The 66,603-nt window shown below is 36.2% G+C and overlaps 2 protein-coding genes and 1 pseudogene across 2 annotated transcripts; 2 read left to right on the forward strand and 1 right to left on the reverse strand.

Annotated features, from left to right (window-relative positions):
- Nucleotides 1-41,976: 41,976 nt before the first annotated feature.
- On the forward strand, nucleotides 41,977-54,963 carry LOC126032263 (growth-regulated protein homolog gamma-like). Its single transcript, XM_049789925.1, has 4 exons — nucleotides 41,977-42,076; nucleotides 42,184-42,307; nucleotides 42,415-42,498; nucleotides 54,934-54,963. Exons 1-4 carry the CDS (start codon nucleotides 41,977-41,979, stop codon nucleotides 54,947-54,949), a joined length of 324 nt encoding a protein of 107 aa, XP_049645882.1. The 3' UTR covers nucleotides 54,950-54,963.
- LOC126032248 (T-complex protein 1 subunit zeta-like) lies at nucleotides 43,782-45,809 on the reverse strand (annotated as a pseudogene).
- On the forward strand, nucleotides 53,643-54,178 carry LOC126032541 (growth-regulated protein homolog gamma-like). Its single transcript, XM_049790217.1, has 3 exons — nucleotides 53,643-53,745; nucleotides 53,854-53,977; nucleotides 54,091-54,178. The coding sequence occupies exons 1-3, from the start codon at nucleotides 53,643-53,645 to the stop codon at nucleotides 54,176-54,178; spliced, it is 315 nt and encodes a 104-aa protein (XP_049646174.1).
- Nucleotides 54,964-66,603: the final 11,640 nt, after the last annotated feature.

Consider the following 66,603-nt stretch of genomic DNA (forward strand, 5'->3'; position numbering starts at 1 on the left):
TAATCTCCACATTCCTTTTATTTATGTCACCTTCATAATGCAAAATCTTTTCTTGTATTTAGGGCAGGACTTCTCAGTCTAAGCACAATTCATATTTTGTACCATATAATTCTTTTTTAATAATATACTTATTTAAGCACCATGATTACAAACATGTTTGTAGTTAAGTTTCAGTCATAAAAAAGAATACCCCCTTCACCATCTTTTTTCAAAACCTTGAGCATTTTAGTATACTATATGTAGCAATACCCTTTTTCCAATATGTAGCAATACCCTTCTTTCCAAATTATATTAATAAAAAATTTGGACATGCACAATACTCCCTAAGGGGGAAAATCACTCAAACATGAAATGAATACTCAAGAAAAAACTCTGATTTCCAAATGTCAGTTGCTTTAAATATTTTATCTAAATTCAATATATCCAAAATAGAGATTTATTCTACCTTATCAATCATGGAAACATATAAAGTGGGGGACAGTATATTTTTAAAAACTGTCCTTCCAGGCATTGCAGAGATAGTCCAGGGGGTTAAGGTGCTTGTTTTGCAATGCTACAGACCAGGGTACAAATTGTGGAATGATATATAGTTCTCTAAACAATGCCAGGGGTCACTGTGAGTACTGTCAAATGTGGCCCAAAGCCAAGGAAAAACTTTCCATAATAATGCCCTTTCTTAATCATTTTGTCCTGCTAAATTCATGAGTGCTAGATCCTGCATAAAGTCTAGGTCAAACTGCCTCATTGTTGTACTGATTACTATTTGCAAATGAATGTAACAGTAATAAGCATCATTGGCACTGACAGGTAAATCATCATGGAATAAACAATTCTTTCTCCTTTTTAATTGATAGCTTAAAGTTAAAGTTTTATAAAATACTTCAAAAATTAAAAAGAATAAAAATAGCTATGTTCATTATTCTCTTTAACAACTTGAATTGTCACCACTTAAATTGAAGGTCAATGAGTTCTCTTCCTCCATGCATCTCCAGAGATATACCTATTTTGAATTTAATAATGAGGTATACGGCATCACATGGTAATTGGCCCTGTTGATCTATGGGCCTTGGTTATCTATAAAACTATTCCAATATTTAATACTTTGTATCTGGCTATTGGAAATTGAAATATTAAAAAAAATTGGAGTGCCTCATTGCTTTGATTATGATCAACCTGGTTTTGATTCTCTAGTATCTTATGTGGTCCTCAGAGTCCGTCAGGAGTGATTCCTGAGTATAGAGCTAGACGTTATCTCTGTGCACAGTAAGGTCTGGTCAAAAAAACTAAAATAAATTCCAGGAAATTAGAATAGTAAGTATTGGTTTATATTAAAAAATCTTAATATTATGATAAAGCAGAGTAACAACCCAAAATGCCTATTCTAATAACTAGATTTTTTGAGATACAAGTCAATTTTCATCCTGATCTTGATCAGAATTCTTGAACCTGATTCTCCTAATCTTGTTGACAACTTTTCTCTCCATTATTCTATCTTCTTAAAGTTTCTTCTTAAGAAGCATTATATGTTGTAAGTTACAGATCACATACTCTTTATATACTATTGCTTTCCAACAATGTCACCACTCTGGTTTTTGAAATAAAATGTAGTAAAACTACATTAGGTTTTATCTTTTTTTTTTTTTTTTTTGGTTTGTGGGTCACACCCTGCGGTGCTCAGGGGTTACTCCTGGCTGTCTGCTCAGAAATAGCTCCTGGCAGGCACGGGGGACCATATGGGACACCGGGATTCGAACCAACCACCTTTGGTCCTGGATTGGCTGCTTGCAAGGCAAACGCCGTTGTGCTATCTCTCCAGGCCCCATTAGATTTTATATTAATCTAAGGTACTATTACTAAGAAAAAAAATCTCTATGGAATAGTCACACATCATTTATGGTTAATCCTATACATATTTTTAAGTATGAAATGTCGTTGAAGAATATTTACATATTTTAACCATCAAAAAGGAGATAAATTTCTAATGAACAAAAATTAAAATATATTTTATGATAATGTAGCCAATATGGACAATGAAGATATCAAAGAATAAAAACTGAAAAGAATTCTTTGAGGAGATAGTGGTGAGTCAAGAAAATAATGTAACAATGTGAAATAAGACTGTTTTGCAGCATGTACTCCAAATAAGGGCTGACACAAACTTCTTTGGCACATAATGCTGGGAATTTGGATCATGGTTGAGCCATACTTCCCCAAGGAAAAGTAAAATGTGGATTGGAGAAATAGAGTTGCAAAATCATATATTCATATTCCCACAAAGACATGGATATTTCAAGAAAAAATATAAGAACCAATTTACAGGCTGCATTCTTTAGATGCTCTGACAGAGAATAGCAACATAATAATAAGTTTATTTTTATGTTTCTTTCTTCCTCTCTTAACTAAGGAAAGAGGTTGCCCATTCAAGTCTACTAAGTTGACTGAAGGATAAAATACAGGAATATTGGAATACTTGGAAGGAGCTAATATTTATACTCATTTTTATTAGGAAAAAACAGCTCACTCATCAGTTCAAACTTAAAGACGAAAAAGAGGGTATGGGTTGGGCTAGAGTGGTGGCACAATCAGTAGGACATTTGCCTTACATGCCATAACCTAGGACTAACAGCAGTTTGATCCCCCAGTGTCCCATATGGTCCCCCAAGCCAGGAGAGATTTCTGAATGCATATCCAGGTGACACTGAGTGTCACCAGGTGTGCCCTCCCAAATAAAAGAGGGTATGGGGAGCTGACAAAATAACTCAAAGGATTGGAATTGAAGCATTTGCATGCCAGAATAACCACTGTTGCAGCAAGGCATGGCCCAAAGAAATAAATATATAAATAAGAAATGGATAAAATAATTGAGAAGAAAATTAAGTAAGCTAGGCTTAACATTTTTGTAATAAAAGTTTAAGATTCACAAAATAAGAATTAGGAGAAAGTAGGTGCTAGAAAAAAATCTTAAGGAGATAGCTGAGTAGAATATTTTTCTTTTCTTTTTTCTAGTTTGGACTGACCTGAGATGGTCAAAGTGTATTCCTAGCTCTGTGCTCAGAGGGTCACTCCTGTGGTGCTCTGAGGATTATATGTGGTTCCAGAGACTAAACTAAGGTCACAGCTGAAGTGGCTTCTTACAAGGCAAGTAATTACATACTATAATATATTTTTGGGTCCACAGATTTCTAGAAGTTTTGCTCTAAGTCTAATCATGTGATTGTACTCTGACATTATAGATAAATGTTCAGATCTAGAAGTAAAAAAAAAAGCAATTTTTTAAAGGACAATAATATATGTGTATATACATATATATATATTTTTTTGGAGGGGTGAGTGTTTTTGAGTCACACTAGGAAGTGCTCAGTGGTTGACTTTGTGCTGGAATATTGCTCCTGGCAGACCCAGGGAGCCACACGGAATGTCAGGGATAGGACCTGCTAGGTGCAAGGCAAATGTCCTAACACTGTATTATTGCTCTGGTCTTCAAAAGTATCTTTTGTCTGAAGAATTGTTATAATTTTTAGATAGATGGTAGAAACATTGATAGTTTTATTATCTAGTTGCCTAATCCTAAATTCTTTGGTTTGTATTTCTTGGCCCTATGTTGTTTCCTCTTTTTGAAAAAAGTTGTTTCTTATAAAGCACTGATTTTATTGTAATCTTAATTAAATGTAATAATCTGAAGTTTTTGTCCCTTGTGTTCCTTAGTTCTATTTGAAAATAAACAGAAACATAATCATAACTCTGGGATATACTTAATACTTGCTCAAGAGTTGAATGTTCTTATGTATTTTTCCCAAGCAGTAAATTTCTTCAAAGTATTTGTTACTAGTTTAAAGTAATTTAGTTATAAATTTAAACAACTAAGTATGACCTGCCTTTAGAAGAACTAGCCTGAGTGGGGAAATTCTTCATTTCTTATTATGATTATTTTATTCATAAATAAAAAAACCCTACCAACTCCAGACATTTTTTCCATTTATAATAAAACCTGTCTCCTGAACTAAGAATAGAGTTGGTGACTCCTAGCATCTCTGGGATATTAATTAATTTCGTTTCATTGTCTTGCATTTATAATGCAAAACACTTCTAGTGGACTTCATTGAAAATATTAAATAGCATGCTAGTTACTTACATTAAAATAGTTTTAAAATAGGTTAAATATATAAAACCATTGACAGTAGATAAATATGCATATTATTATGTACAGATGCATATGTAATCTCTTCATTTGGAGGAGTTATTTTGAGGGGGGAAGTTGAGGTCATATCCAGCTGTGCTCAGGGCTCCTGACCCTGCTGAGATATCACTTCTGAGGAACTGTATGTGGTGCTAGAAATTAAATCCAGGTTAACCGTGTGTACGGCAAGTTCCCTATTTATTATGCTATCTTTCCAGCCCCATTTTGCTAATTTTTGTTTCTGTTTTTCATCTGTAAAAGTATAATTCAGTTGTTATTAAGTTTCAAAAGATCATGTATGAATATTTCATCTTGAAATAATTTCATCATGAAATAATTAGACGTACAACATTAAGGATGAACGTAATTATGTCTTAACACATGTATTTCAGAAAGACACTTTATGTATTTCCCTGAACACTTTGGTTTTGTATGCAAAGAAAATATGAAACATGTGTTCTCTAACTATATGACAAAAGCTGCTTAAAATATTGGTCTTGACAACTACTTGGTTGCAGAAGCCCTTGTCATTCATGAATGTACAACAGAATTTTAACAGTTCATGTAAAACATTAAGCTGAAAATACAGAGCATAAGATATGTCATATTTTCTAATGAATTGTAACTTATCTGTACTATGATTAAATGATCTTATTTAAATTTTACAAAGTAGATGTAGAAAAGATTTCTGAAGTTTACAATTTTATATTCTGCTTCTCTTTCTAAAACAAAATTAAATATGTAATAGAACATTACTATCAACCCAAGCCTTTTCTCGTTGGTATAAAAAGCCTATGAACACATCATTTTTTTTTCTATTTATGGCTTAAGTATATCATCAGACCATTTCACTAAATTTCAGGCTATGCTTTTCCAAGCAACCCTAAGCCATATTACTCCCTAACAAAATGAATAAATATGGAAGCTTTTCTACCATTTAGAACTCATATTGAAAGTCAATCCACAATCAGTTTGAGAAATACCAATAGGGCGATGTTTAGAACTTTCATTGAAGCACAAATTAATCATTTTATTTATTTATTATATATTTTTTGAGCCACACTCAGGTACGCTCAGGGGTTACTCCTGGCTCTGCACTCAGAAATCTCTTCTAACAGGCTCAGGGGCCATATGGGATGCCAGAGATCTAACCCCAGTTTATTCTGGGTTGGCCATAGGCAAGGCAAACACCCTACCACTAGCCTATCATTTTGGTCCCACAATCATTTTATATTAAGGCATTGTGAATTAAAAAGATGTAATTAAAGGTACTGTTAAGTCATTATGCTCCTTTCTTACCTTCTACAAGATGTAAGAAAGTGCTTTACATATAATTTTATTTGATTCTCACAGAACCGCTATAAAATGGAGGCTTGCAGTAACTTTTCACACTATACCTCGATTAAGCTAAATAAAATGCCAAGTTTGATTCTGGTTTTGTGACTATTAAACATTATACTGCAATATAGTAAATTTTATATGTTCACTTTACTACAGAATTTGCTTTATATTTTTTCAAATATTAACTATTGAATGCAACCAATAATCAGACATTTCATCTAGTATTGGATTATCCAGTCTTGAAAGAATGTTTTTAATGTCTGGAAGTAAATTGTTGTGGTCCCATTTTTTAGACTAATTTAAGGATTCTAAGAACAAATAAAACATTAATCATGGGCCCGGAGAGATAGCACAGCGGCGTTTGCCTTGCAAGCAGCCGATCCAGGACCAAAGGTGGTTGGTTCGAATCCCGGTGTCCCATATGGTCTCCCGTGCCTGCCAGGAGCTATTTCTGAGCAGACAGCCAGGAGTAACCCCTGAGCACCGCCGGGTGTGACCCAAAAACCAAAAAAAAAAAAAAAAATTAATCAATTAATCATAAGATTTGAAAAAGCTTTAAAATAAGGCTTCTATAAAAGTTTGTGCAGGATTTAGAATCTATAGTTTTTCTCTGTTTTGAGAGATTTTTGAGACTGTTAAAAACCACCGAGATAGAACCATAAAAATTTTGTTAAAAAATAATTAAAGATAGAAATTTTTCTCAGTGAAACACGCATATTATTAGGCCACATACTATTTGAAGTATGTATATAATTATACAATTTTCGTTTTTTAGTTCATTTCAAACACAAAGTTTTTTTTCATTTTTTAATAGTTAAAATAAATAAAATGAACATTAATATTTGAACATTAATATTTAAACTACTCATAGTTTAGAAGATTATTGCAATAATTTTGTATTCAGTAGCTTCTTATTTGATTCGTTTTCTATGAATAAAGATTCATGAAGGATATGGATTTGGGGCCACCTTGTGACGAATTTACAAAACTTCCAGAGCTTGTAATTTTTAGTTTCCATTCCTAAATACACATTTTTTTTGAGATATGGCATAATATGGTTTGGACAGATAGTATAACCATTATAGGGCTTGCCTTGCATAAAGTAGACCCTAGTTTGACCCCAGAAACCAAGACACAGTTCCCAAGAACCATCAGGAGTGATGCCTGAGCAGCCAGGAGTAAACTCTTTATCATGACCTGGTGTGCATACCCCTCTCCATGATATCATACAGTAGTGACTGTTTTTTACTAATAAAATAATGAATAACATGATCACAATGTCATCATTACACATATTCATTTGTTTCTATATATTTAAGCCATATATTTAACCCTCACAAAGATCACATAAAGTATCTAGCATCATATAGTCATTTTAGAGATTAGGTAACTGAGGCCTAAGAGAGAGAGAGAGTAAACCATTGCCTAATTTCATAAAGAGAGAAAGTGAAATCTTCAAAAGCCTTAAAACAATCTGGTTGGAAATGTGAAAATACCACTCAGTTTTGAAGAGACTTAGCCATCAAACATTCCAGGTATCGCCTGCTCCCACCCCACGCCTCTTCTCCCATCCCATTGCAGAAATTTCCGACAGTAACACTCATGGGCCATAGCTTTCTGACATGTCTGCGCAAGTAGCAGACCATAGACTCTTCTAACTCTTCAAAAAGAGCTAACTAGCTGATAAAAACTCATGAGAATACCAGCTGGTTTTGCAGATGAATACACTGAGATGCTTTGGAGGGCCCCTATGAACCAAGGTTGTAGCCTTATGAATTCATCAGCCTAGCTCCACAGATCCTCAAATTTATGGATTGTGTGGCTGGGCACCCACTCCCACAACTTTAATACTGATTTCCCAATAGGATACACCAAATTAGGTGGAAACTCATCACAGAAGCCACATAACCTCAACAAACAAAATCAGTAAAAGAATGCTCAACTGGCAGCATACAGCTTATTCAACTTTTTTGACAATGATATAAGATTATCCTGTGAGATAATTTTCACAAATTTTCTTTTAATGCAATTGTTTTTTTTCTATAATTGAATAATTACCACTTAGTTGTCCAAACAATATTAAGTAAATTATTTATATCTGCCAAAGGCAGGTTTTGGGGCAGTTGGGAAACTGATGACCAGGATAGAGGGAATGTTCCACTAGCGGTGGGATTGGTTTTGGAATATTGAATGCCAGAATAACTCTTTAAACCACAGTTTCTAGGGCCCGGAGAGATAGCACAGCTGCGTTTGCCTTGCAAGCAGCCGATCCAGGACCAAAGGTGGTTGGTTCGAATCCCAGTGTCCCATATGGTCCCCCGTGCCTGCCAGGAGCTATTTCTGAGCAGACAGCCAGGAGTAACCCCTGAGCACTGCAGGGTGTGACCCAAAAACCAAAAAAAAAAAAAAAAAAAAAAAAAAACCACAGTTTCTAAAATAAATTTAATTAAAACACACACAAAGCCAATAATAACTAGTAAATATTCTACCTTAATTTTATAGGCAAATTAAAATCTTAAAAAATAAACACTGTACTAAATAGAGGACTTCAGTGGAAGAGAACATGAAAATAGTGGACATGAGAAGTTATGAGAAAAAGGAGAAAGTGAACTGAATTTGGTGTGGAGTGTGACATACACCTTAAGTTTACACATGACAAACAAAATCAAAAGTAAGACTTTGTGTATATAAAATTCAGGTACTGGTGCTTGATAGCTTAAGTATTATGGTGCTGGATGCAGATGAATTATAATCATGTATTACAGTGATAGCCATAAAAAAAAGAAAATGTGAAAATAAAACAGCTCAATGAGCTGCAATGCATGTGTCATATACAGGAGGCCTGCGTTCCATTTCAGAACTGCATTAGTCCTCAAGAACTACAAGAAGTGGCCTTACAACACACGAAGTTGGGGTTTAAACAATCTTTTGGTATGGTTCAAAACAAAACAAAACAAAACAAAACGTTATTCTTGTCAAAGATCCAAATGTTGTAAAAATACTAGAAAGTAAACCAAAATGCTTACCTTTAGTAATTTGTTAAAATTTCAGGGACCTGAGGTATAGGATAGTGTAAGGTCAACCCACGTTTTATCCCTGGAACCACATGGATTCACAAGTTACGACCTCCTCCCTGGAAGGCATTGAGCCTTGGTTGCCACTGCATCACAGAACCCAAGATGCTGTAGAATGTTCCCAAATGATCTAGTTAACTGAAAAATGCTAAGAGGTGCCTGAGGACATTTATTATTCTTTGGAAAGCTTCTCTGCAAAGAGGCATAAATCCCCTGCAAACAACTCATAAAAATTGACATTATATATGTATTTTAAAATATAGAAATTAATAAGTATTACTGTATATCCCATACCTGACCCAATGATCTTACTATTGACCTTTAAAAATGCTAAAAAAGGATTTTTATTTGTGTGTATGTATAAAATAATATATCACCTATTTTCTTGTTAAAATTAATACTGAATGACTTTTATTTAATTAATTTATTTAATTTGCTCACACTTGGTGGCACTTAGAAGTTACTCCTGGCTTTGCACTCAGAAATTGTACCTGACTTGGGGCCCATATGGGAAGCCGGAGATCAAATCTGCATTCATCCTGGGTCAGCCACATGCAAGGCAAAGGCCCTACCACTGTGCTACCCACTGAATGACTTTTAAATGTTTTATCATGTCCTTGAATTGTGTGTTCTACATTTTGTTTGGGGGGCACATTTTGTATGTCCTACATTTTATTTTTCTGGGCTCTGTGCTCAAGGATCACTCCTGGTAGGCTAAGGGGCCATATGTATGGGTGCCAGTTGGGCCACATTGAAGGCAAGCATCCAACTATGCCATGTTACTATCTCTCCAGCCATCATCTCTTCTAGAGTAGTAATCCTTAAGGGCTTTAAATGACATCTTCAAAAGCATTATCATTACTTTTCTGTTGTTTCTGGTATTTCCCCTCTTAATTGATGGCACCGGGTAGTTAACAGGTTGTTCTTCTTCTAGGAAGAATTTGGTATTTTAACTATCGGAGAAATCTAACTAAAAGTTTGTGTTGTTTTTTTTTTTCCAGGAGCAGCCTGCATCCAGACTCAAGTAAATATAAATACTCATCTTTTCAGTTCTAGACAGGACAGTATTATTAGAATGGGAGACAAAGGTGAAAGTGTCTAGAGGCCATGAACATTTTAAAGTCTTATCAACATTTAATTTTCTTTGTTTGAATAAAAAATAGTTTCACACAAAGCATTTGAATAGCCTTGCTTTCTGAGGCTCACAGACAAAAGAAAACTATTGCTCAGAAGGATGTGTCAACTTTAATGAGGTGTTACATAAAGCAGGAGACTGCCAAGAGAACAAAAGAGCCAGAGTCTGCTTGGAAGTAATGTTTATATTGGATTTGTTTCTTCCCATTTCCTATAGCTCCTAGATACTGGTATGCTTAGCTTAGCTTTCTCAAGGACTTGTGCCAGCTCTAGGTGCTCCTGAAGCCTTCTCTTCTCTCCAAGATTGCAACATAACATGTATGTGCACCTTCATGCTTGCACTATGCTACTGGAAATTACACAATGCCCAATATGCCCTCTTGTACTTTGAAACTAACTCTGAGACGAACAAAAACTCTTAGATCTTAAGCAATTTTTAACATGTTTAAATTTTAACCTGGTTTGGTATAACTATCTCATAATGTGCATGTCTTAATCTGTTCAGGTTGCTATAAAAACTGACCATATGTTAAGTGTATGAAACAGGTATGAAACTTATTTCTTCATTTGAAGAAAGATGTCTGGAAAGATCACGACCAAGCTTGTAGTTTTGGTGTCTAGTCAGGACTCACTGCCTGGTCTTGTGATAGGGTAGGGATAAAAGCTCTCTGGAGTCTCTTTTTATTGTTTGTTTTAGTTTTGTTGGTTTGTTTGTTTGGGGCCACACCCAATGATGCTCATGTGTTATCCCTGACTGCACTTAGAAATTATTCCTGGCAGTCTCAGGGGACAATATGGGATGTCAGGGATCTAACCTGGGTTGGCCTCATTCAAGGCAAATACTCTACTCACTGTGCTATCACTCCAGTCCCTGGAGTCTCTTTTATAAGAGCTCTAATTGCACTGATGAGGCTTCTACACTCATAATGTAATCATTTCTCAAATATCCACTTCCAAATACCATATGAAAGATTAATTCAATATGTGAATTTGGGTATGGGGTGATAGCAAGATTTAACCAATAATAGGATCTAATTTGATATTTTATTTTGAAGTAACTTTAAACTCAGTTGTTTCTATATTTTCTAAGAATCGAAAAATTCTGACTTAAATTACAATTATCAAAACTACGAAGTTAATAGTAAAATAATACTACTATAAAACCTATGGACTTTACTAAAATTATAAAAATTGTTTCAATATTTTCTACATAGATGGTTAACCACATGATAAATAAATGGATGAAAGATATAGATGGGTGGGTGATGGATAGATGACAGATGGGTAGATGATTTGTGAAAATAGGTAAAACTATTATAGGTTCTAAATCTAGAGTCCCATATTCCATTTATTTATCATGCCTCTTTAGACTTATTTATTTTGTTACAAAATTTTTTCAAGCAGGATCTGATGTTTCTTTATATTAAATTACATTCCAGGGCAGTAGAACATATTTCTTATTGCATCATTTAAAGAGGTAACCTGGATCCTAGACAAAGTTCACTGGTTTAGAGTGCCTGAGTTATCAGGACAAGTCTGTGAGTTCAGTACCAAGTGTGAACCCAGTGCTACAAGTGATTTCTAGTCACACTGCACCCAGGTATGTATAAGCCCCATGACCAAGAATGTTAATCCTAATAAAATTGTTTTTGAGCACTAAGCCACCCCTGGTAAATAATATAGCCAGAAATTTTATGAGCTTAGCTATAGAATGGGGCCCTCAGCAAGCACATACATGAGCACTACAAGTAAAGGAATGCAATACTTAGTGAACATCATGGCTGAGCATGTGACCTTCAGCAAGTAGCAAAACTAAGAAATATATGAAAAACAAACCAGGCTTATGTGTGATCCATCCCCAGTCATAAAATGACAACAGCCACAACAAAGGGAAGTATTAGAAAGAATAAATCCTGATTTCTATAAGGCAAATATGAGCTGAAGATTAAGGTCTAGAGAAATGGCTCAAAATGCTGAAGCAGATGTTTTCCATACAGAAGTTTGGATTAAATGCCATACCAGGTGAGGCTTATATGGCAACAAAACAAAACAAAAGTTATAACTAAAAGGATTTTTGCATCCCAGAAAATAGAGCATAGTTATAAATTTTTAAGTCCAGAGAAAAAATTTTGCTTTATGAAAATTTCTTGTTCTGTTCCCATTCTTTTACTCATATTTTCTTAAAGCATCTTCAATATCTGGTATAATAATCACAGTACCAAATCCTTGCAATAGTTATAAGGAGTCATTATTGTGGTCTACAGGATGGAGATTACCACAGCATGTGCATGGAAGATTGATAGTGGGAAGCCTGTGATAATGGTGAAAATAAGTGGAAACATTGGTAGAAGTTGTGGTGTTGGGATGAGGTATCCATGAAAATCTGCCATTAACAAAAATATTGTAAATCATTGTACCACAAATAAAATTTTAAGGTTAAGTGGAAATAAAGATATTATGAGAACAAGAGAGAAAAAAGACAACTCAAAATAAGATAATTTTAAATTCTGTATCTATGTTGATCTATGTGAGCCCCCCCCCAAAAAAAAACAAACTTCAAATAGTCAATATTAGCACTGAAATACAGAAGTATAAAACTATTTATGTTTATGTTGGAAGAGAGGAATGCAATCTATAGTAAAGTCATCATGAGTGATTATTCAGTTCCTTACATTATTGTTCCCTATATTTTTGGCACTGTGTAGAAGGCATGATTGCGAGTAAGATGTAATATCCTCCTTTATAGAGCTTACAATCTAATAAAAATCCAGGTAGGCAAGCCAAATGCAATTGAAAGTATTATAAAATAGTTGAGTTCAAAGTCATGTAAATGTGAGTGACCTTGGGGAAGCTGATTTATGAGTGAAGACCCAGGTTTGAGGGTGGAATACTTAAGGAAAATGTGGTATAGGAGAGCACTGGCATGATTTCTATCCACTTGCTTTCTTTTCCAAAAACACCAGGTCTGCTTGTAAAAATGATATTATTGCATAGAAAGAATGGCAGGCCACTTCCTGACTTAAGAAAAGAGTGAACCTCCAAATTTAAAACTTTGAATACTTGGTGAAGTTCATATTACTCAGAGGCCCTTTGGCCAAGAACTTTGTGCTTCTGTTTTTTTTTTACTTTCTGACATATTATTGTTCATATAATTATTAATATTTTGGTTAAATTTCCAAGGACTTCGAAAAGAATAAGCAAATGCCATGACAGTCAATGAATAATCACCATAATGCTCCTTCAAGACATTTATATTCTCAACATAGAGGAACAACTAGAGCCTCAAAGTGCGTCAAAGAAGAACAGTCTTTGACTAGGCTTAGGCAGAGCCAGATAGTGAGTCACAACCTTTTCTATCCAAGAAAGCAGACTTAGATATTACTCAACTATTTCTACAGTACAGTCTCTTAATCACCTGAGAATTAGAATAAAACTTCCTCCTTATCGCATATTTGCTTGTCTTACCTATATTATTTCCAACTTGCAAACTGTATTTTATAATGTTTGTTTCATAGAAACTTCTAGAACAGAATAAATAACAAGATTTCAGTAGTAATTCTTTGTATTTATAGAACGATCTTTAATCCTACACACCTCTGCAATCTGTCTCCTTTCATCATGCCCTTCCTTTTTTTATTGCCTTAATTTTGTCAAAGATTCATTTTGAATACAAAAAACCCACAAGAAACACTGTCATCGCACTATTAGAGATTATAGTTGTTGCAAAACTAATGCTTCCTTTCAATCTGTATATAAAACTATATCTAAGTTCTGCTTATTTTTCCTTCACCTATGTTGTCTGCATTCATTAACGTTGTCAGTAGTTATATGTTATGATCACCCTGCTAATAATAGTGTTTGTGGAGCACTACAATATTTAACTCTGCCAAATTTAGTTTGTTAAGTGTTTTCACAAATTTCTTCTTTCTCCCTTGTCCCATGGCACTAGACTGATTCCTCCTTCTCGACATAGATCAGCATAAAAATCTAAATGGGTTTCAGTCATGTAAAGAACACTTCCCTTCACCAGTGCAACATTCCCCATCACCAATGTGACCAAATCTTCCTCTTCTCCATCCCACTCCCACCTGTACTCCAGACAGGTTTTCTACTTCCCTCATTCATTCACATTGTTATGATAGTTCTCAATGTAGTTATTTCTCTAACTGCACTCATCATTCTTTGTGGTGAGCTTCATGTCATGAGCTGGACCTTTCAGCCCTCATCTCTTTTGTCTCTGAGAATTATTGCAAAAATGTCTTATTTTTCTTAAAACCCATAGATGAGTGAGAGTATTCTGCGTTTATCTCTCCCCCTCTGACTTATTTTACTCAGCATAATAGATTCCATGTATAGGAAAATTTTATGACTTCATCTCCTGATGGCTGCATAATATTCTGTTGCACTGGTGAAGAGGGGTGTTCTTTACATGACTGAAATCCAACTACAATCATATTAGTAATCAAGGTGTTTAAATAAAGATACTAATTAAAAAATATCTCCTAAATGGACTACCTTTAAGCTTTGTCCCTCCACCATTTATTTAATTGTTCCAGCCAAGGGAAGCTTCTAACATGAATCTCACTGTCTTTTCATAACCTCAGTCTTCAATCTACCTGCACACTATAGTTGTAGGTTCAAGTAACATTTTTGGCTGGTAAAAAGTTGTCATCTGTTCCCTCTGGCCTCTCCAGAGTCTTCTCCCTCTTGCCTTTATGTTCATTTTCAAATCTTATACCTCTGCTTATACTGCACTAGAGTTCACCATTCTTTACATGACAAGATTTTTAAACCCTATAAATTTATGAATTTAACCCAGGTATCAACAACATTTGGCATTTTCCAAAAGTTCATTCCTTTGACTTCTCACCCATCACATGGTTACCAAGATCTCATGTTCTGCCCTCGCATCCCTGCAAGACTATCTATATGAACTGTACTCTTTTCCAAGTAATGTCTTAGGCTTTCTTCTCTTAATATGAAAAGTTAGTGTGCATCCCAAGTACCTTACATAGCATGAGCAGTTAAGATATGTCTACTGCAAATAGGAAGTGTTTCATAGCTAATTTAGCTCAGGGGCCAAGTGTTCCTGTGTCTGAGGCCAGCCAACTCCTTTTGTTGAAACTGTTCCAATTTCAGCATGCCTGATTCATGAATCACTGATTCTTGGACAGTGTCATTAGTTATCATGCCTCTGAGGCCTTTTTACTTGTGGAATTTCCCAGGGCTTTCAGAATCTCCCTTTAAAATCCCTTTTCCTGAATATTACTACCAGTTGTCTCCAGGGAGAAAAAGAGAGCAGGGCATTGTCCCTCTGAAAAATTAGTTGTTGAGAAAGTTAAACTTTTTAAACTGTCCACATAAACTTTTCTTGTAATATCTGTGTTATTTTATCAATTTAGACAAATTTATCTTTAAACATTTTAATTTTATTTATTTATTTTGGTTTGGGCCCATACCAAGTAGCATAAGGGGTTTATGCCTAGATCTGCACTAGGAATTGCTCAAGGGACCATCTGGGATGCCAGAAATTGAGCCCAGGTTAGTAGCATATAAGGCAAGTGCTCTACCATTTAGAACCTTTAATTTCTTAATTATAAAACTTTTAATTACTAATTTGGCCACACTTGATGTTCTTAACTTACTCCTGGCTCAGAGACAGTACTCAGAGAAACATATGTAGTGCTGAGATCTCATCCAGGTCAACCTCATAAAAACAAGCTTGTTGAAATATTTCTCCAGAATAGAAACTTTTCTTAAAATCATTCCAGTACCAAGATCTGACTACTTGAATATACAATATTTATAATTATAGTAGCTTTATACTTTTCCTATATTTTTCACTGTTACCAGTTACTAAGGACACAGTTCTTGAGGATAAAACAGTCATTATTTTTATTTTATTTTTAATTAATATTTTTATTTAATCACCAGGATTACAAACATGAATAAACAGTTATTAAAGATAAGGATGAAAATTCTTTTAATGTTTTAAGAAATGATACCACGCAGATAGCAAGAATATTATCATAGCCCTAGATAGATGGAGGAACCGTGAAGCTAACTGGCTTAAGCTGTAGCATCCCAGCACAGCCTTTTTTTTAGACCCTTTAGGAGGGCAGTAGCAAGAAGCATGTCTTTTTTTTTGTAAGCCAGAATTTTATTGTTTTTGCTGAAGGCAAGCATATTAAACAAACAGGAAGATGGCCTCTTTCTCCACTTTCATTTCTCCTTTTTTTGTTTGTATTTTGGGTTACACCCAGCAGCGCTCAGGGGTTACTCCTGGCTCTGCATTCAAAAGTTGCTCCTGGCAGGCACAGGGAACCATATGGGATGCCGGATTTGAACCACCGTCCTTCCTGGATTGGCTAAACACAAGGCAAATGCCCTACTGCTGTGCTATCTCTTCACCCCCTTCATTTCCCTTCTTTACACTTCCTGTATTGAATTAAATTGACATATTTATATATATATGTATATATATATACACACACATATATATATGTGTGTGTATACATATACATATATAAAACTATGCCTATATATAACTATATAAGCATAGTTTCATAGTTTTATATAGATAGTTAGATAGATATATTGGTTTTTGGGTCACATCCAGTGACGCTCAGCCCAGTGATTCTCAGGGGTTACTCTAGCTATGCTCTCAGAAATCGCTTCTGGCTTGGGGGATCATATGGAATGCTGGGGATTGAAACGAGGTCTGTCCTAGATCAGCCAGGTAAAAGGCAAACACACCACAGCTGTGCTATCACTCCGGCTTCATAGTTATACTTTTTTTTTTTTAATATATACCAAATAGCTTGATACAAGGTAGACAGTTGTTATTTTAAAGAGAACTTGAACAGTAAAACAATAAACTGAAATAATGCATTTAATCTTTCTTCAGAGATGACACCAAATTCTCATTTGTCCAAGTCACATATGAGAAAGTCTTCTTCTTTTTTGACTCTAGGGCAACAGCTGGTGGTGCTCAGGGATCTTATCTGGCTCTATTGTTCAGGGATCACTTCCTGTTGGGACTTGGGAGACAATATGAGGTATAGGGGATCTAATCTAAGTAAGCCACTTAAGTACCTTAATGCCTGTACCATCTCTTCAATCCAAGAAGTTTTTCTTAATGTTTGTTTAGGACCATGCCCAGATGAGTTCAGAAATACTGGCACATTAGATGCTACAGATGCAATCTGGGTTGGCTGTATACAAGATCAGCATCCTATATACTGTACTATATAGTTCCATACCCTCAAGAAGTAATTCTTACCAACTCTTCTTCCCCTGCCCTTCTGACATTGAACTCAATAAGTCTAATACATTTTACTTACTACTAAGCAAAGATACATCTACAATTACCCGTCTGTTGAATAGCTGCCTTTTCAAGAATACCACCTCTTGGGACCAGAACAATAGTAGGGCGGGAGGGCTTTTGCCTTGCATGTGGCTGACCCAGGTTTAATCCCTGGCATCCCATATGGTCCCCTGAGCCTTTTTAATATAAGTTGAGGATATCTAAATTAAATTTAGTTTTAATAATATGAGTTTTATTAATTCACAGTTATGGTGTGAACAGGTCTGTTTTTAACAGTTTTTTTCTAGGAACATCCCTCACAGTAAGTGCCTACTCACTCAGTTTTCAATGCAATGCAACACTTAGCACTAAGACAAATAGTAAAAAGATGCAGATATCAAATAAATAAAATTGAAATACATACAGCCAGAATCCAGCCTGAAGAATTTTTTTCAGTCATCAGCATGAATTCATTTCTTATCAACCTTAGGCGAAATAAAACCTCCCATTTCAAAATCATATTATTCTTATTAAGAATCTAGCTTGAGCAGATGCTGCATGCGTGGCTAAGAACTACTCTCTCTCTCTCTCTCAATTAACTTCAAGTATAAAGAATAAATAATCTTTCCTCATAGTGGAGTGAGAATCAAATGAATTTATCCATGGAAAATGGCAGTACAGTTGACAATAGATACTCAGTAAATATCTTAATTCCTGTAGTAATTATTATCTCCACTGTAATAGCTTAAATACCTTATTATCAAACATTAATATATATGATAATTATCTTCCATGATGACAACCGCTTTGAACATGCATAGTCCTCCATCACTGGCATGAGAGATGCTTATAGAAGATGAAAGAAAACCCCATTCTCCAGGCCCAGCTCACTATTCATTTGTGTCTCCTGCCAAAGATGCAGCACTTTTTTTTAAAAAAAAAAGAAAGTGAAAGATGGAAAGAGTATAGCAAGTAGGGCACTTGACTTGCCAGGTTCAATCTCTGGCACCACAGATAGTTTCCGGACCACAAAGCCAAGAATGGTACCTGAAGGCAGACCCAAGATTAGTTATGAGAAAAATCAGGTGTGGGCATCAAACCACCTCGCTTCAAAAAATATAAGAGAAAGTGAAAAAAAATGACCATTCCACAGATTACTTTGAACTATAAAGTCTTCAAGATACATTTTAATCTGTAAAAGAAAAAAAAAATAAAAGAGCAGGATTTAAAATTACAAAACAATATTATGTCAGCTTTCCTGCCTGTTTCCCATTTTCTTAAAATGGGTCTTTGCCTAGTTTTCATTTGCCTTGTTTCGCCCTTTATGCTTACCTCAAGATATGATTAGTCTTCTACATTATTTCCTGCTCCTGCTTCTACAGATCCCTCATTTTCATACCTTTTGAGTCACCCAATCTTCGTTTGCCCATGATTTTTTTCCCTTTGTTAAAGGGGAGAGCATGAATGCATTCCCTTATGACATGACACATTCAACTTCAAGGAATATGGCATCTGACATAAATAAAAAAATCTCAAGAGATAGCACAAATGGTTGAGTGTTTGCTTTACACAAAGTCCACTCAAGTTTCATCCCCAACATCCCATATAGCCCCTCAACATCATTGGATGTTCCTGAGTGCAGAACTAACAGTAACCCCTCAGATCTGCTGAGTATGGATCAAAAGTAAACAAACAAAAGTCAAGTGATAAAATACTGAGTGAATATGTTTACAACATTTATGAGGCTAACAGTGATTGGCAACCTGCGGCTCGCAAGCCACATCTTTACACTTTTAATTTGGTTCTTCTGTGTGCGGGGCGTCCATTCCAGGAGTCAGGACTCTGCTCCTAGCTTCTGTCAGTGCGCGCCCTGTGTGGCTCTCAAAATAAATTTCAATCGTGGTTTTGGCGAGATTGGGCTCAGTTGAAAAAAAGGTTGCTGACCACTGGACAATCAGACATGTCCAGGTAAAATCTGATCTCCAGAGAGAAGTTTGAAACTACACCCAACTCTGTTGCAATAAATATACACTTCCTCACCTTTGCACTCTTTTCACCAGTCACACTATGTCAGCTGTCAATTCTTTAGAAATACCAACAATAACAACAACAAAATCTTTGATCAGAAAATGTTAGACTTATCCAACGAAGAGTATTTTTTTGTACAGAATCACTGTATTTCCAGTGGAAGGGGTTTGTAGGATAAAACTCAAAAAGTTTAAAACATTTCCATAAAGCCTAGGAACTGGCCATAATTGGACAAAGTTGCTTGAAAGGAATTTGGTAAGTTGTCTATTAAATAAACTGTTAGTTCATATGAGCAGATTGTTACCGAGGATAACATTTTTTATAAGAATCTCCTGGAGCAAGCTTGATACAAAGACGGAAGGGGTAGAGTGCATTTATGGCAGAGAAGGGACCACTATGACAATTATAATTGGAAATGATCAATCTGGACAAGAACTGAGAGCTGAAAGGATGTAAAGTGATGTGTATGATACTCCATAAGTAACAATATCGCAAACCACAGTGTCTAAAGGGAAAAAAAGAGAAGGCAAAACAGAGAGATAATGAGAGAGAAAGGGGAAGAATTAGAGAGAGAGCGAGGGAGGGAGGGAGAGAGAGAGAGAGAGAGAGAGAGAGAGAGAGAGAGAGAGAGAGAGAGAGAGAGAGAGAGAGAGAGGAACAAAAATGTATACTGGGTTAGGAATAAGAGGAAAACTGGGAACAATAGTGGTAGAAAATGTCTTCTAATGAAAGGACAGATGTTACAACATTGTATGACTGAAACTCAATCATAAGCAACTTTTAACAGTATATTTCATGGTGGTTCATTTATTATAATAAAAACTATTTTAAAAGGAATCTCATGAAGCAAACAATAAAGCTCCCCATTGAATTAGGTTTTTTTCTTTTTTCATAATAATAAATATTATCTTTATGATGGCTATATTACTTTTAAATAGGAATTTTGGAAGATTTTAAAGCCCAGATGTTGGAGTTGTAGTATGGTGATGGGGAGCATTTTGAATTCGAATCCTGATCTATAACTATCTCTTTAAACATGATTTAATTATCAGATAAACAAATATGTTATATTGGGGCTCGAGTGCTAGCACATCAGGTAGGACATCTGTCTTCTATGCTATTAACTTGGGCTCCATCCCAGCATTTCATATGGTTCCCCAAATCTGCCAGGAGTAATTTCTGTGTGGAGAACCAGGAATAATCCCTGAGCACTGCCAAATGGCCTCCCCCCTAAAAAACAAAGCAAACAAAACAAACAAAAAAAGTATGCTAAAATTTTTCAAAAGTTCCTCCAATTCTAAAACATGCTATTTTTACCACATACACTTAGGAATACTTCATTCTTCCACAAATACTAACTTTATTCCTAGGGCATCCTGACAAGTTGTTCTTAGAAACACATTGTACAAGACCAGGATTATCTAAGAGATTAAATCAGTGAAAAATAACCACCTGGTGCCCATGAAAAGGAATTTGGATACATTAAATTCCTCAGTCACGAATGCCCAAAATGATGATTCCAGAGGATGAATTATTTTTTTTGTTTCTCTTTTCTTTCTTTTTTTTCTATTTTTGTTTTTCTGTCTTCTTCCTTCTCTCTCTCCTCCTCATCTCTTCTTTCTCTTCTCTCCCCTCTTCCTCTTTTCCTCCTCCTTCTCCTCCTCTTTCTGCCTTCTCCTTCTCCTCCTTCTCCTCCTCTTTCTGCCTTCTCCTTCTCCTCCTTCTCCTACTCCTTCTTCTCCTCCTCCTCCTCCTCCTCCTTCTTCTTCTTCTTTATCTTCTTCTTCTTCTTCATCTTCTTCTTCTTCTTCCTCCTCCTCTCCTCTCCTATCAGTCTCTTCTTTCTCTCCCTCTTCTTTCTCTTCTCCATTTTCTTCCTTCTCCTTTTTATTTCTGTTTCCTTCTTTTTCTTCCTTTTCCTCTTTCTCTTCCTCCTCCTCCCCCTCCTTTATCCTCTTCTCACTCCTCCTCCTTTCTTCTTTCCTCCTTTTTTCTTCTCTCTTATTAACAGAGTAATTTCTATGCTAAGAATATTAAGCACTGAACAAACTCTAAGAATATTCTATTGTCATATTAAAACAAGCAAAATAATAATTGGAGAAAAAGATAATTTATTGAGGAAAAAGATTGTCAAAGACTCTGTGTTAAGAGAGGAAGGAGGTCTGAGGAAAAAAGGCTACAGTAAGAGAAAGGAATTTCTAGTTTTTATAAATATTATTCTTTCGATCAATATCATGCTACTAAGAACTAATAACTAACAGGATTCTTTTTTTTTCCTGTTAGAATTTTTATTAGGATTGTGTCAATACTATGGGTCAATTGGAAAGAATGAACATTTATTTAATTTAATTAGCTAATTTTTTCTCTTTATTTTGGGCTACATCCAGGAGAGCTCAGGGGCTATCTCTGGTTCTATATTCAGATTTCTGATAACATTCAGGGGATCATATGTGGCACTGGAACTTGCTGTATGCAAGGCATACACCTTATCTCCTATTCTATTTCTGTGTCCCTAATCATGGACATTTAAAAAATTTTTTTTGAATTATGAGAACAAAAGATGCAAAGAAAGAGGACAAGGTAAAGTTACAGTGGAAGGACAATCAGCCATAACATAATTCTCAGAAGAAGTCCCCTTGCTGATATCTTAACTTTGAACTTTCAGCCAAAGAATGTTAAGATAAATAAAACAGAATCCATGTACAATTACTTTGTCCCTCAAGTCCCCAGATTGTAGCACATTATAATATTTCTTAACAGCACACAAGGCAATCTAAAGCCATAAAACTTACATAACTCCTTAAACATTAGAGGCTAGTATTTTTTACATTTCTATGTACATGCATATTAGCTTAAGTTAACCTCAAATTTTAAGTGGGTGCATTTAACCTCAAATTTTAAGTGGGTGCATTTTAAGGATTAGAGTCAAAGGAGCACAGTATTAGAGTTACTAACACTCTAACTGTCTAACAGGATTCTTAACAATTTAACACTCAGCTCTCATAATGGTTTGAGCTGGTTTGATGATAGCAATAACCATAAATAATACAGAGGAAAGTTAAGCCAATCAAACATGAACTGGTATGGAAGCCTAGGGATGATAGCTCTCCTATTACAGATTTATGTTCATATTTTCTTTTTCAGAAAACAAGGACTATGTTTTTTAGTCTCAGGAATTCATGTGTACATATATCCTACTCAGTAGGATGAGTTTTGAGCATAAAATGGAGTGTTCTTTGTTAATAAAGAAAGTGTTTTTACAAAAAAAAATAATAAAAGAAAGAAAAAAGAAAGTGATTTTTTACACCTCAATGTCAGGCTTCTCTGTTCCAGAGTTCATGAAAATCACTCTTCAGTACACTAGTGTTCTGCAATTGAAGGAGAGAGGTATGGAACTCCAGGGAAACCATCACATTCTCTTCTTGTACCAGGAATCTCTCACTAGAAATTGTTACATGGAAGGTTCTGACCTATCTATGAAATGAACATTCCTTGGTCTATCTTGCAAAAATGTTGAATAGCTAGACTATAATATTCTAAGCCAAGAAAACCAGGAAACACTGACACAAAAAAATTGTTTTACAGAAATGATGGTTCACACTATATTTGCATATATTTGTCAAAGGTATGAAATTTCAATAGAAAGGAAGGAGACCTTGTGTCTGCTGACATCCTATTGCTTTTTGCAGCCAAGGTCAGAGAGTTTATCTCTTCTTAATGGAGTCAAAAACTGGCAGCTATGAGACTGCAGGCTGTTTCCCTGATTCCCCACCCCAATATTTAATGTGTTAAGTAATGCATATAAGCAACAAAAATTCATTTTTCTGAATTTCTGGTTTACTGAGCCACGAGTTCCTCAAGTTGGACAAAGCACCATTTCCTGTAGCAGTCAGAAAAAAGTTTTGGCAAAAGTTAAATAGCAAAGATGCACTTGGCTGACTAACTCGCCAAATTCTTGCTCCAAGAACTAGATTCCTCACTGCTTACTTAGTATAGTCCCATTGTTTCAGAAAACATATCCTGATATGCATGATGACCAGTTCAGAATTCCACACTAACTGAAAGTCTATATCCTGGAAGTGAAAATTGCTGTCTTGCTGCTAATTCGTGAGCAATTTAAAGTCTCTTGAGTAACAAATGCAACTTGAGAAACATATTTTTTCTGAAGTAGAATTTCTTATAACTGAGATGATTTTGAGAAACTAAAGCAATTAACTAGGTTTTTTTTTTTTACTTAAGTAATATAAAAAGTTGTTTTGGAAAACCAGACAAAAGTAATTATCTTAGAACAAGTAAATACATAGATTCTTTTTTTTAAATAAATTTCTTCTTTATTCATTGAGAGAATAGAAATAAGAACATAACATATCTCTTCAGGAAATTAAGAATAATTAATTATATGGAAACAGTTTATCATTTGACATCTGTATTGGTATCATAAAACTATTTTTTTTTTGGTGAAGGGGGATGTTCTTTTTTTTTGTTTGTTTCTTTTTTCTTTTTTTTTATTTAAACACCTTGATTACATACATGATTGTGTTTGGGTTTTAGTCATATAAAGAACACCACCCATCACCAGTGCAACATTCCCATCACCAATGTCCCAAGTCTCCCTCCTCCCCACCCAACATAGTACATAGATTCTTAAATCACTGGAAAGTAGCAAATCTCCCATTATGAAAGTTTTCAAAGATATTTGAAATAACTATTAAAAACAAGACAGTAATTCTCTTTTTTTTCCTTAGCAATATTATATTGTATTATATGATCAGGAATTCTTGTAGTTAAAACAATATTTTGTGCTAGATAATCAACAAATTAGACTTAAAATAAACATGTATTTCATCTTATCATATATTTTTTAACAAAATAAAAGCAGAAATCAGGGGCCAGATTGGTGGCACAGTGAGTAGGGCATTTGTCTTGTATGCAGACTACCCTGTTTTGATTCCCAGCATCCCATATGGTCCCCTGAGCTTACGAACTGTGTTTTCTGAGCACAGAGTCAGGAGCATGTTCTGAGCACTTCTTGGTGTAGCACCTAAACAAAACAAAAAAGCTAAATAAACTTAATATGATGTGAAGGTCTCCGAGCATGTTCTGAGCACTTCTTGGTGTAGCACCAAAACAAAACAAAAAAGCTAAATAAACTTAATATGATGTGAAGGTCTCTCCTATTTGATTTTATGTTGACCCATCAATAAATATAGCCATTTATTCACATTTCCCTCATATGCCTTTCAAATATTTATAAATTCTCTCTAATATTCTTCCCAAAATAGACTCACATCAATATTCTAGCTATGAATAGCAGGTATTAGGCCTCAAGGATTAAAGAATGAATATCTGCACTTTGTCATCATTCCAATTATACACAGTTCCAGAATATTTTGGCAAATGTTGCATAGGTTACAAATAAAAAATGCTACAAGAAGATGTGAAAGGAATGATTCATTCTATCTGGTTAATTTTTGAAAAGTATGATCATAGTGTTACCATTTAATAGGTACTTAGTAGATATATTTCAAATATAGCATATAATTTTTAAATCCTCCAACTAACTACTCTTCAAGAGAGCTAAAGGTATTCCAACTTACAATTGAGAAAACCAATTAAAAAACTTAAGTAACTTTAAGTTTATACAGATGAGAAGAAGAAAAAAAATTAGCTAATTCCTCCATCCATCTCCATCCCATACTTCTTTCTACTATATCATATCTACCATGAGATATAAGAAATAACTTTATGATAGTATCAATAACTATACAAAGCAGAAGTGTAAAGGGTGAAGAAATGAGTACAAATACAAAGAAATTACTACAAATAAGTACAAATACATTCAAGCCCGATTAATTATTGCCTGTATAAAGAAGAACTTATAATTCTGTACTAGATACATAATTCTCTGTGCTAGATGGATAGGGCTAAGATTCATTAGGGACAGTGGATTCTCTCTTCTCATAATTTTGTTCTCACATCCCCATTTTGACTTTTCTCCTTACATTTCACCTTAAGTGCCACAAGAATTTCAGCATTAACAATGGCTGTTCATTCACAGTCAAACAGTAAGTTTCCCAACCGTCCTTCTGTAATGGTAAAATTTCTAAGAAAGATTGGGGCAGGAATGGTGGCGCAAGCGGTAAGGTGTCTGCTTTGCCTGTGCTAGCCTAGGAAGGACTGCGGTTCAATCCCACAAGGTCCCATATAGTTTTTCAAGCCAGGAGCAATTTTTGAGCACATAGCCAAGAGTAACCCATGAGCATCACCAGGTGTAGCCCCAAAAACAAAAACAAAAACAAAAAAAGAATGATATATGCCTTATTTTCCTAGTCTTTGTGAAAGATATATTTAGCATAATATTACATAGGTTACTTAATAAATTTTATTCATATACAGACCAGCCTCTTTCTCATATGTAAACAAATAAAATTAGGTTACTAATGAACAATCAAATACTAGTGATTATTTATAATAATAATATGCTGTTATTATTGTTGCTTCTTGTACTGTCATAGACTGAAAGTTGATTCAGATATATGACAAACATGGTTTAGATACAATAAGCAGTGTATTAAAACTGTTATACAAAAACCTCAGCAACTTTTTTAAAATAAATTTAAAGAAAATGCATCACATAGTTGACATAACTGATTATAATTGGCTATTTTTTTTTAGAAAAGTAACACACTAGGAACAGTGGACAAGTGGCAATGTATTAAAGATCTACTTCTTTATCTGCTATATCTTTAATTAGATATAAAAAATAGCAAATTGACTCACCAGGCCAAAGTATCAAAACAATTTTGCTGTTAGTCCTTCTTTTAAATTAACTTTTCTCTGAACATTTTAAAGCTGCTTCCCTTATCAAATGAGCATCTGAAGCCAGCAATTGTCAGGAAAAGCCCAGGTTACACAGTAGTTTACTAAAGTTCCCGCTATTGTGCAAATGTTCAGGGAGTGATGAAATTCAAGTGCCATTCATTTAGCTTTTTTTTCCTGACTACAAAGCATTAGTGTCTACAAATTAGGAGCTTTATATGCACTCACAAGCCCCATCAGTACAATAAAATCATGGGATTCTTGTTTTTCTATATCTTGTGTATATAGTTTATTCTTAAGCACTTATCAATGCACTTAGAAAAAAGATTCACAAATTAATTTTCAAGGGAATTGTGTGTTATGGCATATATAGTCTTCATTCTATTCTATTTAATTTCTGATTTTTTAAAAATACTAATAACAACCACAACATTGATTTTACAACCTATATCAATGTATCACAGCTTGTAGTTTCAAAGCACTGCTCTAGTATCTTGATGTATGAGTCAAATTTAAAATTTGAGTCATGGTGAAGTTCTCTATCTTGATAGTATCTTGGTGTAAAGATACTATCTTTGGGGTTGAGTAAAGAAGTCAAGCAACTTTGCATTATCAATACTCTGCGGCTAGTGATTATTTGCAGTGGTGCTTATATTTGGTTATTGCTATAAAAAATTTAAAGAAACTACAATGGACTGCTTCCATGAAAGTCTTAAAATATGCAATGCATTCAGTAAACTTAAGACTTTTATTTTATCTTTTTGTCTTCCCAGTGGCTTCTTATCCTGAGAAAAACTGGCTTGATGCTTCAGCCTTGGATTATAATATATATGTATAAATATCACTCCCAGCAATCCAATAGTGTGGGCCTGAAGGGTTTGTTTGTTTGTTTGTTTTTGTATTTGGTTTGTTTGTTTTTGGTGCGTGGTCAATGATACAGTGGTGTTCAGGCCCAGTAGTTTTGGGAATAGGGGAGCAAAGGATAATGAAGAGTGAGTATGCTAGGCATGTGTTCTACCACTTCCCTGGCTCCTTGTGTTACAAGTTTAACTTTAAGATACTCCATACCAGTTCCCTCATCTCTAAGATAAAATAATAACACTCATTCATTCTTATTATTGCTAAAATGTTATAAGAAAAAGTTGAGATAGTTCCTCAACCAAGAATGTAGACTGCTACTCTTTTTCTGGAAGTTTATCTTTTTATTTATTTAAATACCATAGTTGCATAATTGTAACTGTACATAAGTTGTTCATAATATAGTTTTGTTTTATTTTCACAAATAAAGTTGTTCATGATTACTGGACCAGCTCCATTAACTCACTGTTTTTTAGAATGAGATGTAAAATGAGCAGTAAAAGATTATAGCTACACTGGCCCACACAGCACAAACAAAACCATCTCAGGCGGAGAGGGTGGGCGAAGCCCCCACTCTGTTGAAGCCAGCATTACCAGGATATCACCCAGAATCACTTTTCCCCAATGGCCTGCCTAATCAATGATCCTGTAAGATTCCCTTTAGGGTGCCAATATGACCACACTTTAGGTGTACTGGTTGTTGGGCTGCTATCACGAGGACTTTTTATCAGAGCTGGTGCAGACACCCTCCCTCATATCTTTCTTCTTTTGAGAAAGCCTGGCAGCTAGCTGTGACCATGGCCACAAATGCAGTCACCATGTTCCAACTGGGCCTTCTACCAGAAGGCCCAGCAGCTGAGAATTTCACCCTAAAATTCATAGTATCATAGCTTTGAGTTCCTATACAACTTTGTTTGATGCTGCCTTCCCTACACCCTAATTTAACAGACAAAACATATAACAATAAGAATGTACTAAACATTCTGCAATTGTATTAATAACTTCATTAATGATGTAATAATTTTCACAAATGAGCTTGCTACTGTACTTTTTCTTTTCTTTCTTCTTTCTTTTTTTCTTTCTGCCTTCCTTCCTTTCTCTTTCTTTCTTTCTTTCTTTCTTTCTTTCTTTCTTTCTTTCTTTCTTTCTTTCTTTCTTTCTTTCTTTCTTTCTTTCTTTCTTTCTTTCTTTCTCTTTCTTCCTTCTGTCCTTCCTTCTTTTCTTTCTCTTCCATTTTACTTTTTGATCTATTTTTCTATTATTTTTCAATAACTTCACTTTTACTTTTCTAGAAATAAATGTGTTATAGTCAACTATGTCAATTGTGATGCATCTTCTTTAAATAAATAATTTTTTATAAAAGGATAATAATGTATGGAGCCTGTAGTTATTCCCATGACAGTATACTTCAAGGGCGGAGAAACCCTATATCTCTTAGGCCAAGGGAATGCCCTTTCTAATTTCCTAAATATTTACTATGCCTATGCAAGAAAAAAAGAGAGAGAGAAGCACAAATTAACATTTTATATTTTTTGGTTTTGCTATTGTTGTTATTTGTTGCTTGTTTTTGTTTTTTCCCCATGGGTTTTCTGTGTGTGTGTGTGTGTGTGTGTGTGTGTGTGTGTGTGTGTGTTTTATTTTCCAGACAGTGGTTATTGTGTGGTTGGTATCTTTATTGCTATGGTGTTTTTCAAGTTTTTTTGTTTGATTTTTCTTTTAGTATTGTTGTTAGGTTTTTCCCTTTTCCCCTTTCTTCTCTTAAACTGATATTTATAGCCTCTAGAAGGACTTCTCCCATTTTTTGCTTGTTTGATTTTTGCCTCATTTTATTTATTTATTTTTCTTTTCTTCAAACAGAACCAAATAATTTTAGCCATTTTACCTCAACTCACAAATTGAGGGGGAAATAGTGGAGTTTACTAAGACAAGACAGTCGTATGAACATTAAGTAGAAATAAAACATGATCAGACATGCTAGATACAGAGGAGACCACTTATACTAGCAACCCAGATGGTAAAGGAGGGGGACGTGGGATGCATGCTGGGAACAGGGGTGGACAGAGGGCAACATTGGTGGTTGGACTGCCCCTCATTCAATATCACTATGTACCTAAAAATGTACTGTAAAAGATTTGTAATCCACTTTGGTCAAAATAAAAATAAAAATTAAAAAAAATTAAAAAAAGTCAGAGCCCTGGGAAGCAAACCCCCCCAAAACTGCATTCTGAAGCTACCCAGCGAGCAAGTGAATGAGTAAGAAATGGCTGACGTTACAAGCCCAGAAAGGGGAAGCTGCTGAACTCTGCTGGAACTCAGATGCCAGCACCCCTATCTGCCTGTCTTCTGTGCAGTGCTCCATTTTCGGCCTGATTTCATCCTGTGTGTGGCTCATCTGCCGACGGCTTGCCTTTCCTGGAGCCTTCCCTGGAGGTGAGTTTACAAGCCCAGAAAGGGTGGAGCCAGAGGAGCACGGCCACTCCGCTTTGCATCCTGGTCGTGCACATCATTTAGCCAATGAATACAACCACAACACGTAGAAAAACCCACAATACAAGTGTGACAATGGGGAAACAATGCAGGCCAGTGCCAGACATAGAGAATGACGATGGCAACTCTGATGACTTGAACATGACCAACCAACTAGTCAATCTCTCAGATGAGGAGTTTAGAGTTGCAATATGGAAGATATTCAAAGAACTCAAAGAAAGTATAGAAGAGAACACTAATAAGAATCAAGAGAATATGAAGATAGAAATGAGAAAACTCCAAAATAAAATTTCAGGTCAAATAACAGGTCTGAAAAACTCAGTAGATAAATTGAAGAAAAACATGGTTGAGCTTTTCCACGGGTTAACAGCAGCTGAGGATAGAATAGTACACTGGGAGACGAGATGAATAACAATTCCATACAGCAGAAGAAATTAGAAAAAAAACCTTAAAGCAAATGATCAAACAATAGAAAAATTACTCAAAGAATGGGAACAGATGAAAATAGTAGTCTATGATAAGCTCAACAGAAACAACTTAAGAATCATTGGAGTCCCAGAGACCCAGGAAGAAAATCTCCAGGAAGAATCAACAGTCAAGAACATCATTAAAGAGAAACTACCAGAGATGATGAATACATGTGATCAAATCCTGCATGCCTGAAGAGTACCAACTAAAAGAGACCCCAGAAAAAACACCCAAGATACATCCTAGTCACAATGATGAATCCTACAGATAGAGACAGAATTCTGAAAGCAGCAAGATCGAAAAGAGAAATTACATTCAAGGGAACATCCTTGAGATTCACTGCAGACCTGTCACTGGAAACACACAAGGTCAGAAGGCAGTGGTGGGACATGGTGACAAAAATCAATGAAATAAATGCTTTGCCTAGAATACTGCATCCAGCAAAACTCACTTTCAGGTTTGAAGAAACAATACATGGTTTTACAGACAAACAACAGCTCAGAAACTTTACAGACTCAAAACCATTCTTAAAAGAAAAATTGAAAGGCCTACTTTAAGACAAGACTGACCAACAGACACAAAAACTTTGATATAAAGATGGCACCAACTCCCAGGACAATTCTTTCTCTCAATGTCAATGGACTAAATGCACCAGTTAAGAGACACAGAGTGGCTAAATGGATCAAAAAACTCAATCCAACCTTCTGCTGCCTACAAGAAACGTACCTGAATAGTCAGAACAAACATAGACTCAAAATAAAAGGCTGAAGAAAAATCATCCAAGCAAACAACACCCATAAAAAAGCTGGAGTGGCCATACTAATATCAGATGATGCAAACTTTATACTTAGGAAAGTTGTAAGGGACAAAATGGACATTTTGTATTAATCAAGGGGTATGTAGAGCAGGAAGAAATAACTCTCCTAAACATATATGCACCGAAAGAGGGGACAGCAAATCATTTAATAAAATTGTCGACAAATCTGAAAAATATCAATAACAACACAATAATTGTGGGAGACCTCAGCATGGCATTGTGAACACTTGACAGGTCAACCAGACTGAAACAAGAATATAATAGACCTGAAAAGAGAAATGGAAGAAAGAGGCCTAGTAGATATATACAGGACACTCCATCCCCAGAAGCCCAGATACACATTCTTCTCTAATGTACATGGGACATTCTCCAGGATAGACTACATGCTAGCACATAAAACATACCTCCATAATATCAAGAGGATAGAAATTTTGCAGGCTACCTTCACTGACCACAAGGCCTGAAATTATATGTGAACCACAAAGGAACCAGAAGAAAAAATTTGATACTGGAAGCTAAACAGCCTAATACTGAATAACCAGTGGGTCCGAGATAAAATCAAAGAGGAAATCAAAACCATCCTAGAAACAAATTACAATGAAGACACAAACTATCAGAACCAATGGGACACAGCAAAAGCGGTACTGAGAGGAATATTTATAGCTTTGCAAGCACACATCAGGAAAGAAGAAGGGGCATACCTGAATAGCTTAATGACGCAGCTCATAGAATTAGAAAGTACTCAACAAATGGACCCAAAAATAGGGAGACAGAAGGAAATAACAAAGCTGAGAGCAGAAAACAATGAAGTAGAAACCCGAAAAACAATCCAAAAAATCAACAAAAGCAGAAATTGGTTCTTTGAAAAAATAAACAAGATTGATAGACCACTGGCAAAAATTAACAAAGAAAGAGAGAGAGAAACTTGATAACTCGTATTAGGAATGAAAAAGGAGAGATCACTACTAATATGGTAGAGATCCAAAGGGTAATCAGAAACTACTTTGAGAAACTATATGCCACTAAAAATGAAAACCTGGAAGAAATGGATAAATTCTTGGACTCATAATCTTCCATGGTTGAATGAAGAGGATGTAGCATATCTAAACACACCCATCACTATTGAGAAAATTAAGACAGTAATCAAATGTCTGCCCAAAAACAAAAGTCCAGGCCCAGATGGATTTACTAATGAATTCTTTCAAACCTTTCAAGAGGAACTTCTACCAATCCTGGCAAGACTCTTTCATGAAATTGAAAAAACAGGAACACTTCCAAATAGCTTTTATGAATCCAACATCACCTTGATACCTAAACCAGACAGAAATGCTATGAAAAAAGAAAATTACAGACCAATATCGCTGATGAATACAGATGCAAAGATCCTCAACAAAATCCTGGCAAATAGGATTCAATGCCTCATTAAGAAGATCATCCACTACGATCAAGTAGGTTTCATCCCAGGAATGCAAGGATGGTTTAACATACATAAATCTATCAACATAATACACAATATCAACAGCAAGAAAAATAAAAACCACATGATCCTATCAATAGATGCAGAGAAAGCATTTGATAAGGTCCAATACCCATTCTTGATCAAAACTCTCAGCAAGATGGGAATGGAAGGAACCTTTCTCAATATAGTTAAGGACATCTACCACAAGTCAGAGGCAAATATTGTCCTCCATGAAGAAAAACTGAAAGCCTTTCCTCTAAATTCTGGCACAAGACAAGGCTGTCCTCTCTCACCTCTCCTATTTAACATATCACTGGAAGTACTAGCTATAGCGATTAGGCAAGAAAAAGATATCAAGGGAATCCAGATAGGATAGAAAGAAGTCAAGCTCTCGCTGTTTGCAGGTGACATGTAACTCTACCTAGAAAACCCTAAAGTCTCTACGAAAAAACTTCTAAAAACAATAGACTCATATAGCAAGGTGGCAGGCTACAAAATTAACACACAAAAATCAATGGCCTTTCTATACACAAATAGTAATAAGGAAGAAATGGACATTAAGAAAACAACTCCATTCACAATAGTGCCACACAAACTCAAATATCTTGGAATTCACTTGACTAAAATTGTGAAGGACCTATACAAAGAAAACTATAAAACTTTGCTCCAAGAAATAAGAGGGGACACGAGGAAATGGAAGCACATATCCTGCTCATGAATTGGCAGGATTAACATAATTAAAATGGTAATTCTCCCAAAGCATTGTACAGATTTAATGTGATCCCTCTAAAGATACCCATGACATTCTTCAAAGAAGTGGATCAGGCACTTTCGAAATTCATTTGGAACATTAAACACCCTTAAATAGCTAAAGCAATCATTGGGAAAAAATATATGGGAGGAATTACTTTACCTAACTTTAAAATGTACTACAAAGCAATAGTTATCAAAACAGCATGGTATTGGAATAAACACAGGCCCTCAGATCAGTGGAATAGGCTTGAATACTCAGAAAATGTTCCCCAGACATTCAATCACCTAATTTTTGATAAAGGAGCAAGAAATCCTAAATGGAGCAAAGAAAGCCTCTTCAACAAGTAGTGTTGGCACAATCGGATAGCCACTTGCAAAAAATTGAACTTAGCCCCCAGCTAACTTTATGTACAAAGCTTAAATCCAAATGGATTAAAGACCTCGATATCAGACCCCAAACCATAAGATATATAGAACAACACGTAGGTAAAACACTCCAGGACATTGAGACTAAAGGAATCTTCAAAGAGGAAAGGGCACTCTCCAAGCAAGTGAAAGCAGAGTTTAACAGATGGGAATATATTAAGCTGAGAAGCTTCTGCACCTCAAAGGAAATAGCACCCAGGATACAAGAGCACCCAACTGAGTGGGAGAAACTGTTCACCCAATACCCATCAGACAAGGGGCTAATCTCCAAATTATACAAGGCACTGACAGAAATTTACAAGGAAAAAACATCTAATCCCATCAAAAAATGGGGAGAAGAAATGGACAGATGTTTTTACAAAGAAGAAATACAAATGGCCAAAGACACATGAAAAAATGCTCCACATCACTAATCATCAGGGAGATTCAAATCAGAATCACTATAAGGTACCACCTCACACCCCAGAGATTGGCACACATCACAAAGAATGAGAAGAAGCAGTGTTGGCGGGGATGTGGAGAGAAAGGAACTCTTATCCACTGCTAGTGGGAATGCCGTCTAGTTCAACCTTTATGGAAAGCAATATGGAGATTTCTCCAAAAACTGGAAATCGAGCTCCCTTTCGATCCAGCTATACCACTCCTAGAAATATACCCTAGAAACACAAAAATACAATACAAAAACCCCTTCCTTACACCTATATTCATTGCAGCACTATTTACCACAGCAAGACTCTGGAAACAACCAAGATGCCCTTCAACAGACGAATGGCTAAAGAAACTGTGGTACATATACACAATGGAATATTATGCAGCTGTCAGGAGACATGAAGTCATGAAATTTTCTTATACATGGATGTACATGGAATCTTTTATGCTGTGTGAAATAAGTCAGAGAGAGAGAAAGATGCAGAATGGTCTCACTCATCTATGGGTTTTAAGAAAAATGAAAGACATTGTTGCAATTATAACTTTCAGACACAAAAGAGAAAAGAGCTGGAAGTTACAGCTCACCTCATGAAGCTCACCACAAACAGGGATGAGTTTAATTAGAGAAATAGCTAAGTTTTGAACTATCTAATAATGAGAATGTACGAGAGAAATAGAAAGCCTGTCTATAGTAAAGGCGGGGGCTAGGTGGGGAGGAGGCAGATTTGGGACATTGGTGATGGGAATGTTGCACTGATGATGGGTGATGTTCTTTACATGACTAAAACCCAAACACAATCATGTATGTAATAAATTTGTTTAAATAAAAAAATTAAAAAAAAGATAATAAGTTGTTCATGATTGAATGATAATCATGCAATGCACAACTTTCACCAGTGTGAATTTCCAGCCACCAATGCCCCCCAGTTTACCTTTCACCCTCCCTGATGCCCTTTTTCTTTCCACCCACCCTCCACCACCTGTTCAAAGAAGCATTCCACGGACTAAAATATTAGTTTATTATAAAATAATAAAATACAGAATAAATATATAAGGCAAAATATGAAGAAAGATCCCAGAGTTTCTGTGACAAAATAGAACAGACTCCCTCTTGCTACTTCCTATAGCCTTTCATTCCCCTTTGACATTTGACTTATCTCATAATCTTCAATTCTGCATAGTATGTCTAATGTTAAACCAGGCAGATCCTGTGATGAATTGGAGAGCAAAGGTCTATAAGACCCTTGAAGGTTGTTACCATGACAACACTGGATATAGATATTGTTTAACTGAGTTATTATCTTACAATAGAACAGTAGAAGAAAGATGATGGATGTTACCCTATTGAAGTGGTTATTTTAAATCTTGCTATTATGGGGAAGAGCCACAGATGGATAACAGAAATGGCTAAGGGATGGGGATAAGAACACTCAATGGGAAGCACAGGTTACGTTCTTATTTAATCTCTCACTTATGCCTAACTGGACAGCAGGAAAAGTGGTAGAACTCACTCATTTAAATGTGACCAGGGAAAAAAGGAAAATCAAAGGGCAAAGAAAATGAGCACCAACAAGAGAGCAGAGGTTCCAGGGTTCCAGCCTTTCATAAGATGAAGTACAGCCTGGGATAGGACTGGTTGTCATACACTGGAGGGAAAATAGAGAAAGCAGTAAATCAAAGCAATGTCCTATACCAATAAATGGAAACAGCTGGGATGCATCTGGACCTGGTACCCTGGAAACAGAGAAAGAAACCTGGACATTAACCACAGCAAAAAGCAGATATAAACTGACTTACATTTGCAACACAGCAAAATTTTAATATCCTAAACATCTGGAGTTTTGGTTTTGGCCCACACCCACCCATGGTTTTTACTACTGGCTCTCTGCTCAGGGATCACTCCTGGAATGCTCAGCGGTCCATATACGGAACAGCAGGTCAAACTCAGGTCAGGTACATGCAAGGCAAGTGCTTAAACACCTTTACTATCATTCCAGATTCACATCTGGAGTATTGAATGTTAATTCTACATTCATAACTCAAAGACTCACTCAGGAGCTAGTTCAGTATCACAGTGACAATTCCAAAGTTTTATAACTGAATTTGTTAAGCACCAATGCCAGTCAAATCCAGTTCTCAAATTGGACTGTCTTTTCTTTTCTCACATCATAAGTATCCTCAAATTTAATTTTCTTCAGTTGTATATAAACCATTTAAGAATAAAATGGCTTGGTAGGGATTGGGGATGGTGGACAATAAGTTCATCTTCTCAGGTTTCTAGCATCTGGATATTTCCCACATCAACCCTTGTCTCTGGAGCAATTTATCTTAGAGTGGTTAGTATTCTGCTTGGATTCAGTAGCATCTCTATGCTTTCCTCATTTGTATCACTATTCCAAAATCTCTATGTATTTACTAATTTAGACACTCTAAAAAACTTTTATGCTTATGGAATAAAATATTTTCAGGAATAAAAATCAATCATTCTCTTGGTTTTATAAAGGGTTTATCACACAAACATGATTGAATCAGTTACTGGTTCATTGTTAGTTAATTCAGTCTCCAGTGTCTCCTTCCTCCTAAAGGTGGGAGGAACTGGAAATTCCAATTCTTTCAATGTAGGGTTTTGTCTCCCAGCAACCAGTTTCTAATGTTAGGTGCTTCCAAATGCCACCTCATCAACAAACAATAGCAGGGGCCTCATGTAGCCCTTGAGGTTACGCCACATCAAAAAAAAATAAATAAATAAATAAAAGGAAAAGAAAGAAAAGGAAGGAAGGAAGGAAGAAGGAAGGAAGGAAGGAAGGAAGGAAGGAAGGAAGGAAGGAAGGAAGGAAGGAAGGAAGGAAGGAAGGAAGGAAGGAAGGAAGGAAGAAAGGAAGGAAGGAAAGAAAGAGGAAGGAAGGAGGAAGGAAGGAGGAAGGAAGGAGGAAGGAAGGAAGGAAGGAAGGAAGGAGGAAGGAAGGAAGGAAGGAAAGAAAGAAAGAAAGAAAGAAAGAATGAAAGAAAGAAAGAAAGAAAGAAAGAAAGAAAGAAAGAAAGAAAGAAAGAAAGAAAGAAAGAAAGAAAGAAAGAAAGAAAGAAGAAAGAAAGAAAGAAGAAAGAAAGAAAGAAAGAAAGAAGAAAGAAAGAAAGAAAGAAAGAAAGAAAGAAAGAAAGAAAGAAAGAAAGAAAGAGAAAGAAGGAAGGAAGAAATAAAGAGAAAGAAAGAAGGAAAGAAAGAAAGAAAGAAGAAAGAGAGAAAGGAAGAAAGAAAGAAGAAAGAAAGAAGAAAGAAAGAAAGAAAGAAAGAAAGGAAGGAAGGAAGGAAGGAAGGAAGGAAGGAAGGAAGGAAGAAAAAGAAAGAAAGAAAGTAAGGAAGAAAGTAAGGAAGAAAGAAAGAAAGAAAGAAAGAAAGAAAGAAAGAAAGAAAGAAAGAAAGAAAGAAAGAAATAAAGAAGAAAGAAGAAAAAAGAAAGAAGAAAGAAAGAAGAAAGAAAGAAAGAAAGAAAGAAAGAAAGAAAGAAGAAAGAAGAAAGAAAAAAGAAAGAAAGAAAGAAAGAAAGAAAGAAGAAAGAAGAAAGAAAAAAGAAAGAAAGAAAGAAAGAAAGAAGAAAGAGAGAAAGGAAGAAAGAAAGAAGAAAGAAAAAAGAAAGAAAGAAAGAAAGAAAGAAAGAAAGAAAGAAGAAAGAAGAAAGAAAGAAGAAAGAAAGAAGAAAGAAAGAAAGAAAGAAAGAAGAAAGAAGAAAGAAAGAAGAAAGAAAGAAAGAAAGAAGAAAGAAAGAAAGAAAGAAAGAAAGAAAGAAAGAAAGAAAGAAAGAAAGAAAGAAAGAAAGAAAGAAAGAAAGAAAGAAAGAAAGAAAGAAAGAAAGAAAGAAAGAAAGAAAGAAGAAAGAAAGAAAGAAAGAAAGAAAGAAAGAAAGAAAGAAAGAAAGAAGAAAGAAAGAAAGAAAGAAAGAAAAGAAAGGAAGAAGGAAGGAAGGAAGAAGAAAGGAAGGAAGGAAGGAAGGAAGGAAGGAAGGAAGGAAGGAAGAAAGAAAGAAAGAAAGAAAGAAAGAAAGAAAGAAAGAAAGAAAGAAAGAAAGAAAGAAAGAAAGAAAGAAGAAAGAAGAAAGAAGAAAGAAAGAAAGAAAGAAAGAAAGAAAGAAAGAAAGAAAGAAAGAAAGAAAGAAAGAAAGAGAAAGAAAGAAAGAAAGAAAGAAAGAAAGAAAGAAAGAAAGAAAGAAGAAAGAAAGAAAGAAAGAAAGAAAGAAAGAAAGAAAGAAAGAAAGAAAGAAAGAAAGAAAGAAAGAAAGAAAGAAAGAAAGAAAGAAAGAAAAAAGAAAAAAGAAAGAAAGAAAGGAAGGAAGAAAGAAAGAAAGAAAGAAAGAAGAAAGAAGAAAGAAAAAAAGAAAGAAAGAAAGAAGGAAAGAAAGAAAGAAAGAAAGAAGATAGAGAAAGAAAGAAAGAAGAAGGAAAGAAGAAAGAAAAAGAAGGAAAGAATGAAAAAGGAAAGAAAGAAGGTGAAAGAAAAAGAAAGAAAAGGCAAGGTTTATTCAAAGCAGTGAAAATAAAGATGTACTTATATTGTTTATTCCAATGAGATTAATTTTACTTCCCTGAGTCTAAGTAAAACAACTCTTTATATGAGCTCTGAAGGTCTATTTTTACTCAGTTCCAGCATATGGGAAAACAATGGGAATATGCGGCATGTTGGCATGTTGGTCCTAGAGATTTTCTGTATATGTGGGCACTCTCTAGAGTTTTGATCTTATTTTAATATGATCTTAAATAGGCAGTATTGACAGACAACTTGTTTTCTTTGATTCCAAAGCACCATACCCAACCTCCATCAAATCTAACTCTAAATGCTATTGCAATTATTTGTCTTTCTAAGCTGTTCCTTTAGAAGAAGAAACTGTAACCTTCTTAGTATACTAGATTCTAGGAAAATACTGGTCACAGTAGAAACTAACAGCATTTTAAAATCTTAATCACCAGGAAGATAGCAATATTAAAGTTAATATGAAACTTTTAAATGTGAAAGTTTTTGATAAGGGCTTTTTTAATGGATAGAATAATCAACTTATCTAGCCAATAACATAAAAATTGCTATATAAATAGTATTTAGTTCACATACCCATATTTTCTGTAAAACATGCTATATGTAAACAGAACTAAGTTATCCTCTCTTCCCTTTCCTCTATAATTTCTATACATATCTCCCAATTGTATTTCATGGTTCTTTATTTTTCTGTACTTTCAAATGAAACCCTCAACCAGAACCTCATATTTTTACATTATATTCAGAATGATGTCATCAGATTATAAATACTGAAAAATCCTTCAGAAACTGTAATATTTTGTCCTTCTGCTCTCACTCAGCATTATGCTGTTTCATGCATACATAATGTCCTTCAAAGACTCCATTGTCTCCAATTTCCAGTGTATTATACCTTTCCCTTATTCATTCAGCTTCCAGTTCAACCTGAACTCTGTCAATATTAGTCATTTCTACAAATTATTTTATATGCTTTGCACTAGATGAGACTAATTCTTATTCTTATTCACTTTTACTAACTTTCAGTGTTTTTGTTGCTGAACTAAAAAATATTGCTGGAGAAATGAAACCCTGTGAAATATGATCATTTTAATTTAATTTAATTTAAGACTTTCCAGTTCTCACTGAGCTTTTCAACACATTTTGCAATCTTTTTGTTCATTAAGATCCACTACACTGAGTTTTGACAAACCTGTTTTCTAAATCCTTACCACTTCTTTCAAACACCATGTTCTATCAGAGTACTGAATATTTGATAAATGATTTGTGCTCTTACTTTATTACGCTGATCCCTAAACTTAATTTCCTTCATTTTCAAAATCTCTCTGGACCTTTACTTTTTTCTCAGATTTTCTGAATATTGAAGTTTTATCATGCTTTGCAGAGAGTCAACTTTTTCTATATTTTATATAGCACAGAGAGCAAAAAAGCTCTTGGGGGATCTTTTAATATAAAGAAACAAATACCTTCACAAGGACTTTACCCACAGGACATTATATAAACCTAAGTAATCCCAAGCATCCATAACTGACAACCTTGCCAATGAAGTGTAGTCCTATAGGATATAATTGCCAATTCATAGAATAAATATTATAAAACATTACTTCTAGTATGTTTACCAGATATTCATAGAACACTTAATATTTGCTAGTGTTTCATAAGAAATAACATATTCAGTATTCACAATGACCTTTTGAAGCAAGTATTAGATTTCTTTTACAAAGGAAAATAAGAAAAAAGTTGGCCAAGCAAGGGAAGCAGAGGTAAACAAATGGACAATATTAAACTTTGCACCACAAAGAAAACAAATGACCAGCATAACAATGTACCACAGACTGGAAGGGAACATTTGCCACTGTAAAAGTTGCTTTGCAAAATTTTAAAAGCACTGATAGTCAGGGGGCTAAGGGTGGAGGTTTGGGATGCATGCTGTATTTTGGGAACTATGGTGGAAGGAGGTCAACACTGGTGTTGGTAATGGCCCCAATTCACTGTCACCAAACACCTGAAATACAACTGTGACAGACTTGTAATTCACAATAACCTCAATAAAATATTAAAATACATATATAAAATAATCAAAATTACATAGAAATACAAATACTTCCAATAAATAAAAGCCCTGATAAAACTTGACAAGAAATAAATAGAAGTGCAAATTAACAAAAACTCCTCAAAGAAGATATACACATGGTTAAAAGTACATGAAAAAAATGTTCTGCTTCTCTTATTATGAGGGAAATGCAAATTGAAACAACCATGAGATATCATCTTTTACCAGTAAGATTGTTAACCATACAAAGAAACAACCAGTGTTGGCATGGATATGGGGGAAAGGACCTTTATTCACAGTCTATTTGGAAAACAAAATGAACACTCCTCAAACAACTAGTAATTAAACTTCCATATGAAACTTTTTTTACTGTTTTTTGAGTCACACCTGGCCACACTCAGGGTTACTCCTGGCTCTGTGCTCAGAAATCACTCCTGGCAGGCATAGGGATGCTGGGATTCCAACCACCATCCATCTGGATGGGCTGCTTGCAGGGCAAACACTCTACTGCTGTCCTCTCCGGTCCTATAATTCCACTTCTTAACATCTAACCCAAGGGCCCAAGAACTCTATTCAGAAAAGACTACTCACTTTTATATTAATTGCATATTACTCACACTAGCCGAAATCTGGAAACAATCCTAACTGTCCAAGAACAGATGCCTGGATAAAGAAACGGTGGTATATATGCATATAATGGAATACTGCTTGGTTGTAAGAAAAGTCAAAATCAGGCAATTTGTTAACTAGTGGATGGATCTGGAAAGTATTGTACTGAATGAAGTTAGCTTGAAGGAGAAAGGGAAGACACAGTCAAAGAGGACTTCTCACAGCTCTGAGATGATCACCAGAAGTGCAAACACAACCTTCTATACAAATAGTAAATATTGATGTCCTGTTTGGAAGATTTAGAAGGCTGACAGAGACGTACCACACTATATCATAGGTGACATAACAAAACAACTCTTAACCTTTGGTAATGGTCCCTCTGCTTACAACTTCCTTCAATCCTAACACAAAAACAAAAACAAAAACAAACAGAAAAACGTGTGTGATTTGTGATCAGAAAAAGAATCAGGGGGAAAGATCAGCTTTCTCAAGTGCAACCTTAGATGACAAGTATCCTACTTGAGAGTTTAGTTTAGAGACGAATAAAAATCTGCACAATTCAAATTAAAGAGAAAAAGGAAGAATTTTGAGAGAGAGAGAGAGAGAGAGAGAGAGAGAGAGAGAGAGAGAGAGAGAGAGAGAGAGAGAGAGAGAGAGAGAGAGAGAGAGAGAGAGAGAGAGAGAGAGAAACAGAGGTTCCCAATGCAATTCTTCCAGTACAAGCGCTGAAATTTCTGAGTATACAAAGCATTCAAAGAATCAATGGCTGCAGTCCCTTGGAGGCTCTTGGAATGTTGTCTGACTATACAAATCTGCGCCCTGCGAGTCCTGGTAGGCTTCCAAGGAGGTGACCCAGGCTTGGGGACTATTCAGTCGGACTTTAGGGTTACCAAACTCTCCCAACAAATCCCAAAGTCTGAGGAAACAGCCTGCAGGCGGCAGTCTCCCAGCGGATGTCTGCCACCACCACCCCCCACCGCCCCCCCCCCCCACACACACACCCTCCCAATCCTTTCACCCTCAAGGGGCGGGGAAGCTTTTTCTTCCCGGCCCTGGATCGACCTGGAGATCCCGGAATTTCCCCGACTTGGCTTTATGGACTTTCCAGCTCCGATCATGGATAAAAGGGGTTCGCTCAGCTCGAGGAACTCAGAGTCCGCTCTTCCAGCTCTCCTGCCAGATCTCTCGCTCCAGACACCAACCTTCCACTCTCAGCACCATGGCACCTGCCACGACCCCCGCTGCACCCCGCACTCCCCGGATCCTGCGGGCAGCCCTGCTGCTCCTGCTCCTGGTCGCCGCCTGCCGACCCGCTGCAGGTAAAACCCAGAGACTGGACTCCCTGGGGCGGGAGAGGTGCAGGGAGGGCGCCCCTCCTAAGAGGATCAACTTTCTCAAATGCTCACCGAGTCTCTTCTTCCCTTAGGGGCACCCGTGGGCTCTGAACTGCGCTGCCACTGCTTGGAGACCGTGCGGGGGATTCACTTCAAGAACATCCAGAGCGTGACTGTCACCCCCCCGGGACCCCACTGCTCGCAAACCGAAGTCTTGTAAGTGTTTCAGCCCCCTTTTGAATCTGCACATACATCCCCATCACCCCGAAATCCCCCAGGCCCTTTTAGACCGTGTCTGACTTGATTCTTGCTTTTCTCTGCAGAACCACTCTCAAGAATGGCCAGGAAGTGTGTCTTGATCCAGAAGCCCCCATGGTTAAGAAACTCATAGAAAAGATGCTTAAAAAGTGAGTGATGAGTCTATCCAGCCTTGGGGATAAGATACAGATACGGAGAAGCAAAGATTTTTTTTTTTTTTGAGTAACCTGGGAAATAACCAACATTTTTCTCATTGTAGGGGCAACATCAATTAGCAGAGCAAGCATTCTTTGATGTCTTTTCCTGCACTGTGTTCCCTGCCTTTCCAGGATTTGAAAATGAGGAAGAGAACCAAACCATCAGCCTATGAGACAACAAGAAAGTCATTAATGTGTCTGATTATCTTTTGTGTGTGAGGATTCTATTTTTATGCTTGTATTTATTTTCCCATGCTTGTATTTTAATATTTTATATATTATTATTTAAAGATGTGGATCTTTTTGTGAAACATAATTATTGTATTGCTATTTTAATATGAGTTTTGAATTATCTTGTGAAACCTTTTACTTGGCTAGATATTAAGACTGGTAGATAAATACTGGGTGGAAGAGAGGGCAGTTAGTCTGATCACCATTGAGGTCAGAGAAAGTGAACACATCTGTTATTGTACTGGTCAGTTATTATTTATTGAAATTGTTTCATATTATGTGGTCAACATGAATATGTTGAAGCTTCCCTTGGACATTTTATGTCTTACTTTGTAGGGCATAGTGCCCTGTTTAATGTTTATTATACAGTGTTTCTCTGACAACACAGAAATTATAACACTTTTTATAAACATGAAAATAAAAACTTTTCAAAAAATAGTATGCTTAAGTTGCATTTTATGTTATTTGTTTCCTGTTGGGTTCCAAGGTATAAGTAGGTAATGCCTAACTTAAAGCTACTCCTTTTAATGCCCTTATGTTTCTCATACTCAAAACTATTTCACCACACCACGCTTCCAACTTTGAGAATTCTAAAATTAAAACCCTAAAAGTTTAAAAAGAATTAATCCTGTTTTTACACCATAACTCAATTAGGTTTTTCTAAACTTGTGGCATTTGTAGGACTGATAGAGAACTCACCAAGATTCTCAATGATTCCTGTGGCCACCTTAAGACACAACATGATGAGAGGGGGAACTTAATTTCTGTTATATTCTTTTTTTTGAATTTTCGGGCCACACCCATTTGATGCTCAGGGGTTACTCCTGGCTAAGCACTCAGAAATTGCCCCTGGCTTGGGGATACCATATAGGATGCGGGGGATGGAACCATGGTCCTTCCTTGGCTAGTGCTTGCAAGGCAGACACCTTACCTCTAGCGCCACCTTGCTGGCCCCAATTTCTGTTATATTCTTATTCAAACCCCATAACCCTGTAGAATTCATCTTTTTTTTTTTTCAATTGAGCCTGAAGTTTTATTTATAGAATTTATACCAAGAAACAGGAATTCTTTCAAAACCTAATCTTGAGTGTCATTTATATAAACCAAAAATTTAGAATATTTAGTACCAAGGTAACATGCTCATCCGACATGTATATTTTAATCATTGAAGGTAGAACAAAACATCCAGGGTCAATAAGTAAAAGGGCTTGCTTTATGAATATAGCAGTGCAATAAAAAATACTGTAATTATAATCTCAAAACTTCAGTATGATAGGGGCCAAGCGTTCCTTTTTTTCACTTGGGAAAATTCCTTTGATAATCACTTAAGCTTGGATTTTAACTCCATAGTTTTCTTAGAATTCTGTAGTCTTCATTATAAAGATGAAGCTTCAATTCAACCTTTGAGAGAAGACATTCCAGCTCTCATAATTTCATCAACCAGGAGAATGTTTGTGGCAATCACAGTGCAAGAATGAAGAAGTTGTTTCTTTACACAGTAGTTATCCCATATACCCACTTCTGCTGCTACCATTGGTTCACCTGTGCTCAAGTCCACACCCACAAGCTGACCAGATTCTGAATGTTCTGCTTGAACTTTAACTAGTGTTTCCTGAAGGTCAAAACCAGAGTTCTGAGCAAGAACCTTGGGAATAATGAGTAATGCATCAGCAAATGCCTGAACTCCAAGCTGGGCCCTGCCTTTTATACTAGGCTTATATTTTATCAGGGCTTCTGCAATTGCCACTTCCACTGCACCCCCACCTGGAACTACACATCCATCATCAATAGCATTTTTAACAGCTCTCAAGCCATCTCTTATTGCATCTTTGATTTGGGTAAGTGTGTGCTTATTTGGTCCTTTGACCAATAATGTCACAGAACGAGGATTATTATACTTTTCAATAAAGGTAAATTTCTCTTCTCCTAATGTATATTCATAGACAAGTCCCGCATGCCCCAAACAGTCAGGATTTAGGTCATCTAAAGAATTTAGAGCTATCCCACCGCAAGCAAGAGTCAGCCTTTCCATATTTCTCCTCTTAGCTCTGCGCAGAGCTACTATGCCTTCTTTAGCAAGAGCATCTAAGGAAAAGGGATCAATTCCCTTTTGATTAATAACGACAAATCCTTTATTGGAATCACCACAGACTTTCTTTTTCAATTCTATTATTTTTTTAACTCTATCTTCAATGAATTTTCTTTCAGCTTTTACTAATTTTTCTCTCTCCTGCACTCTTGTAAAAAAAGCCAGAATTCACTTCTGTTTTTTCACATTCTAATGAAACATTGCAGGTGAGAATGTATGCATTTTCTACTCTTTTTTTCATATCAGGATGCCGTGCTCCATGGTCCAAAACAAGACCTCTGATTAAGCTTGTATCAGTTTCAGATTTATGTTTCATTTCCATAATCTCAACCATGAAGAGGTCAATAGGTTCATCTTGTTTTTTAATGGCCAAAACAGAGTCTACTACAGCCTCTGTTAAGACATCAGCAAGTTCAGCATGAACTTTAGTACGTAGAGAAGTTCTAGCCACATCTATAAGTGTTTCTCTGTCCATTGGTTTGCTTACTTTGACTTGTTCCAGAAATTGAAGGGCCCTTTCCTTTGCAGCTTCAAACCCTTCTGTTATTATTCTTGGATGAAGGCCTTCAGATATATAAAGATCCGCCTGTTTCAGCAGCTCCCCGATGATTAGGACATTAGAAGTGGTACCATCACCAGTTATGTCATCCTGGGCTGTTGCCACTTTGGCTGTTAAGGAGGCTGTTGGATGCTGGATTTGCATTTCGTGAAGCAGCACGTTGCCATCTTTGGTCAGCTTGATATCTCCAGCGCCAGACACAAGCATCTTCATGGTGCCTTTAGGCCCCAAGTTGGTCCTCAGGACGTCCTGCAGCCCCCGCGCCGCGCTGATGTTGACCGCCAGCGCCACCTGCGCTCGGGCCACCTCGGCCTTCGGGTTGAGGGTCTTCACGGCGGCCATTGCAGAGTCAGAAGCGGAGCGGGAGGAGACCTCCAGCACAGGCGGCTCAGCGTGCAGCGTAGTAGAATTCATCTTAAGGAATAATATAAGAAATCAAGTAGATAGTTCCAAGGACAGGATACAAGCTTTGCACTCTAAAGCCTCATTCAATCCTTGGCACCCCAAAGTAAAATTTACTTAATAGCAATGGTAAGTGCTCAATTTTGATGAATATATGACAAATATGTATAATTTATATATAAATACACATAGATTTATATATTATATATAATACTTAAGCAGTAGAAAATACTGGGGAGGAGGTCAAATTAAGTAGTCTGTACTAGTGATATATATTTTTAAAATCTAAAGTTATAAAAAAATTAAGAAATAGAATTTCAATATGATAAACTCAAATCTATGTGAGAAAGTATGATGAATGGTAATAAAATAAGTATTAATTAAAATTCAGGCTTTTTACTTTTATATACTGTATAAAAAGTCTAAGCTACTAGAATGAGACATTTTTACTCGGAATGCAAATAAATTGAAATTCAAAGAATTGAGTGTTATATCATGTAAAACTGCCTGAAAATACCTGGAATGATATATTAATGTATTGATTTTACTAATTACTCATCTATTATTAATATATTATGAGTAAATTTATTAATGTCTAAATAGTATATAAGTAATTAAGAAAGAAGTAGTCCAAGAGACAAAGAAGTCTGGCTGAAATTTAAGGAGACAACTTTATAAGAGACAGAACAATTCTAAACTTTATATATATATATATATATAATGTAATATTGTACAAATCTATAAAACAAAATTAAAGGAAAAACAATAAAAAACATAATTAGGAATAAAGATTGTAACAAATCCTTTTTGATTCTTAATAAGTAGTAAAGAATGTATAACAGTATTGAAGATTTAAACAATGTGATGAAAAACATAAGGTATAGAAACCAACAACAGTGAAATATACAAATTCTCCTAATGGCTGCATAGATAAAATTTGTTTTTCCAAAATCATAGTCTGTGAGTTTGTTCCTCTTCTACAAGAGACCAAATATAAGCCACAATGGTTTTGTTAATAAACTTAAAAAGATTGAAAATTACAGGCTCCAATCATCAAGTTTTTTATAATCATATGCAATTTTTCTTACATAAATAAGTATCTATATGTTGTGTATGATAAGACTGCGTATGGTTTATAACTCATTTTTCAGCTTCCTGAATTTTGTTGCCCTAATATAGGAAGTATTTAAATGGAATCATCATTATATAGTGGTCATGCTTATTACAACACAGTTCTATAAAAGCACATTTACTGTTTCCGTTTTATTCAAGTCTTTTGTTACTTGCATTTCTGTATGTTTTTGGTCTATAATGTATGTGATATTTTTTAGATATTCAATGTTACTTCTTGAAATGTTTGTAAAGCAATCTTAAGAAAATGGAAAAACAAGACTGGAGAGATCACACAGCAGTAGATCATTTGCCTTGCATGCAGCCAACCCATATGCATGAAGCCTATGGTTCCCCACCTGCCAGGGGTGATTTCTGAGTGCAGAGCCAGGAGTGACCCCTGAGTTCCACTAGGTGTGGCCCAACAATCAATTCATATGTAAATAAAGTTAAAAAATAAAAACAACAAAATTTATAGTTAAAATTTATTCTTTTAAAACCTTTGGAATTATGCCCAGATATAAAGTCTTGAATAGTGTTCAGTGTTATTTTCATATGTTTCAAGAATTCTAGATCACTGAGATCATCAGGTGGTTTTAACCCAAGAATCAGAGAAAAAAAAAGATGTGTAAAAAAATAAAGTGTGCAGACCAGGCATTAAAGAACCTCATATTTAGGGTTCTAGTTTTATCCACTGCAGATATTTTTGTAAAACTGACCATTTATATAGTACTTTGTATGTTGCAGATGTTTATGTTGGGTGAATGAGAGTTTTTGGGCCACACTCAGAAGGGCTTCAGGCTTAATTATGGCTATGTATGTATGTAGGTATGTAGAGGGTACATAAGGAATTATATGTGGTACCATGGATCAAATAAAGTCTGCAACGTGGAAGTGCTTAGTCCCAGTACTACTTCTCTGATTTGTAAATGTCTAATAAATGTTTTTAAGTTTAATATTTGGCATCCTTGGTTTGTTCTTTAAGCCTTATTCTCCCTTGAACACAATCTGGTTTGTCTGTTTTTACAGTTGCTAGTCTATTTTTATTTAATACAAGCCTTTGTTTTCTCTTGAATACATGCTTCATTCATTCTGTTTCCTCACAACTTTCTAAATAAGTTTCAGTAGAAATATAATTTCTTCACCAAAAAAAACATGGCATTCTCTTATTTTTTCATATAGGCTGATCCTGGAGTTTATCCCCAGTATTTCACCCTCCTATGGTAAACAAACAAACAAAAAAATCAGTAAGTGTCAATAAATGGAGTTTGTGTAAGAGAGATGTAAGAACACTTGGAGGCTCCCTTGATTTTTCCCAATGGAATAATATTAAAACCAATAAGAAGATACCTATAAAAACTTCCTATGGCTTCTACTGTCAGAATCAGTCACTTTCCCTGCTTCAGTATTTCCCTTTCACTCCACATAATCACTTACTGATTTCATTACTCATACATCTCTTTCTGACTACCACAATTTTGTTCCATTTGGCCTTCCCCTGAAATGTTTCCCATCCCTAGTGTTCTCCCAATGACCGAGAGAATTTTTTTTTTTTTTGCTTATTCGTTGTTTGGTGAGCCACATCCAGCTGTGCCCTGAGTCTATTCCTGGCTCTGTATCCAGAGATTAGTCCTAGTAGGTTTAGAAAACCACACGGAGTGCTAGGGATCAAAACCAATCAGCCATGTGTAAGATCAGCACCCTACCCTACCTACTATACTAGCTCTCCAATCTACACATCCTTATTTTTAAAATTCCCATGAAAAAGCAGGGGCAAAAGAGATAGCATAGGAGTTTTGATGCTTAGGTGCTCATCCCAGCACCTAAGAGTGGTTGAAGGTTGGACCTGGATAAAAAGGACTATTAATACTATTTGGGGTCATCAATCCACTACTGAGATTTGGTATTGAGCCACCCTACTTGAAGTACCTAGATTGAGAGGAAGAAGAGATAGTTAATAAAGAAATGACAAGGACCCAAGACAGAAGAAAGGGCTCTGGCCTGGCATTATTAATAAATGAACCAGAGACTTATGAGGAGGTTTATACTGGATAAATATCTCCAGGCTGAAGAAGTATATGGAAGTAGAGATTCAATGTCATATTCAGAGGTGTTCATTCTTCTCCCTTCAAGGTTCCAGGCATTCTTCTCCCTGAATCATCTAATTGCAACAAACTATGGCACAATTTCAGGATTTTATAGAAACTCTAAATATTAAAGTAATTGTAGATAGCATCTGTAAAATGTGTACCATGCAGTGAATAGAATAACTCAGGTGGATTTTTAGCAAGTGATACCCTTGTTTCAGGAATGACTCTATTCAGGTGGGCGATTGCATGACTTTAAAGAAACCCAAACCTACCGGTAAACCCAGTTTAGCTCACTGAACAAGTAATTGGATGAGGAAGACATTTCTTAAAACTAGAGAGAACTATGTTTCTTCCGTTCACTTCAGAAACCACTTAAAAAAATCTTTTAAAAAGCAAGCGATTCCTAAAGACTGACTTTTGAGAACTAGCATATTACAGTCAAAAAAAATCCTTCCATATTTACTTGTTTGAAGCACCTAGTTTTTATTAAGCAAATCTTAGGCAAGAAGTAATAGACAATCCTACAAATATGAGGTTGCTTCTAGAAATGTTTTATCCTTTTAGCTACTTGTTTTCTATTTATTTTGTTTATTTACACTGAATATTTGCACATCAGTATTTGGAGTTGTCTTTGAAAACCATTTTCAGTGTTTTAGGTTATAAAGAGAGGAAAGGTCAGAATAGCCTACATCAAATACTGAAGTTTATATTTGTTATTAAAACAAAGCAAAATACCCTAACTTATTCAACAGAAAACTTGAAGTAAAATAACAAAAAAAATGTTGTGTAACTTTGTTCTACCTTTCCATCTTGTCAAAACTGAGGCAGGCTCCCTGGGATTAATGAAGCAAAATTCTGGTTGGTGGCTTAACTTGGAAGTTGTGACAACTCTTCTTCCCCCCAGATATTCCTTTGGATTTCTTGGACAAAACACAACCTTATAAATAGTTTGTACTTGAGTTCTTCAGACCCTAGTGGAAACTGTACAATATAACTTTTAAAAATTTGTTTCCTGATTACTGTATTAAACAACATGTTCCAAATAGTGTATCTCTGCCATTTTATATACCTGTAATATTTGATTACATATGTTCCTAAACTTTTTTATTCATATTGTTCTCCCTGAGAAGTATGTAAGATGTTTCCTGGAAAAGTAAACATGTAGACCATGGGTTGACCCTAACTCTACCAAATTCCTCCAGCCATTCACCTTTCTGAAGTTTGTTCTACAGTTTATGCTGGTCACACTTGTTTCTCAACTTACATGATTTCTTCTTGTTAACTACTTTTCCACCTATTCAGCTGTTCCTATGACTTTTGGATGACATCTATATCTCAGCAAATAAGAACTGACTCAAATGCTCAGTTCCTCTTCTGGGAAACTCCCAGGGTAGAAAATACATCCCCACTGATCTAATCTGGTTAGTGAAGTCTACTGATTTGAAGGAGGAAAGAGAACAGATATAGATTTTATTAAATTTAAACAAATGCTTAGGACACAAAATTTAAAAACTGTTAAATAAAATAGTGGAGCTATTTGAGGTTAATATTTAAGCATTAGAAAAGAAGATGAGCTCTAAACTATGAGAATAAGAAAATTCCTCCTTTAAAGTTATTTCTTTGAAGAGAGGTGTAATTATTGTGTACTGGTTAAAGCTACACCTCCATGCTACCACTCTGTCACTCAACAATGCCAGTCACTCTGACTCTACAATTTTATAAAGTGTAGGTATGATGCTAGCCTTGCCTGCAACTGACTTGGATTCTATCCCAGAAACTGGATATGTATCCCTAGCATAATTAGGAGTAAACCCTAAGAACCTCTGGGGCATTTATTGTCTGTATTTTTCCCTTATGATAAGCAATTATGCTTCTTTGATAATAATAAAAATTAGTTTTTAAAGAATAGCAATATTTATGATTAAATGGGCTTTAAAGAGTAGATACATTTCTCTACTTCTAACTACTAACTCAATTAAGAAAAGTGTTTCCAAGTAAAAAACTCAAAAAATAAGGATCACAATAGTAATATTTTACAATGAGCTATTAAAATTTTATAACCTTTAGGTCATTTTTTCTTTCCTGGTTTATTTATTGTTGCTGTTGTTCATTGGGTCCCACCTGAGTGATCAGGGGTTTATTTCTAGATTGATGGATGGTGGAGGAGTAGTTTTAGGGTAGCTCTCAGCAGTATTCAGGTACCAGGTAGTGTTTGGGTCCTAACCTGGAGTCCCACTTGATTGCTACTATTTGAACTGTTTCTCTGGCCCTCCTATCCCTCTTTTTGAATAAGAAGGTGTTTGGAGCCAATCTCTGTGATACTAAGTACTTACTCCTGACCTTGGCACCACCAGGGGAACCATGAGATGTCAAGAATGGGACTGAGGTCAGTTGTATGCAAGGCAAGTGCCTCACCTGCTCTCTTTTGCCCTTTCCTAATTCTGTTTTAGAAAATTTTATTCCCTGTTGTTTTTTTTTCCAACAGCACTGTTCTAATAATTAGTTGGGTGGCAGTTGTGGGGAAGGGGGTGAAAAGGCAAATCTTTATGATATAGTCATTTATAAGCTTTTAAAGGTGTGAGTTTTATTTTATTTTATTTATTTATTTATTTATTTATTTATTTATTTATTTATTTATTTTGGTTTTTTGGGCCACACCCAGCGTGCTCAGGGGTTACTCCTGGCTGTCTGCTCAGAAATAGCTCCTGGCAGGCACGGGGGACCATATGGGACACCGGGATGAGTTTTATTTTTATTCATATTTTGTAGAACTAGACAACAAAAATTAAAGCTTTCACTTGAGAAGAAATTTATAAAAATTGTATACAGTAGAATTTGATGGTATCTTGTTTTGTTTTGGAGAGTATAATTGCATACAATGTTTTTCTTTTTTTCCCTTTCTGTATAGTATTGGGTCCCCAGGTAAGTTTGAGTTTAGTCATATGAAAAGTGAAGGTTTTTTATATTAAAAATCTTATTAAATATAACATTTACTACTTAGTGATGTTTTACAAATGTTAACACATTTATTCATCAAGAACTAGTGAGGTCCGTATTGCCATTTTACTCACAGAAAAGGAACTAAGGCACTGATAGTTTAACTAGTCAGTTAAAGAAAAATAAAATTTTCTATCCTGACAATTTGGGAGAGAGGGACAGTAAGAAAGTGGGAAGGGACGAGAGGAGGGAGAAGAGAGAGAGAGAGAGAGAGAGAGAGAGAGAGAGAGAGAGAGAGAGAGAGAGAGAGAGAGAGAGAGAGAAATCTATCCTCAACCAAGTCCTTCCCAAGGAAACCTCTTGCTCCTTTCAGATCAGCATCTTAGACTCTCACCCCAATCTTCTGAAGACAACATAACTGAGAGTGAAAAATTAGCAACTGAACAAAAAAGACTGGAATGAACTTTGAAATGTCTTAGGAGAGATGAGGAAAAGTAAAACATGACTGATTATTTCTCTAGGAAAATCAAAGCGCCAGAGGCAGAAAAATCCACATAACTAGCAAATGAAATGAGATATGTTCATAAAAGAACTGGGATTCCATTTGTGATAACTTAGCTATTCCGCATAAAAGTATCTTTTTGCTGGGCCAGAGCAATGGCCCAGCAGTAGTGCGTTTGCCTTACAGGAAGCTGACCCTGGACCTACTGTGTTTTGATCCCCCAGCATCCCATATGTTCCCTCAAGCCAGGAGTGATTTCTGAGCTCAGAGCCAGGAGTAACCCCTGAGAGTCACCTGGTCCCCCCACCCCCACCCCCCAAGTATCTTTTAGTTACTTGCATGAACATCTAAGCCCTGAGACCATTGGTCAAAAATACCCAAAAGTACTGGACATTTTTTTTTTTAGAAACTAGAAACTGGAGCACAGTTCAGCTTCCCTGTGCCTAACAACTCCAAACTAGCCATATTTTGTGTATTCATCAATACCCTTCACTTTACAAAGCCTTAGTACTCCAGGATCTGGTGGGGCTCTGGAAGTTCCAAAATTTCACAGAAGGAAGCGGTGAAGGATTACAACATAACTAAAGTAAACACTGCAGTACATTTTTCACACTGGATATCCTCTCACCCTGACCCATTCTGTGATTTGTTTGTGTTGATTTATTTGTACTGGTTGTAGAACACCAGGAACAAAGCCAAAGCCCTTAAGCGAGATGACAGCTGTATTTTAAGAATGCATTTATGTATACACAAAAGACACCGAGTCTGAAGATATTTAGTCTGTTCAACTAAAGAAAGATCTGCCTAACTGTTGAGTTTTCCTGATAACATTCCCCCAGATGTCTGTTTCCATTGACACCTTCCCAGCAAAGCGAATCACTCTCCACGTTGGGACGCTGGAAGAAAATCCCCGAGGCCAGCTGACTAGAGACATCACCTCCAACGGAGTTTTGAGGTCTCACCTCCAGCTGGCAAACTTGCACCATCCACCCCAGGGGCGAGGTCCCCATTTCCTTCCTGAGCGGGATCTACGTGGGAATTTCCCTGGCCCGGGGCGGCTAGCCTTTCGACTCCGATAAAAAGGGGTTCGCTCAGCTCGAGGAACTCAGAGTCCGCTCTTCCAGCTCTCCTGCCAGATCTCTCGCTCCAGACACCGACCTTCCACTCTCAGCCCCAATGGCACCCGCCGCGACCCCCGCTGCTGCACCCCGCACTCCCCGGATCCTGCAGGCAGCCCTGCTGCTCCTGCTCCTGGTCGCCGCCTGCCCACCCACTGCAGGTAAAACCCAGAGACTGGGCTCCCTGGGGCGGGAGAGGTGCAGGGAGGGCGCCCCCTCATAAGGGGATCAACTTTCTCAAATGCTCACAGAGTCTTTTCTTCCCATAGGGGCACCCGTGGCCTCTGAACTACGCTGCCAGTGCTTGGAGACCGTGCGGGGGATTCACTTCAAGAACATCCAGAGCGTGACTGTCACCCCCCCGGGACCCCACTGCTCGCAAACTGAAGTCATGTAAGTGTTTCAGCTCCCTGTTTGATTCTACACACACAACCGACCCCATCACACCCCAAATCCCCCAGACCCTTTTCCATCCCCTCTGACTTGATTCTTGTTTTTCCCTGTAGAACCACTCTCAAGAATGGCCAGGAAGTGTGTCTTGATCCAGAAGCCCCCATGGTTAAGAAACTCATAGAAAAGATCCTTAAAAAGTGAGTGGTGGGTATATATATATATATATATATATATATATATATATATATATATATATATATATATGCCTGGGTGACTCAGCGACTGATCAGAACTCTGCCCTCTGCCTCTGAAAATTATGTCAGGGGAATCCAGTGTTTTGTTAAAGAACTAAAACTCAATTATTGCTATGAAAGATAGTTGTCTTCTCTGGCTCCTCCATCCCCATTTAAATAAGTGTGGGTGGATGTGTGTTACTTGAGGAGTAGATTTGAACAATACCTCCAAGTGATTAAGGATCAGTGTTAATTGTAGCTATTCATTGGGCTTCAGATTTAAAGTGGGCCCAGATTTGAGATCACGTTGATAAATATCAGGATTCTGCAGTGAATCTAAGCTTATTTACTCTTATCAAGAAAGAAGCTAGACTTACTTATGGAACAGTAAATCTAAAATTTACTTCGTTTATCGTTATTGAAACACTGGTGCAAATCATTTAATCACTTAATCGTTCTGAGTTTCAATAAAATGAGGAGTATAATAATAATAATTACCCCCTGATATTTGCCTTTTGAGGGGTCCAGTATGATAATCTAGCATTTTTGAAGCTTTTATAGTTTCAACCTAAGATTCCTTATTCCTACTGAGGCAGCATGCAAGCGCCAAGCATTTTTCTGCCTCACAGGGCAGCAATGGAATAAGTAGTAACTCCTTGTCACTGGGCCATTTGGTCAACTGTTTGAATTTAACTAACACCATGAAACCTTTTCTAATTACAGGAGCCAATCAAGCTAGATTGAAGAAAGAAGCTCATCAAAATTCACTTCCACTCAGAAATCAGATGAAAGAGAAACAATTCGTGTGGCCGCCTGGATTTTTCTTTAATGTTTCTGACTAAGTCTTTTAGGGTCCTTCTATTTATTTACATATGTGTCTATTTATTTATATATTTATTTATTTATAAAAGTTTATATATTAATATTCTAATTTAAATATGTGAGTATGACCAGAGAGATAGTGCAGAGTGTAGAATGCTTACGTTGAATGTGGTCAAACTAGGTTCAATTCCTGGCACTCCATATGGTCCCCTGAGCTATCAAATCATGTTCAGGGAGTTCAGGACCCATTTCCTGGGTTATTTGGCCAAACTGGATGGTTCAGTATTAGGATTCCAGAATGCCTTCAACACATCCAAGTCAGGTGTGTTGAACTGTGATATAGTTCCTGGCTCAAATTCAGATTTGTCCTTAGTTCCTGTACTGATATTTTAGAATGTTCAAGTTTTGTTTAGTTCTATTACTTAATTTGAATATTGGGCACTTTAAATGTTCTTCATGAAATAGACTTGGGAGAAGGAAGACCATATGTCTTCCATTGTGGTAGCGAGTGATAATAAGGAGAGGTGGTTACAGCAATGGATATATTGATAGTGTTAAAAATAGGGATGTGTGTGTACTTGCAATTGTTTTGTACTGCTATGAAAAGGTTGTCAGTTATTTATTAAAACTATGTCAATATTTCAAATGTTGAAGTTTTTTAAAAAAAAAACTACAATGTTTAGTAAGCCCTGAGACATTTCATGTCTTCCTTGTAAGGCATAATGCCTTGTTTATTATATTTTATGTAAAATTTTAAATATTTGATGTATTTTCACAAATAATATGAAAATAAAGATTATTTTATTAAGTTTATCTTCTACTTCCTGATTTTTTGTTCTTTCCAACTACTCAGACAACAAATCAGTAACAGATTGTAGCTCTCATTCCATCCCTTCCCAAAACCACACTCCAAGACATACACACATATTCTCTCTGTCTCTCTCTGCCCCCCCCCCCTCTCTCTCTCTACTCTTTCAAGAAGCATACATAAGAATTTAAGAATTGTCTTTTATTGGTACAGGGAAGCCACATCTAGTAGTGCACAGGACTTACTTCTGGTTTATACTTATGGATCACACTTGGCTGTGGTTGAGGAACTCTTAACATTGCTGGGAATTGAACCTGGATTGACAGCATAGAAGGCAAGTGCCCTATGTAAGACTCATCTACCCAAGTCTCTACCTAAGTCATCATTATTTAATATAAAATGTTCCGTGTTAGTATAACAAACCTATTTTTCAATTCAAAAACTTTCAAATGTTTATGCATATTTTAAAGAGTTTTTGTTTATATTATCTTACTAGATTGTTTCTGAAAATTATTTATCCTCTTTTAACTAAAATTAAATAACAATGTTTTATAGTTGAAGTGAAAACTAGCTTTCAGTTATGAAAACTTTAGCTTCAAGTTTAGGGTTGCCAGGAGAAAGAAATTAACAGAGCCCTTCTTAGCTGGTTCCCCACACCATCTATTTAAAATCTAGATTTATACCTTCTTGACAGGTGGGTCATTTTCAATAGAGAAAAAAATTACCTTTGAAGTTATAAAAGAATACAAAGTATTTCTCTTTTTAACAATGCAGCCAAAGAGAAATAAAAATATAGAGAAGGAGCCATAGAGGGCTGGAGCCATAGCAGAACTGTAAGGGCATTCGCCTCAGATGTGGCTGACCCAGGGCTGACCTGGGTTCCATTCAGGTGTCCCATATGGTTTCCCTGTGCCTGCCAGCAGCAATTTCTGAGCACATAGTCAGTAGTAAGCCCTGAGTGTCACCGGGTGTGGCCTAAAAACCAAAACCAACCAACCAAACAAAATACAGATTTGAACTTTTTGATCAATCCTTGAGTGAAGATAAATTTTAAATTTGAGGAAATGCAAGATAGAAGTCAAACTCATCACAAGATATGTTATTTAGATGGATGGTTAGATAGACTTCCATTCTAGCTCATTTATAGCTTAATAAATCCATCTCATGGGGATATCATTAAGGACCTAGAATATAGATGGTTGTCTCCCACTAAATAGAAGAGTTTATTTCTTTTTTATGGTTGTCAATTTTACTTTTACTAAATTTGCCTGTGTCCAAATCTTATTCCACATTTCTTATTAAAGGTAGGAGCTAAGTAGTAAAGTATAAATCAGTGGTCCTCAAATTATGGCCTGCGGGCCACATATTGTATTTGTATCTGTTTTGTTTCTTCATTGCAAAATAAGATATATGCAGTGTGCATAAGAATTCGTTCATAAGTTTTGTTTTTACTATAGTCAGACCCTCCAATGATCTGAGGGACAGTGAACTGGCCCCCTGTTTAAAATGTCTGAGGACCCCTGGAAATAGTAATGTATCAAAAGTATTATAGTAAATATATATATAAATTTATATTATATATAGTAAATAGTAAACTATTACTTTTAATTCAATTTTTGCAATGGATGGGGGGATAAGGGAAACAAAAATTGAGCAGCAAAGTACTCCCTCCATATAAAGGTTTAATGAGAATGGTCTTATTTCATAACTTGCTAGGAGTATTATGGGGAACTAGGGAGCAGGAAGATATATTACTGTCTAGCTTCTGGATCTTTGTAAATAATATGTAAGATAAACACACAGAACACAAATGTTGTTGTTTAGCACTCTTTAGTTAATAGGTAAAACAATTATACTTCTGCAATAGTTAAAGAAATTGTAACTTTAGCAACTATGATTGTCACTCTTCCTATTTGCTTATTACCACTACTCCTTTTCTTGACATCCTGGCACTTGCTGCCTCATTTCTTACTGTTTAGATCCTTGTCATCCAGGTTCTTGCTGTCTCAACATCTTTGTTGTCTACATTAAATTATTAATGCATTATCTATTTAGATTGTCTTATTGCTTGGTGACTCATGCTTTTCTGCTTGTATCTTGGTGCATATTGCTTAGTTCCCTTTTTGCCATTTCTTCCAGCTATCTCTTTCTCCTCTCTCTCTCTCTCTCTCTCTCTCTCTCTCTCTCTCTCTCTCTCTCTCTCTCCCTCTCTCTCTCTCTCTCTGAGTTATCTAGTTAGTGCTCTACATTATATCTTATAAAGCCACCCTTAGCTATTTCTGTTATTTGACTAGCTACATTCCAAACAAGCAATATTTCTAATGGCTAATGGTCACCTAAATTAACTTTTCTTTTTACCACTTTGAGAATGTGTCCTTCAACAAAAATCCCAATGATTGAAGAGGCCTCTAGGTAAGATAGTTTAGCAATAGAATAAAAAGGCAAGTTTATAACATAAGACTATTTAGGGTCTTTTAGATGTGGGAATACAGGGCAACAGTAGAATTGGAAACTATCAGGACTTTATATTTTGAGGGTGCCCTCATTTTGTTTACTTTATTTAAACACCACAGATACAATGTTGTTCATAATAGGGTTGTTTTTTTTCTTTTCACAGAAACAAATTTTTTTCCTTATTTTTTTTTTATTTTGGGGGTCATACCCGTTGACACTCAGGAGTTACTCCTGGCTATGCACTCAGAAATCTCTCTTGGCATGGGCACCATATGGAATGCCAGGGGACTGAACCTTGGTCTGTCCTAGGTTACCACATGCAAGGCAAACACCCTACTGCTTGTATCCACCACTTGGGCCTACGAAGTTCTTCTGATTGAGTTTCAGTCATGCCATGTACAGCAAACACCCTTCACAAATAAATATTTCCCACCACCAATTTCCAAAGTTTTACTCCTCTTCCCTTTCCACCTACTTATGGGACAGTTTTCTTCTTCTTCTTCTTCTTCTTCTTCTTCTTCTTCTTCTTCTTCTTCTTCTTCTTCTTCTTCTTCTTCTTCTTCTTCTTCTTCTTCTTCTTCTTTTCTTCTTTTCTTCTTCTTCTTCTTTTCTTCTCTTCTTCTTCTTTTCTTCTTTTTCTTCTTCTTTTCTTCTCTTCTTCTTCTTTTCTTCTTTTCTTCTTCTTCTTTTCTTCTCTTCTTCTTTTCTTCTTCTTCTTTTCTTCTCTTCTTCTTCTTCTTCTTCTTCTTCTTCTTCTTCTTCTTCTTCTTTCTCTCACTCTTACTCACCCCTTTAAACACTGTGATTTGCAATTTATTACTGAGGGCTATCACAGTTATCACTTTATCTCCTTTTAGAACCCAATTTGTGTTCATAATAATTATTTCCAATTATCTATCATTGCCAAAGTGGGCCCTTCTCTCCTCTAATTGCAGTTTCCCAATATTTGTGGGAAGCTCCATATCACAGACTGGTCTTCTTGGCTTTTATCTGTATTGTCTTTGCTATTATTACTATACTATATTTTTTTTCTTACATACCACAAACGAGAGATCATTCTATGCATTCCCTATCTACTAACTCACTTTGCTCAACATAATATTCTCCGTGTCCATACATGTATGAGCAAATACCATGACTTCATTTTTCCTAGTAGCTGAGTATTATTTCACTGTGTAGATATAACACAGTTTCTTTAGCCACTCATCTGTTCTCAGACACCTTAAGTTGTTTCCAGATTCTGGCTATTGTTCTTAGTGCTGCGATGAACATTGGGATGCAGAGGGTTTATTTTTACATTGTTTTTTTTTTTGGGGGGGGGGCGGCTCCTAGAGTATATTCCTAGGAATGGAATTGCTAATTCATATGGAAGCTCAATTTCTATCTTTTTGAGGAATCAGCATTCCCACAGGAAGTGAATATGAGTTTGATGTTACCTTCTAATAACTATGGAAAATAGCCCAGCCTTTGGTCTTCATGTATTTATTGATGTTGATGTGCCTACTAACTGTTTCTCAGTATGGGCTAACCTGTAGGGTCTGATAGTGGACCATTCTTGTATTGAATAAAATGACGTGCCTGTGAGATCACTGTTGGTTGCTCAGGTGACATAAAACTTGGGCAGTCCATGTGTGTGTGTTTTGCATCCTTCTATGTTTGTCTGCCTCACTCTCTGTGACAGGCCCCTGCTGGACCACTGGGTGGTCATTGAAGGTGCCAACTCTATTGGCTTTATAGACACCCTGATTTTTCATTTCTCTCATAACAATAATAGCTATAATGAAGACAGAAAATACAAATATACTTTCACTTAGCCCACTGGGGACTTCACTGGTTAAGTATCTGGAGAGGTGAGGACTGATAGATATCCTCAAGAATGCTATAAACATGGGCATTGATGTCCTGAGTTCCACCTATGTTTCCTTGTCTATTGAATATTTTTGCAGAACAGAATTTCAAGATAATTTAAATAGTGAAACAAATTACTTTTTAAAGGAAACATCAAAGAGAAAAGAAAGAGGAGAGGGAGCCCCCATAAAGAAAAAGAAAGAAATTGTATGGCCTGGGGCCAGGTAGGTGGCGCTGGAGGTAAGGTGTCTGCCTTGCAAGCGCTAGCCAAGGAAGGACCGCGGTTCGATCCCCCGGCGTCCCATATGGTCCCCCCCAAGCCAGGGGCGATTTCTGAGCACATAGCCAGGAGTAACCCTTGAGCGTCAAACGGGTGTGGCCCAAAAACAAAAAAAAAAAAAAAAAAAAAAGAAATTGTATGGCCTAACTAGGGATAAGTGTGACTCAGAAATTGGGTCTTGTTTTTTTTTTTTTTTTTTTTAGTTGTTTTTATAAGTTCCTTTCTCTGTTGCCTTGGATTGGAGATTTTCTATGTAGAGTCACTTGATAGGACATTATTAAACCAAGCAGGCAGGCTAGTAGGGAAGGGTCTCCCACCACAATAAATTCTTGAGATGTAATAAATCCAAGAGACAGGGTTAGGAGGATTTACTTCATCATTGGTAATATTCTCACATGGTATTACTGCAAATTTAGAGAGGACTAGACCCAGGAAAACAGTCTTGCAGGATAAAGGCCAGGAAAGGAATATCAAAGAAGACCACCCATTACCCGTTTGCAACTGCCCTAACAAGGTTTTTTTCTGGGAAAAAACAAACAAACAACAATAACAGCAATGAAGAACCCAAAACAACAAAACAAAAAACCCAAGAGAAGCAGGTTGAAAAAGACGATATAAAATTTACCTTGGAACAAATGAGTGGCAAATGTGTGTTGCAAGCCCATGCAGGCGGTATCTGCACACCCACGTTGCCCTCACTTCAACCCACTGCTATGTAACATCATACTTTAACTTTGGGGCATGTACCTGGGCTCTGGTTTAGAGAAACACTTGCTATCAAGGGAGAGCTTTATTCTCTCTTATCTTCATGTGACCTCACCTTCCTTTATACCACAAATGAATATGAATAAATTCTGTTTTAACTCTACTGCTCTTCCCCTCCTGAAATTCATTTTTAGGAGGAAGCCAGTTAACCCAAAGGCCTGGGTAAGATCTAAGAATGGCTTTATTTTCCTGCAATCAACAATCTTCATTCCAAGACTCCTTGAGTGAAATATCTACTGAGTGGCAATTAAGTCCCCTGTGGTCCTGCATGCAGAGCAAGTGGACATCAGGTGCAACTTGACTGATCCCTACAGAGGCCAGCACAACTTGGTGTCCGTGCCTTGCAAAGGTTCATCTAATTAAACTGAAAGACTTGGTGTTTGTGCCTTGCAAAGGGTCATCCCAGACTATCAGTCCTAGCTCTACCCAGCTGCCCTCTCTCTCCCCCACCCCCAGGGTTGCAGAAGGGGGAAAAGAGAAAGTGGTAGATTCTCTTCTCAAGGCTGCTGCCTTTCTCCTCTCACTTTACAGAAGTCACCCTAGGGAATTTCACCAGCATCATTACCAAAGGAACAGGATTTTAAATATTTGGTAGTCATTTTTCAGTCCTTTAATATTTTTCAGGGACTTTTAATTTTGTTGAAGTTTCTTTTGCCTGAGAGGTTCCATTCAGTCTTGTATTTGAGTTCATGTTATTGAGTTATATCAGGCCTCAGTTTCTATGAAATCATTTTCAATGGGGTCCAACCCATATCCCTTTGAACTGTTAGAATGGCTGACAACAGAGTGACTTCTTTTCCATTTATAACTTGATTAAGCTTCAGATAAAATAAGGAAGGATAGGGAGAGATCATTAAAACCTCCTGCTAACCCCATATGCTATCCAGTTGTAGTCTGCTCATGCAATTTTTTTTTTTTGGTTTTTAGGTCATACCCGGCAGTGCTCAGGGGTTCCTCCTGGCAGGCTCAGGGGACCATATGGGATGCCAGGATTTGAACCATTGTCCTTCTGCATGCAAGGCAAAAAATGCCTTACCTCCATGCTATTTCTCTGCCCCCCCCCATGCAAATTTAAGTAAATTTACCAGGGATCCAAAGAATCATAGAACCAAGGGCATGGAGAGATGGATTTAACCAAGGGTCTTGTGGTCCTTAAGGCTAGTGCTGCTCCTGCTGCTCTGGTTGATACCACTGCAGCAGCCACCAATACACTGCTGCTTTCACCATTTCTGTGGTTTCTGCCACATAGCTGCTTTGTGCTTTTATGGTGGTTTCTATTATTTCTACTGCTGAAGAAGAAAAGAAGAGGCATCTGTTGTGACCAGCTATGGTTGCTGAGGTTGCTGCCATGGATACAGAGTTGCTGAAGGTGCAGCTATCTGAGCTGAAAAATGGAAAAAAAAATGTGGCTCCATGTAGATCTCTGATACTTGGAATGCTAATCTAAAAAATAGACTATAAGAACCAGAAAGCTAAACAGCACTAGACTTAACAGTTCTTTTACTTCCTGGTACCCATTGTTAAGTAGCTCTCCTAATTTCTACCTTATTAGCCTTCACAGAGAGATCATTGTCACAAGTTCAGGCCGGTGCCATTTTAATGCTTCTTGGGTGTGCTAATGTTTAAGTATTATTACTACACTTTTAAATTTGTATTTGAATTGTTCCAGAAGAACAGGAACACAAAAAGAAAGTTTGTTCATGTTAAGGCCAGGTAGAGTATATTTTATTGTCTCTGATCCAGGGTTTTTTCCCTGGGCGCATTTATAACTATTATCAGGAGGAGGTGCATGCCTAGGCATATATTGAGGATCTGGGTAATGACAGATAAAAGATAATATTTCTGCCTACTAGTGCTCCCTGAAAAATTAAGATATGATTTTTTTTCAGGATGAGTGATATAGGATATAAAAGTAGTTTTTACATTGTACTTAAGTTCAGAAGTGCAAACCATTCTTGGAGGCTCCATTAATAGAAGCAGAGATTCCTTCCTTAGATTCAGTCAGAGTGCTACATGTTAGATTATGGGAAAGAAGACTTCTTTGGATGTTCTTGATGGTCTCGTGACAAGTTTTAACTTCTTCAGGCACCATGAGAATTAAATTTGTATCCACTTGTCTAATGAGCTAGGATAGTCCTAATAATAAAACTCCTCTAATTGCCTCATAGAGTATACAATGCATGATTATATTAAGTCTTTGGGATAAATCCAGCATGTGGTTGACTAGAATGTTCTCTCCCATGGTATTTATGTCTAAAGCTACAGAATATTATTAGAACACATGTTGATCATAGAAATGCAGATAAAATAATATATAAATATTAAATAAATAAATGTATATCATATAAATATATATATATAATAAAATGTCTACAAGATAACTCTTGTAGAGAGTTATTTAAAACATTGTTTGGAGTTAGAATTTGGTCTATTGCGATTCCAAGAACCTACTAAAATCTACTTCCCTTTTCTAGTGAGGTAAATCATTTTTATTTTAGTCTTTCCCTTATGAGATGTCTGGCAACTAAAGTAGTCTGGATTGCTTCCTCACATTGTCCCATGGGTAAAGTCATGGGCAAGCAGGAAGTGACAAGTAGTTATTGTGAGTCAATTCAACAAAAATCTGTTCTAGAACATTTTCCAGTGTGCATTTCAGAATAAGATTATTAAAAATTCAACTAAGACCTTGTTGTGTGACAAGGATGAAGGAAATGCAATTAGTTCATAGGATGATTAAGAAGATAAGCTGTAAAAAAATAGAGTGATGAGTATGAGAGTAGGTTCCATTTTAATCCTTTTTTTTCTAATAGTGGTTTAAAGTGAATCTTCCTGATGAGTTTAAACATCATTGCTCTTAGTAAAAGGGGGTTTAAATTTACCTTTATTTGAACTTAGGGAACTCTATGTGCAAGTAAAGAGGGAGCGGAAAGTAGATCCTAAGATATAGTGATAATGCCTGAATTTCTGGGGAAAAATCAAAGATTTGAAAAGAGAGGCATTTCAGTTGTTTTCTGATGCTAATGGGATAAATGTTTATAAATGCATTAATTTCAAACTATACAAATTTCAGCTCTTACTATTATAGAAACCAGAAAGCTGTCATCAGTTTCATTCTTGTCTTGCCTTTTTTATTGGGGAATTTTCTGTTGGGGTGGAGGCTGCTCCCAGAAAAATCAAGACTGATAAAGTTTGCAGAAGCTTTAAGGTCCCTGTCAACCCCAGTGATAAAGCAGCCATCGAGGGGCACTGGAGACTCACCTCGTCTTTACAGGTGGGAATTTGTGAGTTGTGTGCAGAACTCAGATTGAGGTGAGGCTATGTTTTTCTCAGTAAAGAAAAGGCAGTTCCAGTTTCCATCTGGGTTTATAGGTTCTAATCTTTATGTCATAGAATATATTTTTGAAAAAAAAAATAAAAGAGATAGTAACAAAAAGCAATTCTGAATGAGGAAGGTTTTAATTCTATTAAGAGTTTTTACACAGGCAGGGATGGGGGAAGTGGGGGGCATTGGTGATAGAAATATTGCACTGGTGAAGGGTGGTATTCTGTTTATGACTGAAACCCAATTACAAACATGCTTGTAATCATGGCGCTTAAATAAAGATTTATCAAAAATATATATATATTTGATTTTTGGGGGGAACCACACCCAATGATGCTCAGGGGGTACTCCTGGCTATGTGCTCAGAAATCACTCCTGGCTTGGGGGACCATATAAAAAGCTGGGGGATAGAACCATGGTCTGTCCTAAACTAGTGCGTGCAAAGCAGACGTCTTACAGTTTGTGCCACCGCTCTGGCCCCTATATATATAATATATATATATAATACATATATATAAAATTTATCACAATGGACAAAAACACAGTAACAAATCAACAATTAAAATTAGAAGATATTATTAACTTTCAGTTTCATTTCAATTTATTTCTGCTATTGTTCATAGTATCAAATACAATCAAAAAGAAAGTTCAAACAAAAAAAGTTTTTACAGAAAGTTGGGGCCAGAACAATAGGGCATTTGATTTACATGAGGTCAACCAAGGTTGGACCTCCAGCACCCCATATGATCCCTTGAGTCTGCCACCAATGATTCCTAGCACAGATCTAGGAGTAATTCCTGTGCACCGGTATGTGTGGCCCAAAAGCAAAAACATAAAAAGAGTTTGTACAAAAAGAGAGAGAAGCAGACCCCTCAAGGTAAAGTCACACCCTAAAGAAGAGCATGAGCAACTTGAGCAACTCCAGGTGAATTCCTAGAATCTCAGGGAAACTGAATATATGTAGATTTTTTTTCAAGCTACTTCAATTTAGACTGAGAGTCTCTCTGGGTAGTTATCAAAGAGAACTTTGAGTCTTGGGGGTTTCTTTATTACCCTCAGTTTTATCAAGGCATCTTTCTTGGCCATTTGCGATCTCCAGGCAAGGTCCTAAACTGACAGCAAAGTTTCCTTTTTCAAACTATATATATATATATATATATATATATATATATATATATATATATATATATATATATATATATATATATATATATTTTTGGTTTTTGGGCCACACCCTGTGACACTCAGGGGTTACTCCTGGTTATGCGCTCAGAAGTTGCTCCTGGCTTCTTGGGGGACCATATGGGACGCCGGGGGATCGAACCGCGGTCTGTCCTAGGCTAACGCAGGCAAGGCAGGCACCTTACCTCCAGCGCCACCGCAACTATATTTTGTCCTTCCAAATGCTTCTTAATTTTTTATGGCCTTTTATCTCTTCCAGAAATTTGCTTCCCAGGGCCCCTACTTCTGTCTTTTTCATCTATGGTTTGTGACCTCATATAGGGTCAAGAAAAAAGTTTTGTAATGTGTATGACTTGTTATTACTAAATTTCTGATTTATATGGCCATAAACCTGGTCATATAAGTATGTCTTCAGTGAGAAGAGTCACAAGAGGAAAGAGTTTGGGAGTTCTTTTTTTGTGGTTTGTTTTTGAGCTTCACCCAATGGTGCTGATTAGGAGTTCACTCTATGCTCAGGGGTCATTTCTGACTTCTCAGGGGACCAGAGAAGTCAGGGGTCTTCTCAAGGTTTGCCAGAGAGCAAACCCTCGCTGGCTGCAAGTGAAAATCTTACAAGCTATCTGCTTACTGCCAGAAAATATCTTTCTGTATTTGTAGCTATATCTCACTGTAGTTCTTCAAGTTACACTACTGGGCCAATTCATGGAAAAATCTCTTTCTCCACCTACTGGCCAACACTGGAATTGCCAGACTTTTATGATTGCCAATGAAATTACTTCGATAATATCTGCACAATCTATGAATGTGTATATATTATTTATATATTATATATTTATTTAATGGTTATATATTGTTTCTATCTTATTTTCTTTATCACAAACGAGTGTATCTTTTCACACTCTGTGGCCCATT

This window comes from Suncus etruscus, chromosome 16, assembly GCF_024139225.1.
Source record: "Suncus etruscus isolate mSunEtr1 chromosome 16, mSunEtr1.pri.cur, whole genome shotgun sequence".
Classification (NCBI taxonomy): domain Eukaryota; kingdom Metazoa; phylum Chordata; class Mammalia; order Eulipotyphla; family Soricidae; genus Suncus; species Suncus etruscus.

Bases quoted from the DNA above. Each gene is read 5' to 3' on its own strand.
- LOC126032263 (XM_049789925.1), top strand. From the start codon at position 41,977: ATGGCACCTGCCACGACCCCCGCTGCACCCCGCACTCCCCGGATCCTG. The intron at 42,077-42,183 runs GTAAAACCCAGA...TTCTTCCCTTAG, and splicing joins CGCCTGCCGACCCGCTGCAG to GGGCACCCGTGGGCTCTGAA. The intron at 42,308-42,414 runs GTAAGTGTTTCA...TTTTCTCTGCAG, and splicing joins TGCTCGCAAACCGAAGTCTT to AACCACTCTCAAGAATGGCC.
- LOC126032541 (XM_049790217.1), top strand. From the start codon at position 53,643: ATGGCACCCGCCGCGACCCCCGCTGCTGCACCCCGCACTCCCCGGATC. The intron at 53,746-53,853 runs GTAAAACCCAGA...TTCTTCCCATAG, and splicing joins CGCCTGCCCACCCACTGCAG to GGGCACCCGTGGCCTCTGAA. The intron at 53,978-54,090 runs GTAAGTGTTTCA...TTTTCCCTGTAG, and splicing joins TGCTCGCAAACTGAAGTCAT to AACCACTCTCAAGAATGGCC.